This window comes from Ricinus communis, chromosome 5 (assembly GCF_019578655.1).
Source record: "Ricinus communis isolate WT05 ecotype wild-type chromosome 5, ASM1957865v1, whole genome shotgun sequence".
Taxonomy (NCBI): domain Eukaryota; kingdom Viridiplantae; phylum Streptophyta; class Magnoliopsida; order Malpighiales; family Euphorbiaceae; genus Ricinus; species Ricinus communis.
In genome coordinates, this window is record NC_063260.1 from 15260975 (window position 1) to 15333063 (window position 72089).

At 31.6% G+C, this 72089-nt stretch overlaps 5 protein-coding genes across 9 annotated transcripts; 1 reads left to right on the forward strand and 4 right to left on the reverse strand.

Moving 5' to 3' along the window:
* The first annotated feature begins 12419 nt into the window (after window positions 1-12419).
* On the forward strand, window positions 12420-17454 carry LOC8277798 (ATP-dependent zinc metalloprotease FTSH 2, chloroplastic). Of its 2 annotated transcripts, XM_002520327.4 has the most exons (5): window positions 12420-12570; window positions 13194-14402; window positions 14490-14803; window positions 15863-16103; window positions 16976-17454. In XM_002520327.4, exons 2-5 carry the CDS (start codon window positions 13194-13196, stop codon window positions 17315-17317), a joined length of 2106 nt encoding a protein of 701 aa, XP_002520373.1. In that variant the 5' UTR covers window positions 12420-12570; the 3' UTR covers window positions 17318-17454. The 2 variants fall into 2 exon arrangements, with proteins under 2 accessions (XP_002520373.1, XP_048230099.1); XM_048374142.1 differs by lacking the exon at window positions 12420-12570 and having other exon boundaries at window positions 12663-14402.
* A 2426-nt stretch (window positions 17455-19880) lies between these two features.
* Window positions 19881-27231, reverse strand: LOC8277797 (protein ABA AND ROS SENSITIVE 1). The gene is made up of 7 exons (XM_002520326.4): window positions 26875-27231; window positions 26668-26767; window positions 25774-26116; window positions 23980-24259; window positions 20609-20684; window positions 20461-20507; window positions 19881-20357 (listed from the first exon to the last, which is right to left on the reverse strand). The coding sequence occupies exons 1-7, from the start codon at window positions 26961-26963 to the stop codon at window positions 20165-20167; spliced, it is 1128 nt and encodes a 375-aa protein (XP_002520372.2). The 5' UTR covers window positions 26964-27231; the 3' UTR covers window positions 19881-20164.
* Window positions 27232-33630: 6399 nt separating this feature from the next.
* Window positions 33631-35979, reverse strand: LOC8277796 (aspartyl protease family protein 2). Its single transcript, XM_002520325.4, has one exon. It carries the CDS (start codon window positions 35544-35546, stop codon window positions 33873-33875), a length of 1674 nt encoding a protein of 557 aa, XP_002520371.2. The 5' UTR covers window positions 35547-35979; the 3' UTR covers window positions 33631-33872.
* An 11898-nt stretch (window positions 35980-47877) lies between these two features.
* Window positions 47878-54911, reverse strand: LOC8277795 (persulfide dioxygenase ETHE1 homolog, mitochondrial). Of its 4 annotated transcripts, none has more exons than XM_015719954.2 (10): window positions 54436-54909; window positions 54214-54342; window positions 53968-54093; window positions 51703-51837; window positions 51533-51574; window positions 51365-51424; window positions 51229-51282; window positions 50791-50815; window positions 50577-50693; window positions 47878-48269 (listed from the first exon to the last, which is right to left on the reverse strand). In XM_015719954.2, exons 1-9 carry the CDS (start codon window positions 54673-54675, stop codon window positions 50581-50583), a joined length of 924 nt encoding a protein of 307 aa, XP_015575440.2. In that variant the 5' UTR covers window positions 54676-54909; the 3' UTR covers window positions 47878-48269; window positions 50577-50580. The 4 variants fall into 4 exon arrangements, with proteins under 4 accessions (XP_015575440.2, XP_002520370.2, XP_048230545.1 ...); XM_002520324.4 differs by having other exon boundaries at window positions 53986-54093; window positions 54436-54904; XM_048374588.1 differs by having other exon boundaries at window positions 48233-48423; window positions 54436-54911.
* Window positions 54912-63651: 8740 nt separating this feature from the next.
* LOC8277794 (4-hydroxyphenylpyruvate dioxygenase) lies at window positions 63652-65994 on the reverse strand. The gene is made up of 2 exons (XM_002520323.4): window positions 64668-65994; window positions 63652-64090 (listed from the first exon to the last, which is right to left on the reverse strand). Exons 1-2 carry the CDS (start codon window positions 65804-65806, stop codon window positions 63904-63906), a joined length of 1326 nt encoding a protein of 441 aa, XP_002520369.1. The 5' UTR covers window positions 65807-65994; the 3' UTR covers window positions 63652-63903.
* Between the last annotated feature and the right edge of the window lie 6095 nt (window positions 65995-72089).

Consider the following 72089-nt stretch of genomic DNA (forward strand, 5'->3'; position numbering starts at 1 on the left):
TTGTGAAGCGGGATTTTCCCTTACCTCGTTCAACCTCCCCCAGAAGATGGATACCATTCTATAGGAGAAGAAGACCATGGTATCCAAGGCTAGAGGAGTTTACTACCATATTAGCTTATCAAAGAGCATACCCAAGATCAATGAACAACTTTGTACTTTGGAGGTAAGTCAAAGAGCTTACCAAAAGAGATATCTTTATGAAGATTATACTATGGATGAAGATCCAAAATCTGATGAAAGTATGAGTGATCAGCGAACCCTAGGATCGAAGGTCGAGAAGCCACCCCTTCGCTAAACCCCGGGGCGCATCATAAGCGTAATTGTGTCATCTCGACACCTAAAAGAGGACGAGGACGTTCAAGGAAAGTTATGTGACGTCCTAAGATAAAAAAAAGGGAGAGGACGCCTAAGGAAGACATTGGAATAGTGTTTGGTCTAGTGGTTTTAATTAATAAGGGTTTTGAGTTAATTTGCTTTAGTTTTGGTTAGTTCTTTATGCTTATTAATAAAGTTTAGTTTCTTTCAATTATAATTTTTATTTGATATTTAGTTAGGTTTGTGTGAATTTTTCAATTTTAACTTTTATTTTTGGCTTGAATATGGCATAAGGGAATTAATTAGACGTTTCAATTCTGAAGAAAGATGAAAATTTGCATAATGCTCTGCGCCACATGGGGAGCCACACGGCGAGCTAAACACTACTAAGTGCTCTGCTATTCTTCGCTATTCCTATTATCTAACTGATCAAAAGGGTGGTGAAGATCATTAACTAGAAAAGATTGAGAATGCAAATGAAAATTAAATCTTAACAAAGAGAATGAAAGTTTGAAAAAGACAATGAGATGAGTTAACCCAATTAGGGATCCCTTTAGCTAGCGGCTTAAAAACAATAATTTATGAATTGATTAATTAAGAATTGTGATATGTGGATAATTTCTTAAATGAATTGGCCTCTCTTTCGAGTTAACCAATTCCTAATCCTAAAAATCTAAAGTTGGAATCTCTTCCTAACAATTGATTTTAGAATATCATTAATCTCTAAATTACCGCTAATAAGAATGTCTAGTTCTTATTCCAGTAAGTTATTAAACTTATCTCTAAGATGCAAATCACTTAATCATGCAAGTAGTTGTCCAAAATCAATTGAATTTCTCAATTACAAAAGAGTTCTTAAATTAATTCGACAATGAAGAAGAAATAATAGATTTTATTATACTTGAATGTAAACTACAATCTTGATAAGCATCATACTACACATGTTTTCATGCCCGATTGTTTACATTTTTATGCATGATTATCCCGTTTTATGCTAGAATCACCGCTTTTGTTTCTTTCTTTCGTTTGAGTCATTTTCAAGGACACCATCAATAATCGGAGGGAAATCATGTGATTACGACCAAAATCCATCAAATTGGGTGAGTAGAACCAGAGTCGAAACCGACTCCACTGCGTGCGTCAAGAGTTCAATCGTATTTCAAAGACGATTGTGCCTCCAGCGCCACTACCACAACCAGCGTCGGCGCGTGAACCGGCTTCGGCAACCGGCACCGGCAGGGCTATTGGAGTCGGCCATGGAATGACTGACAACCTGATCGGACCGTCGGCGTCTCTCTAAGATCCAAAAACCTGCCTGCATGCCGAATCAACTATATAGGCAATTTTCGAGTTCTTTTGGAAGACGATTTTTGGACTCAATTCCAAGACACACACTTAATAAATTGTTTTCCCATACCTCAATTGTAGACCTCGGAGATAAAAATTCATCAAGTTTTCTTCGTGTCTCAAGTATTTTCAGAGGTACATCATCAAAGTTGTAGAAATCGCACCGAAATAGAGAACGATGAATCGGACTAGACTGCTGTTCAACACGCCCGCCAACACCACGCCGCAACAACCGCACGCTAGTTAGGGTGTGCGTTGAAATTCCTTACTCATGGCGAGAAGAAATAATTTGCAACACACGGTTTCTAAGAGTAACACACTTGGGAGGATGATGCCCCATAGACCCCAATCCAAGCCATGTCGAAAGGCGGATGTATAATTTTAGTCCAACACCAAGATGGATCCGGACACGCTTGGTCGACTGCTGAACGGTCGAAACAAACCAAGTCGTGTTAGATCCCGAAGCCTGATTTAAAAGAAAAGATAAAGAAAGAGAAAAGGATTCTAGAGAGAGAGAGAGAACTTTGGGGTATTCAAGACAGACTTTGAGAGCAACCTTCTAAACGATCAAGAAGAGGAAAACGAAGATGAATTCTACTTCAACATCATCCAGATAGCTATTCTTGAGGATTAGATTGAAGATTCAAGGAAAGAAGAAGAAGATCTTGAGCTGCATAGATTGGATTTAGAGTTATTCAAGACGGGATAGCATTTCCAACATTTGAAAAAAGGGTGTACATGTTCTTTTCGATTATTCTATATTTGATTCTTATATTAGTTTAATCATGAACATGCATAACTAATCTTATTAAACCTATTTGGGGGTGATCTTTAGCTATGTTAGACATATCGAGGGACAAGGTTCAATAAGCTGCGGACTTTTATTGCTTTTTACTTATTTTATGATCGACCATTGAGCTTATCAATTGAATTACTTACATGTTATGATTTTTCTCTCTCGAATTCATAGGTTCAAAATAATGAATTTGGTTAGTTGTTTATTGAATTGGGACTTAGTTGATTTGGCTATGAATGTGCGAGGAAAACCACAGAGCTCTTCCAAGCTGCTCAAACTAAACTACTCTAGAGAGCTTTGATTTCAATTACGGCAAAGACTTTTTCCTATTACTTTGAGAAGAGAATCATTGGTTTGACCGATGGACTATGTGGAAAATACGAGATCTAGGCAAGCCTATTCTTTTACAAGGAATTAGCCAGCTTTCAAAGGGAAGGAAGTCGGTTGCCCAAGTTATGCTTTCAAAAATAATGGAATTAAGTTCTCCCTTTACAGCTCCCTTAGTATTCATGCTAGGGTTTTTGATTGATATTTGTCACATATCTTTTCTTTTATTTTGAAGCATTAGTTATGTTTATGAGCATTGAAATTTTTCTAATATCTATTGATTTTGTTGAGTAGATACCTCTAATACCCATTTGCATTTTCTTATTCTTTTTAGATGTCTGAAAGAAAATAATATGAAAGTAAAGTAAAGAATAACATAATGGTAAGAGTTTTTAGTCTATTTTATTATTCTCAAAAAGGGTCCAAAATAAAAAGGAAACAAACTAAAGAAAACTTGAGAATATGAGTAGACGTTTGAATTTTCGATTCTAGTCGAGTAACCAGGGATAAGCATCACAAATGTCCACGTTCGAGTCAAAAGACTAGAACCATTTCGAATATGTGTGAATTTTTTAAAAAATAAAAAAAGTAATTGCACTTCATAAGAATATCTGTTGTGCTTAGGGAAAAAATCTTTATCTCTATTATCTTTGAAATTTTGAGTTGTTTGGATGGAATGCTCATTTTCCTAACTTTGGATGTCAAGTATTTGAATTTGTTTGCTTCTTATTATGAAATTACCTTAGAAGTTGGTATTTTGTTTAAGTAACGAGTCTTGGCTAATGATTCTAGATTGTGGTGACATGAATGATTAACCTCTAAATTATTTGATATCTATTTGATGGAGAGAGAGATTTAGTCATCTTTTATTTTTGATTATATTCAATTTGCTTGAGGACAAGCAATTGCTCAAGTGTGGAAGAATTTGAAAAGTGCTAGAAGCATTTATTTTTTAGCCTATTTTGTTTTGATTTTCCCTTCAATTGAGTTTAATTTATTTGTTAGAACTTATTTTCAATCGTTTTTAGGTACTTTGGAGAGCTTACACGATAAGAAGAACTTTGGCATTAAAATATATCGAAATTAGTGCAAGAATCACTTACTTAGTAAGAGATGAATTCCTAAACGGGCATGAAACGGGAAGAACTTGCCCTTGTGGACTTCCCGTGTGAAGTCCAAAAAGTGGCAGAATGAAGAAAGGTATGACACGGGGAGCATATGCACGTGTGGACTTCCTATGTGAGTTATGAAAATCGGCAAATTATCTAAGGCATGACACATGAAGAGGACATGCTCAGTGATCTTCTGTAACTTAGGATGATTCTTTCCGTGGACGTGACACTAGCAGGTGGTGGTCCCCAAAGTACATAAAAATACATTATTTAAAGGAACTTACGGGGTTGTTTTGGGAGAGATCTGTCAATTTCTTCATTTCTAGAAAGAGAAACACTTAGAAATTTCATTTTTCTTTTATTTTTAGGGTTTTGATATCATTTCTCAAGGAAGAATATCAATTCCTTCATTGTTTTCCAAGATTGAAGATTTTCATCTCTATTCTCCTATGAATAGTTTGAGATCTTCTTTCCCTAAGCTTTATGTCTTTATTGTATGTTTAGTAACTAATTTTCTTGATATTTGGATTTTGATGAACCCTAATTTGTTTTGTATGGATTAATTTAAAGTTAATGCAATTAATCTTTTCTATGTGTTGTTTTGTCCTTTTAATTGGTTAATTATCTATTTCAATTAATAAGTTGATGTATTAATTAGGTTTTACTTTCATAAACTGATTAGGGATAACTCTTTATGAATTGATCACATCTTAGGGATTGAGGATTGATTGGGATACTAGAGATAGATCTACAAGATCCTTTGGTTTATAATTAGAGTGTCCAAAGCTTCCTTTCCCTTATGAAACTTTAAGATGAATCTTCTCAATTTTTTAACCTCCATCTTTAAGGAATTATTCTCCTTTGGAAGAGATTTTAGGGAGATAGTTTGAGATAAGAGGTCATTCAAAGATTTCTTAAGGTCATCATTTGAAAAAGTTAATATAGAAATTTTCTTTTAAACATCATTTAAATCTTGCTCAAATTTGGAGAAATTTTTTATAAACCTTCATCTTGAAACAATAATTTTTTATATTTTAAATTCATGACTTCTAGTAAGTCATCATCATCCATGCAATGCAAATCATTTTCACACTTTTGGTCATAAAAAAAATGGGATGTAGAACATACCTCATTAGGTTCATCTTCTTGTGCCATGAAGTATAGGATGACCACTTCCTTATCTACATCTTCAATTGATGAAGTGTAGTCCTAAGTGGCTTTAAAGGCTTTTCTCTTTTCCTTTTCCTTCTCAAACTTCTTGTTTTGCCTTGTTTTGCCGCGCCATCGACATGCCCTCGCTTCCCACAAGTAAAGCGAGATCCTCTCTCTTCGCTTTTAAAGTTTGAATTATTGTCAGAGCTTGAGAATTTCTTGAAGGACCTATTTTCTTTTCCTATATTCCTTATAATCTCCTTGACCCTTTTGGAAAATATTGCAAGCTCTTCATCTCATCTTCACTTGATTCGAATCTGCTAGAGCTCTCACTCTATTGAGGTTTGGTGGAGCTTTTGAAAGCTAAGGGTTTTCTTCTTGTCTCATCTCCTTTTCTTACTCTTCCTCCTTCTAAGAGTCATCTCATAAGTGAGAAGCTTCCTAATAAGTTTATCCGTAGACACCTTCTCCAAGTCCTCATTAGCTTTTTCTATATTAGTCCTTAAGTGGAAGAGCTTTAAAGATCTTGTTGTTGACGTTAACAAGCTCAAAGTGCTTGCCCAACTTTTGAAGATTGTACATGATGGTGAGGAGCTGGTTGGTCATGTTGGTGATGCTCTCATTTGACTTCACTTTGAAGAGTTCATACTCTATCATAAGTAGTTGGATTTTCTTGTATTTTGACTTGTCTTGTACTTTTATGGTAGTTCTCCAAGGTCTTCCATATCTTGTGGGCAGGTGGAAGGTGTTGAACCCTTTCGCATTCTTCTTTCAAAAGTGAGCTAAAGAGGATGATCATAGCTCTTTTATTCTTTCCATTTGTCTTTCTATGACCATTCACCCACTCATCTCTATCAAGAGGAGTGTATATGCCATCTTCTTATTTGGTTATAGGTTTCCACTCCTTCCTTACACAATCTCATACATCCACTGTATCGTTATCCAAATAGATTTTCATCTTGTACTTCCAATGGGCATAATTGGATCGATCAAAGTATGGTCTAAGATGGTGAATACCTTTATTAGCTATCTTGATCTTTGACTTTTGCATTTAAGCTTTATGAAAAGTACCTTACTCTGATACCACTTGTTTCCCTTAATGAACCAAGAAAAGGAAGTTGAATTGATGAATAGAAAATTAAAATTTAGTCTGAGAAAAGATTGAAAGAGTATAGAGAACAAGACACAAGAAATTATAGTGGTTCGAGTGTTAACAAACCCTATATCCACTCCCCCAATTCACAATTAGAAATTCACCATGTTGTCAATCCTTACAAAATGGAGTTTTTAAGCTCACTCCTAACTTGGTGTTTTATGGTTCACCCTAAATCTTACACCTTATGTTTTAGTGGCTAACACACAACTCTTACAAGAGTTTTTCCTAAGCTAACCCTTAAACCTTACCTCAAGTGTTTAAGTTAACACTCAAAACTCACAAGAGCATTCAAGTTCTTACAGCAACCAAGAATTAAGAAATTAATTGCAAGAATGAAAAATATTGAATGCACAATAATTTGGAATTTTGGAGATTATTGATCAACCATAAATGACCATTTGATGTGTTTTTTTATAGCCTAAAAATTTCAAAGAGGCATTACACATATATCTAAAAAAATCATCATATTTTGCTTTAAGTCAATGCATTAAATGCACTTGTCAGAATGCAAAATCGCAGTTGTGATTCTTGCTATACGGTCGCGAATCTTGAATTACCATTAACAGCTATCTGACATTGCGATATAGCATTAGCGGCTTTTAAATGGTACCGTTGACGGTTCCTAACAGTTACTTTAATCTTCAAGTTTAGTAGTCATACCTAATTAAGGTATGGTCACGAACCTAACCTTTCCAAGTGTAACACCCTTAGTTGTAATAATAATAATTATATATATATATATATATATAAAATCTCTCCTTTTTCCTCCCCTCCCTCCTTTCTTCCTTTCCCTTCCTCTCCCTCTCCCCTCTCTCTTCCTCTCTCCGCCTTCTCAGCCGCCGCCTCACTCAGGCCTTTCCTCCTTCCTTTCCGCCCACCGCGGGACGAAGAGGTCCGACATCGTGCCACGGCGCGTCCTTTCTGCAAAGACTGACCGGACTCCCATCCCCAAAAACCCGGAGCAACCCTCCTCGGAAAATCCTGACGCGGCCTTGAAAAGTGTCGCGTGAGCAGCGACTTTCCGGCCCGATCGCCGCCCGACCACTTTCGGCCAAAACTCTTGTGTACTTGGACCTCCCGCCGGCTTGTAAGCGCCGGATTTGTTGAAAACTGCTATTGAGGACCCCAGTGTTTTACGACGCGGAAATTTTTTTTCGGTATAATTTTATTAGACTCTGAAAAATTTTGTTATAATATTAGAAAGTTATTGTGGCTATTAATTGCTTGTGTTGGGTAGTTTAAAAATAAATCAAATTAAATTGTTTGGGTTGTGGTGTTTTGGAGTCGGGAAAATATTAGTGCGATTCTTGTGGCCGGGTCTGTTATTAAATTCGGCATGTCGATATGTTTTTGGTGGGAGTCCACCGGTTCTGGGGTAAATATCAATAATTTAGGAGGTCTACAAATTTTTCGAATCCTCGAAGTCCAGTTCTAATTCTAGTAATCGACCTTAGGGTCTAAGTTTAGGAAAAATTTTCGAATGTCTATTAATTGTATGTCGTTAGCCCACTACCCGAGGCTAGAATCAGTTATGATTTAATCATTACTTTATTATTGTAACGATTTAATATGCTATTTTGAAAGTTCATGCATAATATGATTATTAGTATCGCAAAATAAATGATTTCACTTGATTATTAATATTTGAAATAATATAAATATTATTATTAGTATGTTATAATAAGATAAACGTTATTATTTTTCCTATGAAATTTCACGTTGTTTTACCTTAAATCTTTAATCTTTATTTCGATATGGTGTTCATCGAGTTCATCGATGATCATGCAATTATGTAAGTTTATGTGTTGCGAATGGGAAAATCATGCCTGATGGGGTTAGAAGACGGGAGCCATTTCATGGATATATAGGTTATTATGAACTGCATATTTATTTGAGCTTGCGATTGAGCTTGCTCAGTGTCAGTTCGTCGATCGCTGGGATTCTAAGGTGCGGCTCGAGCAATGGGAGCTCTCTAAGGTCCACGATGGGCGCGGAGAGCTGTGGTAAAAGGGAATTCACTTAGTAAGTTCAGTAAGGACCCACGATCGAGCCCCGAAAGAGATTAAGGTAGCCCGAAGGCTTAATTTGGGTTTAAGGTTCTTAGAGCCACTCGTCAGAAAAGAAAAGCAAAGATATTTTTTATTTATTTATTTATTTATTTATTTCATTATGGTATGATGACATCATGATTTCTGTTTATGTTCAGGGTTTGATATATGGACTCGAATAATTAATATTTCTTGTGAAGACTGCAATAGTCTCTAGATTATTTGATTTTATCTCACTCTCGAGACCGACAGTCTCAGTTGTAATTTTTTTCAGGTGATAGTTAAAGACCTTCGCCATCGCACATTCGACAATCCGACTTCTTCTTCTTCGGACTTTTGTAATTATCTTGTACTTATATACTTGTCATTTTCTACTGTAGAGTATCCATTAGGTTAGGAAATTTTAAAATTTATATAACTATTCTGACTCCTGTTGGTAGTATGATGATATATTATGCAAGACAATTATGACTACTTTATATTTGGTTAATTGTATATATGGATTTGCGGGTTGGTAAGGCTTACTACGAATTTCGGTGGCCTTAAGCCTACCCATTCCACCGTGCTTAGGGCCCAAATGGTCGTGACACCAGCCATTTACTCGTCTTGAACTGTCGGTCTAGCTAGCCTATCCTAAGGCGATCGCGATTTTGAGCTTTTGTAAAATTGAAATTTCTACTATAAAAGTGTTGCTTTTTGCGGTCACACCCTCTTGGTGCGGTTGTGATTTTAAAGCAACCTTTGAACTAAGCTACAATTTCAACACTTGAAGAATCATTAAATCAATACTTTAATTTGTTTGTTAAGATCAAAATAAGGGATTAAACTATATGATTAGGCACTTAGGCTAACAGGAGGGTAGAAAATTTTTTGAGACCTAAATCACACGGCAGGGGACGAGTGTATCACACGTGCCACCCATTGTGTGTGTGGCACCATTTAGCGTGACGCATTCTCACTCCACTAAACTTTTAGTGCTCGTCACGTCGTGAAATCTCTAAGTTTTTTTAACTACACGCCACCTCCATTGGACTCCACATAATTGGTGGTATTTTGGTTAATTACAATTAATTTTTTCAGATATTAAAATATTTATTTTTGATTTTCTTTTATATAGATAATGAAAAATTAACATAAAATTATTTTGATGAAAATGAAATCTGAAAAGTATGAAATATATCTTAATTAATATATTTAAGGGTGTTGAAGTCCAATGGGAGAAAATAATTATTCCACCTATATTTTTCGTTTTTTGATAAATAAATGATTAAAATGCATTTAGTTAATATTACTTATAAAATTAATTAAAATTAATATGAATATATGTTGGAAAATTAAAATTTATTTATTTTTTCCAAACATTCCACATGAAATTTTTATTTGTCTAATGAGTTTTGGTCATTCCTAAAATTGTGTGTATTCTATACGTTGTATTGCTTTGAGAGTTTTTAACGACCTTTGTCACTCAATCTTTCATAAAGCCATTTAGATTTACGACTTTAAGATGATTGACGAGGACCATTTTGTTTATGTTAAGAGATCAAATGACATATTTGCAATCCTATCTCTCTATGTTAATAACATTTTAATAGCTGAAAATGACAAGGAGTATGTGATGGATATCAAAAGATGGTTATTCACATATTTTGACATAAAAGATATGGGTGAGGTTGACTACATATTGGGAGTTAAAATTAAAAGAAATCATACTAAGAAACTTTTGGCTCTGTTACAAGAGAATTATATCCAAAAGATTTTAGAATATTTCCATATGAATAGTTGCAAACCTGTGGATATTCCTGTGTCAAAAGGTGAGGGCTTGAGTCTTAATATATGTCCTAAAAATTCACAAAAACAAAAGAAATGTCTATTGTACTATATGCTAGTGTTGTAGGAAGTCTTATATATGCCATGATGTGCACTTGCCTAAATATATGTTTCGGTGTTAGGCTAGTTAGTCAGTATCAATCAAATCCGATCAAGAGCATTGAAAAGTTGTAAAGAGGATATTAAGATATCCCAAATGTACTATGGATTATTGTTTATATTATCAAAGGTCAGAATTGCGTCTAATTGGGTATTTTGACGCAAATTGGGGAGGAAACCTCGATCAACGCAAATCAACCTCTGGTTATGTTTTCTTACTAAATGAAGGCGTTATTTCTCTGAGGTAAGAAACAGACCAACATAGCTTTGTCGACTATGAAAGTTGAATTTATTGCATGTTTAGCCATTGTGCAAGAAACTATTTGGTTGAGAAGATTCTTAGAAATTTTGGAATTTTAAAATGACTCTGGTAGAGCCAATACAGTTTATTGTGATAATCAAGTAGCAATTGCTTTCACAAAAAACCCAAATACCATAATAGAACCAAACATATTGATACTAAGTAAAACTATGTTAGAAATGTTATTACTAAATGAGAAGTTATAGTACAACATATTTCTACGCACCAATGGTGGGTGATCCCTTTACTAAACTAATACCAAGAGATGTTTTTCTTGCACATGTGAATTCTCTTGGATTGTGTAGAATTTAGATAAATTGATTCTTAAACATTGCTGAGGTTATATTGTACCATTTTAAATAAATAAAAATTATTATCATGTTCATGAATATTCTATATTCATTTTTATAGCATATACACATCACATATTACTTTGTTGAAAAGCTCAACAAAAGGATATAACACAGGTTTTAGATTGATTCATTCACACGAGTAATCTCCTCTGGCATTAAATTGCAAGAAGAAATGAGATATTATGTTAGGATTGTGGTCTCAAAAGAAAATGAGATGAAATGGTATCTATAAATATATTTGATTTGGATTGTTCACATCCAAAATAACTTATGAAAGACAAATTTAAATTCTCAGTATTAACTTGCTAAAAGTGAGAACTTAGAGAATTCAAGTTAGGCATTAAGTAGCGACTGAACTTAGATCTGTATAGTATTTTATTAAACAACATAAAAATAAAAATACTATAACACGTGATTCATACTATTTGTGCTTATTTGACCAAGAATGCAGTGGAAGGATAATCTCTTGTATCTCTACTGTGTGAGACTTTGAGGATAAAAAATATCATGATATGTGTACCCTTATATTTTCTACTGACGTTTATGTTTTATACTTAGTGTTTTGTTGTCTTAGCATATTATCTATAGTTATAGATGTTTGGACCTATAGAACATGTCTAGAAAAGTAGCTAAGTATAAATTACAAACCTCAAGTAAAAAAGGACAACCTTGTCCAGTATATTCATTGGCTAGCCAATTTTGTCGCTTAATAAAAGAATAACTCTAATATGAATATACAAAATATTGATATATACAAAACATGATATTTAAAGGATTAAGAAATGATATGATATCTCAATGAGACAAAGTCTAGAGCACCACGAGAATAGCTAATTGATTATTTAATTATTTTTATATAGCGTTGAAGCTACTATATTATACTAATATATGCATAGCGATATGCTTCCAAGTGCAGGTCTACTCGCTAGATTGCATAATCCATTTATTGGTACGAAAGTTCGTACATTGTTTACAATTCAAAGAAATTTACAATGAGATCTATCTATCATGTGTGAGTAGAAGATGTTGGAATTTGGCTCGAATCGCCCATGACAGGTTGACCTTAACCCATATTAATTGTAACTTATTTTATTAATATATTATAATAAAATAAATAACTTCCACAATCAAGAAAATACATCAAAACTATATTCTCTTTGATTTTTCCTAACAATTAAAAACTTTAGTTTTTGGATTGTGAACATTATATACGACTCCTTAATAAATTATGTTTGTGATACGGCACAAATCAATACATTATGAATCATCAACAGGTAGGTATTTTTCTTTTTAATTCTACATAGACTATAATATTTTATATTAATATTATTATAAATTAAATTATACATAACATAAAATAAAATTATTAAATATAAAATAAATAAAATAATCATTATATTCCATGAACAAATTACTAATTTCATATATAAATAAGATCCACTGTTGATATTGTAAGCATTAAATTCAACGGTTAACATGTATTATAAAATTCTAAGTCCAAAATATCTTACGGAAGAAGTTAAAAAATACACAACAACTAAGTAAAAAGATTAAACAAAAACAATCTGTCAAAAAATGAAATTAAACAAAAACCAGTGACCCACCATTTAACCGCTAAAAAAGCGCCACGTAAAAGATTTCGAAACCACATCCGTTCTCTTCAAAAGCCCACAGCAATTCTGCTATTCTCACTGCTTCACCACCACAATAAGTTCTCCGTGTTCTTCTTCTCTTGAGGTAAGTGCCTGCTCCATCTGCTTCTTTCTCTTCTTCTGCTTCTTAATTCAATTAACAAGTTTGAAAGATGCTTGAGCTAACTAGATACTTTTCTTCTCTCTGATGGAACTGGAATTGGCTTTGGAATTTAACCTAATTGTTGCTTTTCATTACGTCAATTATATATATGCATGTTGTATATAGTTTTATACTTGATTGAATATGCTAGTTTTTGTACTTGTATCATAGATAATCTTAAGATTGCTACTGTATGATTGAAATTCATTAGATATGCAAGTGTTTTCAAGTATGCAACAGAATAACAAGTGGGTCAACAATTTTAAATAAGAAGTTTGTGTATATTATTTTATTTTTATTTTTTTTTTTGGAATTCGTTTCTTTCTGCTTTCTAAATGTTTCTACTTGCAAATTGTATAAGCGGTAAGAGAAAAATGGCTGTTGCTGTAAACAACTCAGTGTTAGTTATTAGAGCTTAAGTATATTCTTTATACTCAATTCCGCTAGCCAATACTTAAAAACTTTTCGTATTTTAAAATTTTTGTGCACTCAAGTCAATCAGTGTTGTTTTATTCATGCTTCTCTCTTATTAAAGTGCTTATATATTTTTCTTCTATATCTACCAGATGGCTGCGTCATCAGCTTGCATTGTAATGAATAATGGTTTGTCAACCCATAATAATACCAAACAAAATTTTAGCAAAGTGGTCTATGGCAGGAATCATTTCCTTTCTTCTAGATTTCAATCGCTAGGTAAGACATCAAAAACACTTCTTGTAAGAGCAGCTTTGGACCGGAGCTCACATCATGGATTAAAGCAAGAAGGAAGAAGAGGTTTCCTAAAGAAGTTGCTTGGCAATGTGGGCATCGTTGCACCCTCTTTACTGGGAAGTGGGAAGGCATATGCTGATGATCAAGGGGTTTCTTCCTCCAGGATGTCTTATTCAAGGTTCTTGGAGTACTTGGACAAGGATCGAGTTAAAAAGGTTGATTTGTTTGAGAATGGAACTATTGCTATTGTAGAGGCCGTTTCTCCTGAATTAGGAAACCGGGTGCAAAGAGTTCGTGTACAACTGCCGGGACTCAGCCAAGAGCTTCTACAGAAGTTTAGAGAGAAAAACATTGATTTCGCAGCACATAATGCTCAAGAGGACTCAGGTTCCCTGCTATTCAACTTGATTGGAAATTTAGCTTTCCCTTTGATCTTAATTGGGGGTCTGTTCCTTCTCTCCCGACGTTCATCTGGAGGAATGGGTGGTCCTGGTGGGCCTGGTTTCCCCTTGGCCTTTGGTCAATCCAAGGCAAAGTTCCAAATGGAACCAAATACTGGTGTGACATTTGATGATGTTGCTGGAGTTGATGAAGCAAAGCAGGATTTCATGGAGGTGGTTGAGTTTCTAAAGAAGCCAGAGAGATTCACTGCAGTTGGGGCTCGCATTCCCAAAGGTGTTCTTCTGGTTGGTCCACCAGGAACTGGGAAGACTCTTCTAGCTAAGGCAATTGCTGGTGAAGCTGGCGTTCCATTTTTCTCCATATCAGGTTCTGAGTTTGTTGAGATGTTTGTTGGTGTTGGTGCCTCTAGAGTCCGTGATCTCTTCAAAAAGGCCAAAGAAAATGCACCTTGTATTGTATTTGTGGATGAAATTGATGCTGTTGGAAGGCAAAGAGGCACCGGCATTGGTGGGGGAAATGATGAAAGAGAACAGACACTTAACCAGCTATTGACAGAAATGGATGGTTTTGAGGGTAACACTGGTATCATTGTTATTGCAGCAACTAATAGAGCAGATATTCTGGACTCTGCCTTGTTGAGGCCAGGGCGGTTTGACAGACAGGTGAAAATATTACATCATAGTATTTTTTTTTTTTTTTTCTGATTTCTCTTTTATGGAAGAAATAGTCATCATAAAGCTTTGATGCAGGTGACTGTTGACGTTCCAGATATACGGGGAAGAACAGAAATATTGAAAGTTCATGCTGGCAATAAGAAATTTGATGCAGATGTTTCTCTTGATATAATAGCCATGAGAACACCTGGTTTTAGTGGAGCTGACCTTGCAAACCTCTTAAATGAGGCAGCTATATTGGCTGGTCGACGTGGAAAAACTGCAATTTCAAGTAAAGAAATTGATGATTCAATTGATAGAATTGTTGCTGGAATGGAAGGAACAGTAATGACAGATGGAAAGAGTAAAAGTCTTGTTGCCTATCATGAAGTTGGCCATGCTATTTGTGGGTAAGCAACATATTTCAACCACTGTAGATGTCTTTTAAAAGCTCCCCTCATAAGAGCTTTCTCCTCATTAGCTTCCTGTTTTAGAGTAGGTTTGGGCTTGTATGCTACTAAATATGCACAGGTGCAGTCTCTGCTTAGAAATTGTTATATTGTGTGAGTATTGATCCAGCTAGGAAATCAATGAGTTTTAGAAGTTGAACATGGAGGACTAAAATCAGGAAGATGATAAAATATTAATAAGAAAAAATAAAGAACTCGGAAATGATCTTAATTCTTAAGCAAATTTTACTGGCCAGAGCAATCAATTCTGGGAGAAAGTAAATGACTCCACTCAAAATCAATGAAGGATATGCAGCATCAAACAGTTAGAAACATAAATATGTTGCTGACCATTTTGAATCAGGATTAAGTTTTCTAAAATGTAATTATAGGTTTACTTTTTCTCCCTAGGGCCAAAATTTATGTCAGATTTGTGGTTTGGGGTAGATTGGTAAATCACTATTAATTGATACATGTCTAAGTTGTATAAATAAGAAAGAAAAAGTAAAGAATAGAGGAATCTGGATAGCCTAAATCTTTGTGGTAAAAGAAATTGAAAAAGAAAAGCCTAACAGTAGAGAATTTAAGCCGAGAACTTTGAAGCAATCGAAAGCAGAGAATCTAAGTGACATTTCTTTCCTGTGATTTTAATTTGTTTTTCAGAGGCTGAAAGTAAAATGGACTTAGTAAACTCTTTAAAATATTAAAGAAATTAGAACACAATTGAAAAAAATAAAATAAAATAACACTGATTACTTTGTTGTTGAAGTTTGCTTATGTTTTTCATTTTATCTGATTTCTTATGGGACTGCAAAATTGGTCGCCGAAATTTCTGAATATTTGTTTATTTGAATGTGTTAAATCTCTATTTTTTCCTCCAAAATTTGGGTAAGGGTGAAGAAAATCTCTGGATTTACTGTTTCATTTAATTGTTTGTTTGTTGTATCCAGATATGCTATTGAGATATCAGTATCTTTAAGAAATGAAATTACTAATTCTTTTTTATTTTCTTTTATCCAGAACTTTGACTCCAGGGCATGATGCAGTTCAAAAAGTCACCCTAATTCCACGTGGTCAGGCACGAGGTCTTACCTGGTTTATTCCTGCAGATGACCCAACATTGATCTCCAAGCAGCAACTTTTTGCAAGAATAGTTGGTGGACTTGGTGGCAGAGCTGCTGAAGAAGTTATCTTTGGTGAGCCTGAGGTGACCACAGGAGCAGCTGGTGATTTGCAGCAGATTACTGGTTTGGCAAAGCAGGTATAGAACATTGTTGATGTCTGCTTTTATTGAGGTTTCTGTTGAGTGAATCTTTTTTTTTCCTCTATTAATATTTGGAAACAAAAAATTATTTCTAAAAATCTCCAAAACCAGTGAACCAAACTGTTATAAGGCAAAGTTCAGCAAAAGCCACAAAATAAAAGGAAAGCAGCAAAGTGAGAAGCTTCTTGAAATCAGAAGAGATTTTAAAGAACTAGGTAAAGAAGGATATAATTCTTAGAGAAGCTAATGGTGATTGCAAGCTGAATATCACTTAGGATTAAACTAACAGCCTGAACAAGGATTCTAGGTGAGAAAGTGCAAAATATCAATTTAAATACTGGAGGCCGTAGCTTTTAAAATATTCTGATTTTAGAGGAGAGCTTGGTATCTCCACTATCTAGCTTTTTGTCCCAACTTTTCCTAGAGCTTCATTTTACACTTGCATAAACTATGGTTAAATTCTTGATCAAAAAAGAAGAAGAAAAAAAAAAAACTCTGGTTAAATTAATTATGGATGGGAAAACTATTGCTCTCGTCTTTCTGCATTTTTAGGTATTTATCAGATTGTTGTTTTGGCACTCGTTCGATTTGGAGTATGAAAATTATATCTCAAAGTGGCTGCTTTAATTTTTCCTGGCACGTACGAATTTCTTTTATCTGGCATCTTTTTTCTGAAAATGGACTTGGTTTGAATTAAGGATAATATTTATTAGTAGTGCTGGATATTCAGCCTGGTTTGAAATGATAGTTGCTGGGGTGTTTCGGATCCTGTCTATTTACCCCTGTGTGTAGCTCCAATTTTCTCTTTGTTGCATGTTTGGCTAAATGAATTTAATTGAAATAGAACATTATGACCTTATCTGTCACAGATGGTAACCACATTTGGAATGTCTGAAATCGGCCCTTGGTCGCTTATGGACTCATCGGCGCAAAGTGCTGATGTCATAATGAGAATGATGGCAAGGAATTCGATGTCAGAAAGGCTTGCGGAAGACATTGATTCTGCTATCAAGAGGTTATCAGATAGCGCATATGAGATTGCATTGAGCCACATTAGGAACAACCGCGAGGCGATTGACAAGATTGTGGAAGTTCTTCTTGAAAAAGAGACGATGACTGGGGATGAGTTCCGAGCAATTCTCTCAGAATTTGTCGAAATTCCTGCTGAAAATCGGGTGCCTCCTTCTGTATCCACTCCAGTGACAGTGTAATTATTATACATTGCATGTTTCACTTACACATCATACATCTTGAGTTAGTTGAATGTATAATTGTTAACTTTTGCCACGTGTAATTATTGATGTACTAATTTTTGTAATAAAATTGAAATTTATACTTCATAAAAATACGAAACAATTGTATTTATTGCTAAATTAGTTAAATCACCCGCCTGCTGCGGGTTTAATATTAAAATATAAATAAAGTCTTAATTTTATTACTATATTTTGTTAGTTTAATTGATGCATAAGTATGTTCTTAATGCATTTATAAATAAATTAGAGCTAAAAATATTATATGTGAATATGGTAATATTTTTAAAATACATTCTTTAAATTATTTTCAAAATCAATTATTTATTAAAATATACTTTTAATAATATTGTCCACAAAAAGATGAGGTTAATATTAATATCTTCATGGAACGTACAGCCTCCTCATATAATTAGGAAGCCTATAAGGAAAAAGAAAAAGAAAAATTAGTTTGCTGTTTATAAAAAAGAAAAAGAAAGCTAATTAAATTATTAATAATAAAGAGCATGAGCAAACTAGTTAATAATTTTGCTAAGTGATATTGCAAAGTGTTAATTATGTAGCTTGTGGTAACAGTTCTTGTTAGGTGAAAATGGGTTTGAGGAATAAAGAGGCAGTGAGGTGAGAATTACAGACAGCAAAGTATGGTTTTAAAATAGTTATACAAGTTTAAAAGGTTTTACAATAATTTAATCAGTGATAGACGGCCAGTGACGACTCAAGGCATACGCTATTAAAGCCTATGCCTAGGGCTCTAAGAAAATTGGAGACTCGAAAATTAGAAGTCTCAATTTTTAATATATATTATGTAGTTATTAATTTTATAGATTTCTGATTCTTTTAAAATTTAATTCTAATTTATAGAAACAATCTATTTGATAACTGTTAAAGTATTTTAAACTGAGAAAAGTAGACATCAACTGTATTATATAATTAAATTAAAACTGTTTAATGATGATAATTTAAAAAAAAAATAGATTTCTAAGATCGGATATACTTTCTAATGTAGTTTGCATTTATTTTCAAAATTAAAAATTATAAAAAATTATAGATAGAAAATAAAAAATATCAGTTAAAATATTAAATTTAATAAAAAAAATTATTTTTCCAAATGCATGAATAATTTGTAAAATAGAATTAACTAATTTCATTATAGTAGCTTTAACAAAAAAAATATTAAAATTAAAACTAATAAATTTTATTTACCTTCAATTATGTCAGAAAAAATAAATAATTTAGTTGTATTACTAATTGAAAAGGATTTATTTTCTAAATTCGAATATAAAAATTTAATCAATAATTTTACATTTGAAAAAAAGAAAAATAAGATATATTTATATTAGAAGAGCGACAAGTTAAATATTGTATAAAGTTACTATGAATGTTGAGCTGGCACTCTAGATGGCTAGATGGCGAGCATGCTTAGAGTCAAGAGAAGGCCGGAACAAAATTACAAATAGTCTTTTTAAACGGAACCATTTCACATGTTGCCAATATATTAATAAGATTTGTAGTGTAATTTACTGTTTGGCCAGCTTGTATACACCTACATGCGTCATTGGTTGGTTGTTGTACAAGGCATGTCATGAGTCATGAGAGAGGCAGATGAAATTACAAATTTAATTACATCAAACAGGCTCATTTTGTATGTACATGGTAAACATGTCACCGTTTCAGCCTTCTTTTTTTTTCTTAATTTCCTTTGCATCGCTAAAATGACATCGTTGTGGGTAAGAATGGAACAGCGTCGTTTTGCTTACAAAGAGTCTGGCGACGAGCTCCAAAATGCTAGGCACACGTGAAATGCACTGCTCAGTGCGCTGTTCACCGTTTTCCTCCTTTATTATACACTATTATTGATTTGAGGATTTATACTTGCTAAGAATCGAATTTATGCATTTCTTTTAACTAATTCTTACAAGTGTTTACGTGGAAGAATCTTTAGCAAAATGAAATTGAATATGCAAAAATCAAAATATTGCAAAAGAAACGGTCAAACATTTTGGTTTCTCCGGAACTCTTTTATATGGCCAAAAATAAGTTGAATATGCCGGCCATGCTTTAACGGCATATGCCCGTATGTTCAAACTCAAGAACTCCAAATTTATGTAGAAGCCAAGAATTTGACAAGAGTCTAGAGCATAGCCATGTTTAGAGAACGCATGCGGTCGGCTAATCGGTTTTAAATTTAGACTAGGGTCCCTTCCTCTTCCTTCTATGTGTGGACATGATTGTACTTGTTGAAGAGATGTGTGTTGCATAATTCATTTTAAGATTAGTGATTGCTAATTGCTAAACGATAAAACAAAAAAAAAATAAAAGTTAAGAATGATCTTAATGATTACTGAGCAATAATGTGACAGTAACTCGTAAGATGTTAAATAATTCATGCTCTATGTGGTAGTTCTAAGTTCTAACTGGATTTTGTTTTTCTTTTCTTATTGACGGTATATAATAAGAAGATGAAATGCCAAGTGAGACAAAATAAGAAAAAAAATAAAGCCAAAGAAAATAATAGGAAAGATAAGGGGGTCAAAAAGCAGCAATCTCCTGTTTAAATTAGGGCAAAATTGGAGGCAGATTTTGATACTACTATTAGTTCAAAGGGAATGTTTTAACATTTCTGTTGATTCATTAAATAACAGGTCAATCGTGAAGGTAATTTTGCAAATTTTGTTAAGTTACTGATTAAACTATACCTGCATTTTCTTTTCCATATAGGCACCGATGTCACATATCAACAATGTAAAGAAGATGGTGCCAGGTCTCATCTCCAGAGAAGAATATCTTTATTTCCGGCCATTTGATTCAAAGGTGTTGAGCTCTCCAATCCACTGCAAAATTCTCATTATCATCATCATCTTCATCATCAGTGGATGACTCTGCATTACTACTAGACATTTTCCCAGAAACCCCGGAATCTCTTCTGCGTTTTGCTGACCTAGCAGCTATCAACTCCATTTTCTTCTTTCTCAAAAATTCAACTTTTTCCCTATAGGTCCTAGTCAAACATAGAAACAGAACGGAAGGGGAAAATTTTTTAACAAACTGTTGAGATGAAAAAGTTGAGGAAATGTCATTGCTGTTTGACAAACTGAACTTACTTCTGCTCAACTGTTTCAGCCTCCTCTATCATTTCAGCTGCATCAATCTGCAGTTACAATGAAACGTATTACAAGAAAAGGTTTTAGCATAGGTAAATATGCTATGGCAAATTTTTACAGAAATTCTGAACTGACTGGTAACACTGACCTCCTCTTCTTCCAAACGATCATCCACTTCCTGCAAGTCCTCTTGGATCAACTTTTCAAATTCCTTGTACTCATCCCTAACCATTATTTAATATGCAGTCAAGGTTACTATTTGTCTTCCATGCAAATTTCAAAGAACTAGTTGGTGAAACATAAAACCCTGACAAGCAATAAATCAGAAGGAATAGAACATGAAGGTACATTGCATCAGCATTGCCTTATGACAAGTGTACTTTAATTTAAAAGGCATTCACATTAATGGTCTCATTCTAAACTTTCCAGGCGTAGCTTAAATGTACCTTCACTGAGCCTTCTAAAGCATTTTAAAAGGGAAAGTCAATCAAAACTTACAAAGTTATCCAGACTGAAACTTCCAATATAGCAGTGACCTCTAATAAGATTACTTATGATTTTTGCTATGAAGAGGAAGGACACACCCGGTGCACAAAGTGCTCCCCAGCTAGTCCAGGGACTGGGAGAGGGTGGGCTGATGCAGGACAAGAACACTATTATAAACTTGATTCTTAAATTGGAATTCTATTGTTATTAAGAATATTTAAAAATTATATTAGTTATGTCCTAATTAATAATTACTATTTGTTTAGGATTTTCCAGATGGTACTATTAGTTTATAACCCTATTAATTTAAAATTCTTAATCATAGTAATATAGAATTATATTCTGCTCAACTAATACCTAGGTTTTTAATGGTTTATTCAGTTTTTCATAGGAGTTTAATTAAATTATAGCAGTGTTGCTACTTTGAGTTGTGTGATGCAATCCTCCTATCCTAGGTGTGATGCCCAAGAAACCTTGGCGTGATGTCCAAGTACTTCTAAGTGTGACTCTTAGAAATTTTCTATCTTTTCTTTGTTTCTACATATTCAGATCTAAAATCCTGCAATTAAATTCATAACAGCTCCTGAATTCCTATACTTTCTGCAAATCAACGTAGAAACATTTATTCTAAAGCTGTCCCAGATCAGTTTGATATCCGAGCCCAATATCTTAGTGGTGTGATGTTTTGATTTTCATTAAATATGGGGATATACGATTTAGAATTTCCCGGTAATATTTTGTGAATGGATTGATTCTATTGAATTTTACTTTGACCGCTACAACTTCAAAGAAGAGCATAGGGAGAGGTTTGCATAGTGGTAATTGATAAGAGTTGCAAAACCATTTTATGATTGTATAGCATTGAGTATGACATGCAACTACAGAGATAACTGCAAATTAATTTGGCAAGAGATGATAATAAAGGTTCAAGACAAATTTTGTCAAAAACCACGTGAAAGTCAAATGATAGTAGCATGCCAACAACTAGCTATTTGAACTGATTTGAAGAGCTGAATTCCTTTAATCAAGAGCATGAAACAAATTTGTTTCAATTGAATGATGGATGAATTCAATTGTTTGATCAGTTGATTGCTAAAATGAAATAAATAAAAGCTAAGTTGAATATGGCACTTAAGATATTATACAGAAAGCTAACTCAAGAAGCCATTCCTAACAAATTCTTCCTCAAGAGTTGGCTGTAATGGCTGATCAAGAGTTTGAAAACAGCCGGAAGGTCAATAGTGCAGAACCATGTATAAGTTCAGAAATTGAGGAGGCAAAACACTAGGGATTAAAATGGGTAGGATATGGATGGGGTAGTGCTATACAGTACCTATACCCAAAAGGACGTATGTTTACCCATAAGTGTACTCATACCATTTGGATAACAAAATTGATAAACCCATCCCTATCATCATAAAGTTTCAGGTAACCTATTACCCAAATAGTTATCAAAATACAATAAGACTTTTATAAAATAATACTCTTGAGACTAAATAATATTATTTAAGAATTATTTTGTTTATCAATAAATGAATAATTTATTAATTTATTAATTTATTAATATTTACCAATTTAACAAGAGTTTTATGTTTTAATTATTTATATATGCATTTTTTTACCAAAATTCATGTATAAGTTATTAATAAGAAAACAAAAACAAAATATGGTCAAAAGTTAGTGTTCACATACATAGAATTCAAAAGCTTATCATATACATACAATTTAAAAATCTTATAATTTCCGAATCTTTTTCCTTAAAGGATTCTCATCTGAAAGGTGAAAGGATTGAGGGAGTATAAAAATAAGCATCCCTCTTCAAATCAAAAAGATATACAACAATGGGTTCAAACAAACTTATATACAATTCATTCTCTTATCAAACCAACAAACAAATTATTGAATATTAGAATGAATGAATTGAAAAAATAAAAGTTGTCTAGAAAAAATGTACCTTAATATTATGAAATTTATATATTACTTTTTATGTATTTGATTAATTATTAATTTATATTTTTGTTACTCTCTAAAGAATTTGAAAAATATTATTATATTATGCATTGTCGAGACTATTAATTTAGTACATTTGCCCAAGTCAGGATCAAAAGATTTGAGGTTATTAATTCATTGAACATTTGTACATAAAAAAACTTGAGTAAATTAAAATATCAAGTACATAATTAACGTATAATCTCATTTAACTAGGAAAATAAATATCATATTTAAAAAAGCCATATTAATGAAAATGAAAAAACTAGTAAAGCATCATAAGAGTAGTTGAATAATTAAATAGTTTTTTCTAATTCTCTAAATACAACATATTAGATAATCAAAATTAATAAATTTAGTTATAAAATCCCTAATATTGTGCATCTAACTCAAAGGAAAAATATTTCAAGTAGGGTACACGTATACTATTTTTACCTTACACCCAACACAATTTTTTCTTGTATCGGTTTACCCATTTCACTACCAGTCAATTCGGATATTACCCGCATGGAAACTTACGGATAGGGTACAAATTGTCATCCCTAAAAACAACAAGCTTTTGATGACAAAAGTATTAGTTTATAATTCTCTAGTTTAGGATTCCTAGCCCTAGAGATTTTGAATTAGATTTTGTTCTACAAATACCTAGGTTTGTAATGGTTGTTTATTTTCAGTTTTCCAGAGTTGAATTTAACAAAATTACAGTAGTGTTGCTATTTTGAGGCATGTGATGCAATTCTTCTACCCTAGATGTGATGCCAAAGAAATCCTTATGTTTGATGTCCAAGTACTTCTAATTGTAACTCCTAGAAATTTCTTATCTTCTCTTTGTTTTCTACATATTCAGATCTGGACATGTGCAATTAAATTCAGATTTTAGCTTCTAAATTGACATATTTCTGCAAATCAACTTAGAGAAGTTTACCCTCAAGCTATACTACATCATGGGCGCATAGCTGCATATGGATACAACCTTCCATTTTCATTTCTGCGAAGAGGCGGTTCCCATGTTATACTAAAAGAAGTATATGAGATAAAACTTACTTGACATCTGGCTTAACAAGCTTAATGCCACGAGCACGCAAGTCAGCTTCCTTGTCATCAAAGAAGCCTTCAGGAAGAGCTCCTTTTACTTGCTTCATGTATCTACTACCACCAGTAATATCCACTGTATGCACAAACTCCCTGGCGCGCCCAGTGTTTTTTGTCTCCATATCATTACCACTAGATCCATCCATCTCATCTTCCAAGAGACTCTCCACCTTTGTATAAGCAGAGTTTCCTGACTTTTTATGTGAATTCGAATTAACCGGCTTTGCTGTATCTGTAAGAACAAGATTTACTTTCGAATAAAAAGTCTGAGGACAAGCCTCGTCAAATACTTTATGTGAAGTAAGACATTTCATGTGATACATTATCACATTAGAAAGTATTGCAATTAGAGGTGTTTCCTTGTGCCCAAGTGCTATTAACTAAGACTTCAAGAAAATTTTGGCAATCATAAAAAGGAATAGGGATCAAAAAAATTGGTCATCATATCATAATATTAGCATCTCTGATGGTTCCTACACCTGTCATGTTCCTTGGATCAATTAAAGTGGTATTCAAGCTCTTAATTTTTGCAACTTTAGCTGTGGCAGACTCATGAAGGATCACCATTGACTAAATTTGAAATAGTCTTTTCTAGTGTAGTAGAAGGCAATCTATGCCTTATTCTCAATTTTGAACCTGTCTATTCTAACCAGTAAACAATTTCCTTTATGCATAACCATTGGATGAACTATATATTGTCAACCAAAAATTAGCATTCATAACAGCAGGAAACTCAAAATAGAAAAAAAAAAAAAAAAGAGGATTTCAAGTCACTTTCCCAATCAGAAAATGGTAAGCCACAGGTTATCTTCTCCGACAAAAGTGTGTAGATTAAAGTCTTGAGATGAACTATATAAATGCTCAAATAGTTGAAGGTTGAAAACATTTGAATAGAGGTCGATGTCAAGTCTAGTTAGGATGGACTATATTTTTAGTGGTTTTTTATTTGGTACAAATGCAAACTTAACTTAAATGATAAACTTTTTCATGTATTGATCCCAAGACTGTGGCTGGAAAAAGAGTAAGTGCTGGATATCAAACCTGGCTTAAAAGAACACTATAAAATGAGGGACAAAAGAGTTACAAGTACCTAGGCAATCCAAAAGCAACAGTATATAGGATAAAAGGCAATAATATCCAAGTAACAGAGTACAATGGCTGCTAAAATGAACCTATCTATAGGTGTCTGATAAATCTGACATCAATATGATAAAATAAGCAGATTAGTGAGGCAATAAGAGAACATGGATTTACCCTAACAAGTGTATGAATTCTTAATAAGAAATGATGAACTTCGTGACTGTGCAATGAAAAGACTAAAAGAAAAACTTGACCAAGAATTACCAATGCACAAACCAAGGAAAAATTAAACAACCCAGCATAAGGGCGAGTATGGTACTTCAACCAATAAAAGTTATTTTTAGACTTCCAATCCTTCAAAGGCCCTGTAAGCAAATCTTGAACATTTTCATTCTATAATTTAATCTACAGATGATATAATTCAAAATATATATATCTATATATTTAAAACGTTCTACTCACTGAACAAGTAACATTGACATCCCGCACAGCATGTGCTGGCTGATTGTTATGTCACTACTTGAGTATAATAATTCAAAGATCTTTCTGCTTTCCAATACTTGACCAGATTTAAAGTATCTAAAACCTCTTTAAGAACAAGCATATAATCTCCCCTAACTTATATTTACTCCAGGAACTTCAGAAGGATAACAAAGAGGTACATACCAATCTTTTGTCTCTTGGCCTCAGGGTCATCAAAAAAGTTTGGAGGAAGCACAGATGAGGATTGGTGCTTGGATGATTTGGATGAGGGTTCCGGCATTTTATCACCCAACTCCACATAATGTGCATGCTTAGGTAAAGTTGTCTCTGTCTTATGGGTGTCAAAAAAATCTGCAGGAAGCACAGAGGATGACTGAGGTTTGGTCAATCTTGTTGAGGGTTCAGATTTTGTATCATGCAACTCTGCATCATTTTCATACTTAGGTCTAGTATTCTCCTTATGGGCTTCAGGTTTTGTGCTGTTAACGCGCAAATGTCCAGCTGCATTTTTAATATTATTTATTGCCTGCCCCAGAATAATCCTCATGTCAGTAAACAAAAACCAAGAGAAAAGAAATTAAGACATAAACCTTTTAAGACAAAATAATATTGCGGCTAGGTTTTGTTTACTCAGAGGAACAATAAACATTTCAATACATATAACTGGAAAATTAAAAAATGAAACGGTTCAGTTTTGTTTTACTCCTTTCATATTATGTCCTACATATCTTCAACCTCTAAATCACATCTCTCTCTTATTTCTTCTGTAATAAAATCCAGTTTTTTTTTATGTATTAAATAAAATGATAAAATTCTACAGAGAAGAAATTGCATTTTCCCAACATAAAGACATGGCGAACAAGAAAGAGATACTCAAAAACCACAGTTCAAAATATTCAATGATACATAAATAGAAGCACCTTTGAAGTCGCACGAATCTAAAGAACATTGACCAATGTGTTATTATATTGTGTGTTGGCAAACAAACATGTGGATTTTGATGGGTAGTTTTGCATAGATATTTCAGCTCTTAAAAAAAAAAGTTATACACATACGAAACAAATAAGAGTGAATGACCTCATGATGTTTACGAGAAGCTTGGTGTGCGGCCCACAAGGATTCAGATTTCAAAACAACATTACAAATCCTACATACAGGTTGATCTGATTCATTGTACCTGATGAAATTAAACTCAAGTTTGAGTCATTTAATACAAGAAGAATAAGCAACTAAGAAAAAACTTTTTCATATAGAACTCATAGTCTAAAAGTAATTGGGGATTACCTAACAAGAGGGGAATCGATTCGTTTGTCTTTCTTCTGGGCGTTTAGCTTAGCACGAAATAATGCCTTTTTCTTGGCTGCAGCATCCATTTATTGATACCCCAAACGGCGATTGCTTGCTTTCTGAGTCGGTGTCTGTTGTTGGCTTGTCGATTGAGCGAGAGCTATAATAATAAATTTAGTTCCTTTGTTTTCCTATTCACAAATCAGAACTACTGGCGAAATTGCTGGTGGTCATGAAAACGAAGGGAAAAAATTGATTGATAGTGAGAAAGAGAGGATAAGTTTTGAGGAAACAGGTCTTTCTTTTTTTTTCCTTTTTGTTTCAAACTATTCTAGCAAACTGATCTTTTGAAATTTTTAAATTAAAATTCTATCAAATGAATAAAGATTTATTATGTTTATGAGCTGATGTAGAAAAAGTGTTTTTATCTCATTTTTGTTCAACAAAAAGACTATATAATGAATTGGGTTTTATGTACTTTAATTAAATATTAAATTTATTTCAATTTAAACTGGATTTTATATTTTTCATAAAGCATATTAAATCCTAAAACATATTATAATTTATATAAAAATAACTTACTATCAACCTTTGAAGTATATTAAAATATACTTAAACCCCTTCTTTTTAGAAAAGTACATAAAGTTTGTCAACCTTATCAAGTTGAAAATATTTCTACTACTGTATTAAAGATTTTAAATTATTTATTTTTAATTTATGTTCATGAGATCTAATAAATGTATTTTTAATTAATTATAAACTGTGAAAATTTTAGTTTAGTTAAAAATCATATCCATAAAATTTATTAATTATAAAATAAAAAGTATATGTCATATAATATAAAATAAATTAAACAAAGTACCAATTTTTTGTTTTTAGTTTATTTAATATTTTATTTTATTCAAAAATTACATTAATATATGTTGAAACTTAAGGGTATCAACATATCTTATTATTGATGATTTGCAACAATAGGGTATCAAAAAACTCTTATTTGATGATTTACAAATAATTTATTGTTTAATTAATTATTGTTAAGAGTTTTTGTATTTCAAAAAATCAAAAGATCATTGTGCGCAAAGAAAAAAGCACAAACAAGGCATCTTCCAGCCATGACACTACTAATGCTCTCGCAACAGCAGCCCTTCTCAAATTATTAAGAAAACAAAAGTTCTCACATCTTGAACATGCCACTCCGACCAAAAGGTACTCGCAACTGCGACCAGTAAGTTATCTCGCGACAGATTATGACCTTGAAGTTAGGACTCTTGAGTGTTCATTGTCGTTTGCTTAGTACCCCCGTGATATGAGAATGTCACTCTCGCACCAAACTTTATGGCTCCCATAACAATTCAAGATGAGGAATTCGTTAAGATGCAAAAGCCCTCTTGCAGTTTGGGCGTGCCACTGTGACAGATGACAAACGCGTCCATGATAGCAAGTCTCGAACTCCGCGAGTCATTCGGCAAATATAAATCAATTTTGAATGTATCGACCCCGCTACACTGCATTTGTTACGGTATTTGAAGAAGCATTAAATGAAGCACCTAGGACCATTTTTCACAGGGATATTGGAGAGTATTGGACAACATTATTTCACCGCTCACTTCAATAGCTAAATAGCAAAAAGATAAGTAGAAAAAAATTGTGTTATGTATGAATTGTGTACTTGTTTGTCTTTTGGTTATACCCTAATTTAGGGCTTTGAGCTTTTTCTAGTCCTACTCGAAATGAGACGATTTATACGAGGAACTCCTAATCCTATATAAATTTATCTTGTTCAATATGTCATATTTCTAGAATATTCATGTATCTTATTAAGATATTCTGCTTGAATTTAAGTAACATAAGTTTTTAATAAAACTTACTGTGCTCGGTTTATTTATGATTATTATTATTATTCTCCCCTTCTTGTGTAAAAGTCTTTATGCTTAGTTATGTTGTAACTATTTTACTCTAGTCTAAATTATTTTCATGAGACACAAGCCCTTGAAGGCAACTAGAGACTAATAACTTGTGTGATTGATGATATGTGTTCTGATTTATTCGAACATTTTTTTCTCATCTCAACTTATTTTCTTTCCTTGCTATTTTACCTATTCTTCCACAAATTAAGGGTAATTTATATATATATTAATTTTTGAGACTTAAAATTTTTTTGATGTGTGCTTAATTTTTAATACATAGAATTATTGTCTTGACATGTGTACTTATTTTTGACACATAGGATTCAAGTTTATGTGTAATTTTATAATTTTTTTTATTAATTTACTGATCAATAAATTATATTTCTAATTAAATATTCATTCTAATCCTAAAAGATAACATATTAATAATAAATTAATTTCCTGATTAGATAATGATTATTTTTAAAAAATAGTATATTAATTATACTTTTATATTACATTAACTAATAAATTAGTTTTTTTAATACTCAATAATGAGTCTAATTATAGAAAATAAAGTTTTAAAATATTATATTCATTAATAAATTAATTTTTGATTATATAATATTTTCTAATTCTAAAAAATAATAATATCAATTATATTGATAGTATTAATTTATTTAGTATTAGAATTAATAAATAAATATCTTAAAAATAATTTTTATATTATTGCACCAATAAAAAATTCTAAAAAATTTTAGGACATTTAAAATTAGTTAGTTTGCTATTACTTTTTTAAATACTATAAATCAATATTAAATATTAAAAATTTATTAAATTATATCTATAAACTTAATTTTATAATCAAAATAATAATAACGATCGTGTAAGGCACGAGTAAACGACTAGTTAATATAAGATATAGGTTAAATAAATAATTAAATATATTACTAGGAGATCCTATAGTTCTGCCTCTCACCATTGGCAAGTTTCTTTTTATAGTCATAATATATATAAAAGCACAAAAGGAGAGGGAGACAAGCAAATCTACCGACGGTACCTTATGATTAGTATTGTTAAGATTGGTTGATTTGGTCTTTAACTAATTATTAGCCTAAGTCTTTTCATGACTATAGACACCCTTGATTTTAACCTTGACAATTAGATTGAGTGGTTCTAATGTTAGTTTTTCAGGTGTCTTTTTTGAAGGAATCAATTTCATCTTAGTTAGATCAAGATCCAACTCCTAAATTGTGACCGTAACATTCATATTCATATGATCGTTGAAGGTGAAGGAAAGATAACAACTGCGAGCCAAGGAATCACGCTCTCAAGAAAGTGAAAAATAAAGGTAATAGAGATAGCAGTTAGCTTCATAACCGTGACCAAGTTCACTATTTCGAATCATCTATTTTAGGTAGACTACAATGGCGCTAAAGCTCTCGAGATCGCGAACTCATACACGTTAGGAAGACCGCTAACAGTTATCTCTGATATCACAAATTGCAGTGTGCTACGTGGATTATAGTTGTTGCTACTTTAAGTATCGAAACCGCGACTGTACTCTAAAAGTGCATTTAATTCACTATCTATAGCCTTAAGCAGTTTTTTGGCCTATAATCATAATGTAATATCTCTGTTGCTTTAAGGGCAATAAATTTTTCTTTTTAAGGAATATTTATGGTTGATCAACAACTTTCATTATGCTATATTAATTGCATATTTCTTTTACACTTTCTTTAATATTTTTATATATGTCTAACCTTGAAAAAGGTTGTTAAAGAGCTTTGAATGCTCTTATTAAGGTTTAAGTGTTAGCCTAAACACTTAGGTTGGCCTTGAGAAGAGTTATTTTCGAGAAAAGGTCCATTCCCTCAATATCATAATCAAGTTAACCAGGTTGGATCATGAGTGAATAAAAATTTGAAAATATCAATAGCAGTTACTTATCGTAAGTAAAACTCTTGCGAGAATTGTGTGTTAGCTATAAAACACAAGTTGTAAAGTTTGGTGTGAGTCAAAATACTAAGTTGAGGGTGAGCTTGGAAAAACTCCATTTTAAGTGTATATTGAGGTAGTGGAATGCCCAATTGAAAATTGAAGAGTGGATATAAAATTGATTAATACCTGAAGCAATATAAACCTTGTGTTTATCTTCTCTAACCCTTTTACTTATCAAATTTTAATATGTCACTATTCTTCCATTCACCAATTCAACATCTCATTTTTTGTTCATATGGTAAAATAATAATTAAATATAATTTAATATGAAAGATAATAAATAGTAATAGTATAAGGATCTAATTTATATAAAGATAAGTCTTTAAAATATTATAGATAAAAAATTACAATAAGTAAAATTCTAATAGAGTTAGAATTTTAAATCAACAATGATTCTAATCTTAAGAAATAATAATTATATTAACTAATAAATTAATTTTTTAACTAATTATACAATAGTTTTTAATTCTAAGAAATATTATATAGAGAATAACGAATCCATCTATTAATAAGAAAAGTTACTAATATCTCCCTAAGATTTGCCATAATTTACAACTCCAATCCTACATTTCTAAAAGTGAAATTTGATTTCGTTAACTATTGGCCTCCTCCGTTTATAACCGTTAATTGAAATGTTAGTGCTCGAGAAAATAACTTATTTAGTCCTATATAACATGAATTAACTGTCCAACTCCAAATATTTTTATGTCTCTTTTCCTCTCTCTTTCTCTCTCTCCCTATCAATTAAGGGTTTTAAATCCATAAAAATTTATGATTTTTTTATTTAATCTCTTTTTTCTTTCTTTTTTAGTTACAACCATTCATCGTGATAGCAAGATCATTCTCATTGTTTTTTTCCTTCACTTGTTTCTCCTCTCGATGGCGCGCTCCATTGTTGTTGTTGTTACCACCATCAACCACATTGCATTTGTTAGTTTGAGGTAATCTATTTATGGTGGAGGCATTGTTGTTCTCTACAATAAGGATCTATCCCATTTTATGGCGGAGATGGGTAGCAGTGGTGGATGGAAGTGGTAGTGGTGAAATAGACAGTAATGGAGACACTGTTTAAATCTCTTTGATTTTAGTGGTAATGACAATAGTATGTAGCAGCGGCAAATAGGCGGATTTAGTGATGATGACTAATGGATTTGATGGTAATGGCGGTGGTGGGTGGGTTTGGTGCCTAGTATAGATGGTTCTGATTTAGCAGCGATGAGTGAATTTGGGTTTGACAGAGACCAATGGTGGATTTAGATTTGGGTTTGATTTGAAGAAGTATTATAAAGACAATAATAAATTCAACTATTAATATTAGGTTTAATTCTAGAAGTTAGAACATTTTTGAGATTTTAGTCATTAACTATAATTAAGTTTAATTGTAGAGGTCTAGAAAATATATAATAAAACATAGATATGTATGTATTACATATGTATATTTATCCTATGTATGATACATATTTGGATTAATTATAGTTTAATTTAATATTCTTATAAAAAACTATTATCATTTTATCTTTATATTAATATTAACTATTTAAGATTTTAATAGAAATTAAAAAAGAAAAACATTAGCAAATATTAATTGTTATTTTAATATAATATAAGTATTAATTTTATGTTTTTACTTAAATTTAAAAATTTGATTAAAATATTAAATATAATTAACTATATTAAAATTAAAATTAAATATAAATTATAATCAGATTCAAACTGTAAGTACGTCAATTTATAGTATAAAAAATTATATTAAAACTTAATAAATATTTTATTTTTAGATATTTTATTTTAATATTAATTTATTTTTAAAAAAATACTTATGATGATAAATTTTAAATAGATAAATTTTATTTTTAAATAATAATTTATCAAATAGTTAATATTTATGTGTGTATAATATATGAGTGAAAAAAAACTAACTTATTAAAAGTGAGCCAAGTTGCTGCGATAATGCATAACTAATTCAAGCAAAAAGGAAGTCTATCTAATGACTGCAGAATATAATAAAAAATAGTGCCGCAATTGGATACAAAAGCCTAGGAAAAAGAATCATGCTAACAAAAAAATAAATTATCAAATAAAAGAAAGAAGTAATTTAACTAATATCTTTATTAATAAAAATTGAAAAATATTTGTTTAACATAAATCAATTCATTATCCACCGCGTCCACCGTCCACCAAAGAAAGGGAGAAATGGGCTTTGGGGCGAATGAAAGTTGAAGATTTAGAAAAAGAAAAGATCCTTTCATAAAAAAATAAAAAAAATAGAAAAAGAAAAGAAAAGGAAAAAGAAAAGAAGGTGACACGACACACCCTAATAGTTGATCATTTCTCTGTCTGCATTTTACATACGCCATTCAAATTTTAGGTGGCGCACCTAAGTGTTGACCAACTCTTCACTTACAGGTTACAGCAATATCACAATTAACAATTAATATTAGGAAAACAACCCGATGTGCTATTGTATTGTATGCTCTAATAATGCCACATCTGAAACACATTACTCTATAATAATAATAATAGTTATGGAACCACCTGAATCTAATGGGTAATATTTAGGTTAAGGCTTCATGAAACATCATAGCCACAAGAATATATAGAGGAACAACTATTAAGAACAACTATTAAGATGGATAAAATTCTTATTTAGATTTAATATATGTTTTATTTATATATTAAAAATTGATAGATAATTAATATATATTTATTAATTTTAAATAATAAAATATAAATTAATCATTCAATGCTAAAAATAAAAATATTTATAATATATAATACATAATACATGAAAAATCACATACTAATGAGGTCATTGACAGAACGATGGATATAGATTATATAACAATAAGAGCATTATCAATTGAACTGTACTTCAAAAGATAACAGTTAAAATTGCATAAAACTGTATTGATTACACTTTGCAAGGCAGATTACAGTCATATTTATGATAATAGCTGAGTGTATTTTAGAAAGAGAGGGGGAAAAAAATTAATAATGAATCTAAGATTTTGTATGGTACCTGTACTTTGAAAGGAAAACCAAAAATTGCCCTCTAGAAAGACCAAGTGTACAGGTTCTGCACTAGAATTTGGATCCTACTGAGTACTGTTATACATCTGCACACTTCATTGGTGCATATCCCAGCCTAGACTTCTTTGTGTCATACAAGATATGGAAATTCTGCTGCTGATAGTTGCCAATTATTGAAAGAGCAGATCGGGGAGTCCCTAGAATGGCCAAGCAAACAATTTCCTCAGGTTCAAGCTTTATGAAGTAGTTCTCTACAGGGAAATTCCACACTGCTCCATCTTCGAAAAGGATTCCGAACTCGGGCAGCTCCATTTTCTCAACCCCAGAGACATTATAACAAGGATCCAGAATTGGGAAATCTTTTATTACTGGATAGCCTTTCACCTTCTTAACAAATGCATCCTTTATAATCTCATAAGATGGTTCTGCAAAATAACTGAGGGTTGTACCAGAATCCACAATGGTACCACCAGCACCTTCAGGGGATAAATGCCAAGTCTCCTCAGGTATTTTTAGCACCTCTCCTCCAACCATGATTGATTTTATTTGAACATAATAAAATGTATCAACTGGGTTTTCCTTTCCAGCAACCAATGAAGTAAAATTCACCTCAGGATGATTCAAAAGGTCCTTATCCTCCCCAAAAATCAATTTGCTGCTAACATTAGTATCACTATTTCTATCAACAAGACAATAGGAAAAGGAGTGACCATACAGAGACTGAAGCTGTGAGGAAAAGGAAAGAGGCCCTCTTCCAAGTCCTAACAACCCTGCTGCCCCATGGAAAAGGCCTCTGTTCCAATGACCACAACCGAACATTACATTCTCCACTCGCTTAAATTCTGATTTCCCAGCAGGTGAGGTGAGATTAACTGTAAAGGTTTCTAATGCAAAATCACCGGTGGTATTAGAACTATCACCATACCAATAAAAATAAGGACATGTCTGATTCTCAGCCTTGCAGGGCTGGGGAGGATCAGGGGATGAGACCAAATGACACCTAGGATCATGGCAACCAATATTCTTAAAAGAACTTGATTCCTTAGGATCATAATAAGGTCCATTTTGCACAAAGCAATCATAACAAGGAACACATTGAATCCAATTCAAATCACTACCAGTATCAAGAATCAAAGAGAAGTGTCTAGGAGGTGTACCAATAAAAACATCCATGAAATACTCTCCTGAGCCAAGGCTTACGCCCGACTCCAGAGTAGCCATGAGCTGCCCAGAAAGCCCATTAGCTGGATAAGACTCTGGTGATGCTGCAGGAGCAACTACAGGTTGCTTTGGCTCCTCCTTATTTAATCTTGAAAGGGCATTTTGATTCTTCTTCTCTAAAATCCTCTTGTGTAGAGTCTGAATTCTGGTCAAATCACGCGTTGTGGAAGCAACGAAAGATTCTTTATGCGTAGAATCTCGATTTATCCATCTGTGCTTTAAGTGAAGTTTCAGTGTTTGCTTAGACTCTTGATCATCATCATCAAGATCCCAATCTTCTTCCTCTTCTTGTGAAGCTATTGATTGTGAGTGTTGATCTTTCTTTGCTTTTGAGAGGCTGCAATCTGTTGTTTTTACAGTTGATGAAGAAGAAACTGCATTGAAGCTCATGTGCCCAGGTAACTCAATACCAGCAAGAGTCGAGAAATTGGAATTTACATTCTTCTTGTGGTGATTTATTCCAGCAGTTGCCTCAAAAGCACCAGAAAAGATTAAAACAAGAACCAAAATGGGAGAAAACTCGGACAACATAGCAACCAACTACTTCTTGTTCTTGCTGTTGTTTGGTCAAAGAGAAACTCCTACATGAAGAAAAGAAACCAAACTTCACAGGAAAAAGAAAACGAACCAAGAGGGGAAAAATAAAAAAAAAAACCCAGAAATGGAAAATAATTGAAATGAAATGGGTTTCTGGCAAAAGATGAAAAGACAGGAAAATTAATTAATGGGTTTGTGTTAAAGAGATGTAAAGCTAGATGTATTTAAGACGCGAAGAAATGAAGGAAAAGGAATGAAGAAGAGAGAAGACTGGTCTGGGAAAGTCCTTACGGGTGGTGTGGTTTTGTGTGTCGTTAGAAAACTTAGAAATTAGAATCAAAATCAAATATTTAGACTTTGAATTGAATACAAGAGTTTCAAAAAAAGCACTGTGGATACGCGGTTTCACATGACATGAACCAAGAAACAAATTTAACCCAAAATATAAATCTACATTACAGAAAGTAAAATGCAATTAATGGGTGGGATTTTTCTAATATAAAGAAATTAAAGGAAAGATAATGATTTTTTTTTTTTGTTTGGTTGGTGACTTTTACCTGGTCTTGATTTGCCTTATTCATCACTGCACACATCTTCTTGTTCCACCAATTCTAAACCAAAATAAATAAATGAATGGTAAAACAGTATGGTCCTAAGTTGTGAGTATTGACCTTGTATATTATATATTCTTAGTTTTGAAATCAAAACCAATATCTTTGACCATCAGAAATGCATCAAAAGAGGAAGAGAAAGAAAAAAGCAAACTGCTTACTGTTATCTAACATAATTATTATTATTCTTATTGGGATTTACTACTAAACAAATTGAGATACTTGTGGCTGCTTACGATTTCAGTAATTTGTCTAAGTTCTTATCATTTAATCAAGGCAAAAGGTACAAAAAAAAGACAGAAATTTAATTGGATTTTTTTAATAAATTTAACGATATTTTTATAGCTTTTACCTTTAATCAAAAATTAAATCTTTTTTTTAATTATAATAGCGAATTAAAATTATTCATAATACATCCATAAATATTATCAGGTTGTAGATATATATTTCAAATTAAATAAATTTTAAATTGCACACATTAATTTTTTTTTCATGTTAAAATATAATTGTATTTATATACAAATGCCTATATTTCTTAACTTTTGAGTCAAATATGAGAAACTGCTATATTATAATAATAATTATTATTATTATTATATCGCTTTAGAAGGATTTCGGACTTCTTTTGAGAATATAATAGATAATTGGATGTTGAAAACTCTTTTCATACGATTCTTTGAAAGTAAGTATAAAAAATAATAATTCTCATGCACCACCCATAAAAAGTAGCAATATTTGTGACAAGGTTCAGTTTAAAGTTTTCTTTATAAAATCTTTGAACTACTTTAATTTAAAATTTTGTTTTTTTCACTGAAATTACCCAATTTAAAAAAAGAGTGAAACTCATTTTCTATAAAAAATGAATTATTAAGAAAACTAATAATTTTGGCTAATATTATAATAAATAAGATATTATTATATATCTTTAATTATTAAGTTAAACAAAAAAAATTAAAATTGTCCTTTTATGGCTTAAATATAAAAAAGATTTGCAATCTTGACTTTTTTCTAAATTTAACAAATTCTATTTGCTTTATCTATTTTAATTATATAATAATATTTATATCAAATCTAATTTTTGATTATAATATTATAATTTAATATCATAAGATACTGAGTTGACATTTTTGACAAATAACAAATTAAAAATTGATAACAATTTGACTAAACTATTTAAAAATAGACGATTCTATATCATTCTCAACCTACCATACTTCTATATCCTATATAGCCTTATCTTCTTCATTCAATTTAGACTAAACGTAATCTTTTAGTTTGTTATTTTTCTCCAATATTAACTCAATATTTAGGCTACATTTGAAAAAATATAGGATTTTTTAAATAATTAATCATTTCTTTGATTATGTATTTAATTTCTTAGAACTATAAAGTAGTTTTTTTAAAATTAATAAATTGATTTTACATTTTAAAAATATGTTATTTTTCTATTTTTAAAGAAAGATTGGTTCTCATTTCCTCATGAAAGAGCTAACTTGAAGAAAAACATTCAAAATTTTGACTCAAACAAGTAAAAAGAAAAAATCAGATTTACCATAAAGTGAGCCAAATCAAACGTTATTCCCAAATTTTGTTCAAATTCACAAACTAATGACAACTTTTAATGTACAAATTGCACGGTGGTTGGTTGGTAAATTTAAAAATTAAATGCTTAAAAAATAATCACTGAATTTTGAGTGATTAATACCAAGATATTAAATATTAAAACTAATTAATCTCTTTGATAACCTGTATTTTTTAAAATTTTTAATTGGGCATATTTGACTCAGTGCTATTGATTTTTTTAAGATTCTAGTCATTAAATACAATCTTAAAATAATAAAAAATTATAAACAACAATATATAGAAAAGGTAATCATAATATGAAGATAATATTTTTAATAAAATTAGAAAATATTATTAAATTCTAAATGAGTGTTAGGAAAACTAATAAAATGAACTTTTATTTATATAAGAGAATTAAATTGAAGAGGTCAATTTTAACTTAGTGATTTATCACTATAAACTCTAACAATTCAGAATATCTATTATAAAATTTAAGAGTTCAAACAATCATGAGTAACTATAAAATCTTAAGAGTTTAGGATTTTTAATTTATCTATATAAAACAGAAAATTTAAAAATTTAATGAGAGTGTTCAGTAAAAATTTTATATTAAATGTTTTTAATTATCAAACCAACTTAAAATAAATAAATGTAAAAAACTTTAATTTTAAATAATAAATTGGGTTGTGAAACACCCTACATATAAGATACACAAGTTTAAGTAATTTATTGCTATGAATTGCCTTAATTTATATTTGGGAAGAAAAGAGCATATTTATATTTCTTAATTGAAATCCTAACATGAAACTAGGTTCAATAAAAAAGGGGTGAGAAACAGTGGCCTAGTTAGTATTTAGGTGAAATGTATATTTATGCTCTCTAATTTTTTATTATTTAGTCAGTTTAATACTTTAATTTTAATTTAATTTAATAAGAATTTAAATTTATTTTTTATAATATTTTAATATTTTTTGACATTTATTTTTATTCAATACATTCACATGTATTATACAAAAGTATTTAAATATTTTAAAAAAATAAAATTCAAGTGCATATTATATTAAATTGAAAATTAAAGATGTTTGAATATTAAAAAAGTAAATTTCAAGTATTTGTTATTGCACCCTCAACATTCGCGATCGAGATGCTTATCAAACTAGCCGTTCTAACATAATTTTGAACTTCATAGTTGCACCTTATAAATCGCAGTCACGAAGAGGTCGATTTCTACAAAAATATTACTGTTAATTGACTAATTTACGAGGAGTTACACCTCTTAAAGGCAATTTTCTAATTTCTTAACATATTTTTGGTTTTAAATACCCCCTTTTCATCACCATATATGCATTTTACCCATATTCATCTTTCTTCCTTTCATTTTTGAGTTTTTTTCTCTTTAAAAGTACATCAAAACAACTTTCTTCGTCTCTACATCTTTTCACATCATTATATTTGTCACGACCCGATCTGTGGACCCGTGACCGGCACTAGGGAATGGGTAGGCATAAGGCCACCGAATCCTGTAGTAAGCCTCACACTCACTAACTTAAGTAAATTTTATCTAATATTACTGATGTCACAATTTATCTTAACTATTATATCTCATATTTAATTCAGTCTGTCAGAAGCATTAGACAAGACCTGGAACTATAATAATTTACAACTAATAAGTCTATTATTTCTACTGCGGAGAATCTAAGATTTTACAAGTCAACATACCAAATAAATTACATCACCCGATGATGAAGGAGTCGGGTTGCTAGATAAGAGCTGCGGGAAGACTAACAATCACAGATCTGAAAAACAGTAAAATTGATACTATCAGTCTCGAGAGTGAGTTAAAATCATATATCTAAAAATAATTACAAACACTTCAATAACATATTTATTTAATTTAAAATAAATGTTAAGTCATGTAAAAATAAACGTGTCATGCCATGCTTAAATAAATTAATAAAATAATTTTCATCTACTACGGGACGGAGTACCTCAGCAGAACCCTAATCCCAACACTAAACATCTCGATTCTCTCTCATTCTAACATAACTGGCGCCTAGAGAGCGAGGCTTGACTAGGGTCCTTAAATCTAGTTTAGACACTTAATTATCACTAACACTCTTAGCTTTTCAGCTCTCTTACTCTAATAAGACTGGCGCCCAGAGAGCGAAGCTCGACCAGGGTCCTTAACTCAATTTGGCCAGTTAGGTTTCCAAATAAGTCGGCGCCCAGAGAGCAATGCTCGACCAGGGACCTTTACTCAGGCACACTCACTCTACTCAGCCTAAAGAGCAATGCTCGACCAGCGCAATTTCTAATTTACCTTTTTAAAATTTATAAACTTTTACCCCTTTATTTTTTGTCTCTGATTCATGTTCTACAACCGTCTCATCCCGAGTCAACACGAAACAATAAAATCGTAATGCAGAAAATGAAATTTATATAAATAGCGATCAAAATAACTGATTAAAGTATTAAATCATGTAATCAAAATTATTAGTAAAATCTCAACATGACACATGTAAATAGACATATGACTTTAACTCACAGCTTTGACGACCTCCTAGCTTTGCTCTGATGCCTCGGGTGGAGCGAGCCGAATTGACAGATTATCTAATCACAGAAAACAATTTATCAATAACGTTGAAACATTTGATAATTAACCTTAAGTCTAGATTTCTAAGACTGACTGTCTAAAAAATCTCGACTCGGGTAAATTCTATTGAAAATTCGGCAGAACCTCCCCTAAAATACGAACATTTACTCCCATAAAATGGGTCCACGACCTGCCAGAAAACACTTCAAATATTTAACAATTTATTTTAACGGGATTCGGGTCCCCAAGACTTCACTATTTTTCCCGACTTCGACACACATCACAAAACACGACCTAAGGCAGGCAGTCCGACAAACAATTATTTTAACACACAATATCTTTAATGCTCAACACAATTCAATAAACATATAAATTTACCAAAGAATTCTAAAATCAACAGGCCAAAGAAATTACTGAGATGCTTGATCGCTCGGTCGACTCGCCTCCGTGCAGTCCAATCGACGATCCGGCCTAACGGACTCAAAAGCGGCCAGCGTGCGATCTCCGCTTTCGATCTTCCGATCCGACCCCCGATCATTAAGATGGATTTACGGACGATCTCGGCCATCGATTTTCAAACGGAGTCCGATCGCCACGAAACCGGTGCCATTGGAAGCTTGAGCTGAGGAGAGTCCGGATATGCCTTTTGATCGGCCAAAGCTCGCCAGATCTTACAATTCCGGCAGCTTCGAGGGGTGGCGATGGTCGGAAAAAAAAGCCTCGGAGCTGCTAATCATTTTGAGCCTAAGAACGATGCTAATGGTGGCCAAAAACCCCGTGATCGACGGTAAGAAAAATTAGGTCGTAACAAGCCATTTCCACCCCTTCCACCGCGCAATACCAGAAGTGCCATCGAGCTCGCCGACCAGACCACGATCACCCATTCGCTTTCCTAACATGACACTTGCCTCACTTTCCACTCACACCCACACGCTATCCCTCTCTCTCTCTCTTCTTCCTTTTCTTCTTCTTCTTTCTTTTCTTTCTTTTCTTTTCTTCTTTATATCGATAGTTGGTCCCCGAATTTTCTTCCTTACCATTTAGCCCCTCAACTTTTTTTAATTATAACAAATTTGTCCTGCAAAATTTTCAATTAACCGTTAAACTTTTCTTTAGCTTTTCAATTAAGCCCCAAACAATTTAATTTAAGCCAAATCAGAATTATTAAAAATATACAATTACATATTCATCCTTACTTTTAAATATAAAATTACCAAAAAGCCCTTGCCGACATATTTAATTACAAAAATACCAAACATACAAATTTTCATTAAAACCCCATATTAATAAAATTATACTTTTAATCCTGATTCTAAATTATATTTTCAATTTTAATCCTAACACATAATTAATTTAATTAATTAATTTGCTAAATATTTTCCAACTAAAATTTAATATCATTAGCTAATTAAAATGTCATTTTTCCCAATAATTCTTTTATAAAATATCTTTTACAAATTCTTCCATAACTCTCAAATATATAATTTAATTTATATATATTCATTTGGGGAGAAAATTTGAATAACCAAAATATAATTTATTTTTTAAAGAATTTACTTAATTAATTTCTTAAAAATCAAACTAATTGGATATAGAAAATAACTCCTTTATTTGTCTAGCATTAAAATTTCCATTTAAATCATTCCAATTTAAACCAAATAAAAATAAAGTAAAATTATTTTAAATAAAAGCTTATTTATTAATTATTATTAACATTATCATTATTAAAGGAAAATTACGGGTATTACAATATTAATGGCTCCTAAGAAGACCACAACTCAAGCAAATAAGGGCAAGGGTAAGACCTTAGATCAAGACACCTTGGCTTCTTCTCTAGACATTCCTACAAAATAAAGGGTACTGCACAAGAGGCAAGAAACAAGTACAAAACATTGTCAAAGAAGAAGTTTGAAGCCTCAAAAGGCCCCCTAAATGTGGACTTTAGAAAGCTAGGGGTCTATGAAAATGTCCTCAAATATTTTAGCAACATCCAAATGGATAGACTTGTCTATCCTAATATAAATAGTTACAAGGAACTAACCTTGGAGTTCTTATATTCCTTGGAGGCTTACAAAAGGCATGGAGGAGATTTGGATATTTCAGAATCACCTTCAACATATTTGGTAAAAAACTATCTCTAATAAGGGTCGATTTTAAGAACATCTTTATCTTCTAAAATCATGGCATTACATCTCTTCATGACTTGGAGGTAAGTCTAGTAAACTTTTGGAAATCCATTTTAATAGAGACCAAACTAGACAAGAATTCTAATTCCAAACACATCAAATCCCTCCTCTAGTAGACCCTTTATAGAGTCATCACACTCATCATTCATGGTAGGTATTATGGCAAATGAGAAAAAAATCACCTAAAAATAGTTCTGCTTCCTTTATTGCATGATTAATAATAAACCCATCCAACTATCTTACTTCCTCATTGACTATCTTGTTCACCTCGCCAAATCCTCTCGTGGATGCATTTTAGTATCCTCCTATGTGTCTATGATAGCCAATTACTTCAAGCTTCTCACCCCTTCTAATCTAGCCTTCTTAAAGCACACCCTCTACCCATGAGGACAAACTACATCACCTTCCAATATTTTTTTAGGTCCAAAGTTATCACAAAAGTAGGAGATGATTCCTATGAAGTGATTTTGAGTGTAAGTGTTATCTCCATAATGGAGCAAGCAATATTAAGGGACAAGAGGTAGAAGAAGAAAAAGTAAAGGAAACTCCTAGTGAGGAGGCAAGGGCGGCGCAAGAGACGGGTGTTCCTTAAGGAAGAGTCACCCTAAGGGATAAGATGATGGTTTTCATGACCAAGCAAGCCAAAAGAATTAAAAAAATCATAAAGGCTTCTTAAGCATGTCCATAAGGATCTCATTGAGATTCAAAGGCATCATGGCATCCCCCCTTGTCATTCAGATTCTTGGAGGTTTTCCGAGGATGAGAATACTAATAAAGAAGAAAAAGAGAAAGAAGAGTCTAGTAGTGGTTCTTAAGACATTTAGGGTCATTCTTGCATCCATCTCATGTTTCTTTTCATCTTTTCTTTGTTTTAAGTTTTTGTTCTCCTCTTTTGGGCTTTTATGGTTTTTTTATCCTATAGTTTGTATTCATTTTTAATTAATGAAGTTTTTGTTTATTATCTCATGTTTTTGCTTTTCTATCTATCTTGTATCAATTATTTTCTTTATTTTTTTCATATTGACAAAGAGGGAGAGAAAATATGGTAATTAAAGGTAGTGCAAGAATTAAAGGAGAGTAAAAAATACCATCTCTAATAACTCTAAAAAATTAGAAGATAAAAGGGAAGAAATATAAGTCTAATGATTGTTATAATTATCTTCTCCATTTCCTTTTATCTCTTAAATTTAACTTGTTTATCAAAATTAAAAAGAGAGAGATTATTAGTCTAGATGATTTATCATAAGACTAAAGTCTCTAATTTTGATCTTGATACTCAAATTGAGTCTAGAAATAATAAAATTTTAGGTGTTATTAAAGATTTTAAGATAAAAATTACAACTGTACCCATGTAAGTGCAACTGCAAAAAGCAAGAGTTTTAAGGAAAAAGTCATTGGCATTTTGAAGTAGGAAACCACAATCGCTATCCTTACAAGTGCGACCGTAAAATTCATGAAGGGTTTTGACCATTTCAAACCGCCAATGGTTACATTTAAAGCAACCAATATCTCTATACTATGTCAGATAGCCGTTGGGGATAATTTCAATAATTGCGATCTCAATGCATGAAGCACCACCGCCTATTTGCAAAACTAAGTGTTTTAGAGGATTAATGTTTAACGGCTTTTTGAGATTTATAAGTTATAAAAATAACCTCAAAATTGATTGAATAGTTGATCAACAACCTTCCAAAGCCTACTATTTATTATGTAATAAACTTTTCTTCCTTTTGTAATCAATTTCTATAATTTTTAGTTGTTATAAGAGGTTGAATGCTCTTGTGAGGTTTGATTGTTAGCCAAAACACTCGAGATTGAGTTTGAGAGTTAGCCTAAGTAAAACTCTTGTAAGAGTTGTGTTTGAGCCATAAAAATATAAGTGTAAAAGGTTTGGTGTGAGTCCCAAATACTAAGTTTGGAGTGAGCTTGGAAAAACTCCTTTTGTAATTAATTGATTGTATTGGTTAATATCTAATTCACTATAATTTGTGTGTTGTACTTTCTTCTCTACTCTTTTATTTTCTATATCAACCACCCTATTATTCACTAATTCAATCCCTCCTTCTTGGTTCATAAGGGCAAACATATACAAATGTCAAAATTATTATAACTTGGAGTAGGAAGAAAGTAATGGTAAGCAGTTATACTGTTTTAGAGAAGTTTATGGAATAAAGAGAAATTAGTAGGAAAGTTACTACATGTTTCAATAGTTTAAAAGTTTGGAGAGCTTGAGATTCCAAGGAAGTCGCCATAGGTAATGCTACATGGAGGTTAAGTAGCATGATGCTCCAAAGAACTCAATAACTCAATTATGGTGTTCTTAGCATAACTTTTTTATTCAATTGTCTTTAGTTTATAAAGATACTTAATCACTAACTTTTTTAGCTTAGCTTAGCTTGCTTTATAATCATTTCATCTTATTAATCAAGTCCTTAGCTTTCACTTTAATTAAATACACATCCTTAATTTTTACTTTTATAATACTGAAATCTTGAGCTTACTTTTTCTTATTCAATCATTATACAATTTTAGTTTCTAAATTCAAACATTTCATTAAATTTAATGAAAAATATATAAACTATGCTAAAAATCTAGGATAGGTCCCCTAATTATTTGCCTAATAATTTAATAAAAGTCTAAGATTCATAACAATCAATTGAAGTAATTTACTTTTGACATGCTTGATAGTATACATCTTACTGAAATACTGTCCAAATCAATGAATGATTTAAAAGATCTATTATTGGGTCTCAAGAAACCTAAGATGCTGCTACAATAGCGAGGCATGAAACTTATATTCCTTACATAGAACAAAATGAAAATTGGGTTTTACTCCCTATGGTGCATGTGATGAATAGGATTTTTAAAATTGAAAAGCATATAAAGTCCAGTATAACTATTGTTAGGAAATCAAGTGAAGTTCAATTATCTATTAATATTGATTCTTTTAATTGAAAACGTTTTATGAATTATCATAATGTAGGGAGAACTAATTATCAAAAGAATAGAAGAAAGCCATATGATGATAATAAAGGAATAGAAAGAACATTTTCACATACTTTTGGATAAGGGATCAACACTTTTATGAGCTAAAGCCCAAAGGCGTAGACTTTTTTGACTGCATGGAGAAGTATAATCATCCTATCAACCCATTAGCACTCAACTTTTAGAATAAAAAGTCCTCACCCATATTTTGGGAGGACGACTTGATCCTTTAATTTGGACTAAACTGTTTTGGGACAAGACTACATAAGATATGGTATCGAGAGTTTTCATTTAAGAAAACCTACAAGACATAATCTTTTTAGTGTGTAAAAAGAAAGAGGGTGAGTGTTCTTATGATATTTGACTTTGAAGGTGGGTATAAAGATGATAGAAATGGAAAATTTAAGTTTTTAGTGGAAAAAGGTAGTGGGTTGTTGATTCTTGACCTCTTTTTATTGCTGGAGGGAGGTTTTGAAATAAGGGTTTTAAAAAGGCATTTTGATGATTTTAGAGTGTTATGGGATAACTAAGGGAGGTTTTGGTGTTATTTGGCTAAAGATAAGATATGTGATAGTAGCTTTTATAGGGTTTTTGGTTGTTGATGATGAGTAGTTGTGTTTAAGGTTTTTTGGTTTTAGAAAAGAATGATTATATATATAGAAAGTAGGGTTTTTTTAGAATTTTAGTGTTTATCTTTTATTGATTGATGAATTTAAGGGTAAATAAATTAAGAGGGTTTGTAGGATGAAGGTACGTGTCCATAAGTGTAAATAACCGCTAAAAGGCACAATTTATGAAGTCGATAGCTTTCTAGAGGTTAAGCCCATGTGGGGTTATTAGTTGACCCATATGGGCTTAGTTGAGACTTAAGCCCATATAGGCAAAGGCAGTCCACTTAGGGTTATAGGTCTCTGATGGAATTTTAGGGCTACGATATTAAAGGTTTATTTAAAGTTTTTCTATTCCGTCGGTCCATTTCAAGGCTTCTCAATGTTTGTTAGTGCCTTATGAAGTCTTTTTCCTTCATTACCCAAAGTTCGCTCTACTGAACTTACATTGATCTAGTTATCGGGCTTACATAACAGAATGACAAAATTTAAGTAATAACAATGGTCGTGCTATTTGGATTAGGAAATGCATCATCCACATTCTAAAGCCTTATGTATAAATGATGTATTTAGTCCATTTGTTAATAGGTTTATACTTGTAATTTTTTATGATTTCTTAACATACAACATGAGCTTAGAGGAATATATATGGCACCTCCAACTAATATTTGATAAGCTGAAGGAACATCAATTGTTTGCTAAGAGAAGCAAATTTTCATTTGGAAGAAATTATATGGAGTATCTTGGTTATTACATATCTGTTGCAGAGACGTCCACTATCCAAGAAAGATTGCGGCAATTATGAAATAGCCAACATCAATCAATATTAACCAACTAAGGGGCTTTCTTGGTTAGTCAAGTTACTATAGAAGATTTATGATAAACTATGAGTTTATTAATAAACCTTTGATTGAGTTACTGAAAAAGGATGCTTGTACTTGGTCAATTAAGGTTCAATTAGTATTTGACAAGCTCAAAGAAGTATTAACTATGGAAGAAGGATGCTTGTATTTAGTCAACTATAACTCAGTTGGCTTTTGACAAGCTCAAAGAAGTATTGACTACTACTCATGTGTTGGCTTTACCCACCTTTGAGAAATAATTTATGGTAAAGATTGATGCGATGTGGGAATTATGGGAGTTCTCATGCAAGATTGACACTCTATAACTTTCATAATTAAAGCTTCAACCTCTAGACTTGAGACTAAACTAATAAAAAATTATAGTGATCCAACACCAAAATAACTTGGATTCGAAGCAACCAAAAAAAAAATAATTCGAAAAACTCAAGACCGACACGATCCAAAACTCGATAATACTCGAACTTATAATTGAAATAATCTAATTCAAAATTCAAGATATTCCTAAATGTAATTTTTTATTGCAATAAAAATAATATATTTATAATATTTAAGTATTATACATAATTACTTTAATACTAAAATTCTTAATATATTTCATTTTAAATTAAAATTTTAAAAACATCTTTTGTATTATCTCTAAATTTCTAATTTTTTTAAATTATTGCTTTATAAATTCTTAATTGTTAAATAAAATAATTAACTATATATATATATATATATATATATATATATATATATATATATATACATCAAGAAATTAAAATATTAACAAATAACCAAATGAAATAATTTAACTTAAGAAATAGATCTTTGCAGTTGTTATCTTGTAAGTTTATTTTTTCATTTTAATTGTTCTTCAGAAAAAGAAAAAAAAATTAATGTTATATTTATGAGAAGAAATGTTTGAGACCAAAAATAAAACTATGAGTAAAATTATACTGAAATTAAAATTATATTTGGAGAGGGTGGACGCCTCCATGCTTTTGCCATCACCGGTGAATGGTGCAGAGATAGGGGCATTCCAGACTCTGCAATGAGCATGGCTATTTACAACAAATAACATTACAATGCCCAATTTTGCCATCTGTATTCAAGATTATTCCCGTCACAAATTAACTTTAAATATAAAACACGTGATTAGCTTTTTATTATACAAAGATGCTATGGAATTACAAGGTATACGCAAGTATTGGCAATATGAGAGCCCCGCCGTAAAGCAATCCTCCGAGTAATGTGCAAAGTCAACTGGCATTGTGGCAACCAATTTCTTCTTTTAGTACTCTATGTCCAGAAACATTAATATCAAACCTGTTGTTTCAGTGTGTATCGTCAGTGTGATAGCCTTCATATCATGTTAAATACTTTGCTTCATTATGGTGATGACAATTGCGAAAGAGATGCATCTATAAATTGACTCATTATTTAACAAATACAAATAGGCTTCCGCAGAGCCCCCTTACATCTGCAAGTAAAAACCATGCCCATTGGATGGATGGTGTAGATTGCTTAAATTGGGACATCAACAACTAAAAATGAATTAACATACTCTTCTCAAAACGACTGCCATGGGTTCAGATGGACGCTAATGAACAGAAAGCCATACTAACAGTTGAAGTCAGATTAACTATCAATCATGCATGGAGGAAAACTTGAAGTGTTCAAAAACCTTATTCCCCTCAGACAGGAAATATACAAACCTTAAAATGCTATGCGCATACACACTGAAAAAAATACAGTAGGATACCTTTAGTCCCTAACCTAGCAGAAAATGTTCAATTGAATCTCTAAACTAAAGAAAATGTGCAGTCAAGTCCTTAAATTTGAGACCTATCTGTGCCATGTACTATGTCTATCACTGAAAGGATCAAATCTTTTTTTCTTTTGAAAACACTAAAAGAATCAAATTGAAACCATCCCCCTACATACAGATGGCTATAAAAATGACCTTGAAGTTTCAAATTTTATATCTTTTATTTTTCATTAATCAAAACAATAGAACACAAACCAGAATGTTTCCTACAGGCTACTACAGGCTTGAAAGGAAATTCAAATAAAGAAACAAGTTTGACATCTTAATCTCAGAAGATGTAAAATTGTCAATTTATATCAGTTACTAGGAAAAGAAGAAGAAAATGAAACTTGCTCAAAAATATTACCTTGAAATTGGAAATCCAAAAATTCCCAGCTTTGTTCCCTCTTTTTTATCACTTTTTCTTTCAAATATTGTTTTATGTAATTCACTAATTTTCACCATTAAAAAAACTATTCAAGGGAGATGTACCTCACTATATCTTTTTAAAGTTTTTCTCTAAGAATGGGAGAACCTAGTTTTTTGTTCACTTTCTCTCATTTTCTCTCTCTTCCCTGCCTCACTTAGCAGCCAAACACCCCCTTCCACATGAAAGAAAAGAAAATAGAGTCATTCAATCCTAAACCCAATCCATCCAATCCTGGTCACTACAAGTACTATTCTTGGCACATTCCCTGATTTCCGCTAGCATTCTCTTCTTTCCATGCACTAAAAATTCTATCAGATTGCCACTGGTACTAGCTTATCTACCTTACCAATCAAAATCAACCGACTCAACCAAAAGAACCATTAAACAAGCCCCAGCAACTAACTTTAGACACTAAACTACTATTAGACCTTTTTTGAGATACTGAAAATTACCAATTGAGCTTTTATGTTGTTTCAAGTTTGAAAATGGATTTTCCGCATCACTATATGCATGATTTACAGAACTGTTATAAAGTCAATTAGCCAATGATTATAACTAATATTTTTACCAAAAGATTCTATTACCAGCTCAAGGAAATTTGTTTGCATGGTCATCTTTAGCCCAGAAGAACCCCAAACCGTTCTCAGTGTTAAAACTTTTTGTATTTCTCCTTAATCAAGTACACAAAGCCCAAAATGAATCCTTGATCACGTGCTAGGTATACAAGGCAGAACAATTGCAGCCACTACAGGCAACAGAGATGGAGTTATAGGCAGCAAGGAGGGTAAAATTCGCAGTAATGTCCCTACACGATGGGTTACAAATGCTTTGTGCATCCGCATGAAACATACAACAATAGGGTGTCGGATGTGTTTCCATATGCTTGGCTGAACTCTATGCTTTCTCTTGCTTGTGGATTTCTCATAATTGGTTATTTGAATGACAGATTAAAAGACTTCTTTTGAGTGATATTGTACCACTAAATGTCAGTAATGCAGCAAGTATTTACTGAACTTTGGCATCAAGTATATTGTTATTGAAATTAATGTTCAATGCTAAATATTCTAATTTACTAAGATTTTGCTGCCCATATATGGCACTTAGTAATGCCAAAATCTTATTGCTAGTCAACATTCATAACAGCAGTCAAATCAAAGAGTTTATAGGAGCTCTAGGGCGCAAGCTAATACCTAAACTGCATGATGCAACAGATTTTTGGAAAGCCAGAATGTGAAGTTCAACTTGAGCAAGTTATTAAGGTGTTACTTTTTCCCTACTTCTAGATATTCATATAAGTAATTTGCATCAGTCAGAAAAAATTAGTGTGAAGAAAGTTGTTCCTAATCTATATAAAGTTAACTTCATTTCTCTTAATGATACTGTAAAAGAAGTGCACCTGATTATTTCTGGTTTGACAAGGCCTCAACAGGCTTCACAGATAAATCTTGTAATCCACAGACCATGTTAGCAGGAACAGCTATGTCAATCATCTTTGGATATGGAAGGTTCAAATCTGTAAAACAATAGAAGCACTTAAAAATCACCAGTGAATAGCTGGTGTAAAATGAATATTCGCCTGATATAAATGTGATGTATTTACTGTCACTTACTTTCCATTATACTCTTAAAAGTTTCCTGCAAAGGAAATAGCAATAATGCCATTGATTAGAGTGATGCTGTGAAGTATTCAGGTAAGAGAAAAATAAATTGAAGTGTGGAAAATTTCAAACATCTGTAAATATTATACTATTTTATCAACACAAGAATTAAAATTGTTATAAATCAGCAAAATAATAGCTGTGCAATCCTGCAAAATATTTAATACTGAAGGGGTAAGTGAATTATTATCCAATGTAACCAATGTACTGTAGGAAAAAAAAAATGAGACAGAACTAATGAATGGCACAAAGTTGTAGTTTGCATGCAGTTTTGCCATTTTATACACCTTAATCATTTCACTAATAACTAGGTAAGAAATGGTAATTCATTTAAAGAAAAAAATATAACAAATAAGATAGCAGCACTATAAATGAGGTCATAAGAATTACCTGATCTTTGGTGAGCCTAGGATTATATAGCATTTCCTCTCCAACAGTGCTAACCTGCATCTCGCACAAACGTTTAGCCTGATCAGCTGCATGAATGAGTTAGATAATCTAATAGAGCTGGGAAATGGTAACATACAGTGAATCCCTTGTAATCATGGGCAGGATAGACCAAAGTATCCTTGGGCAAGCTGAATATCTATTCCGTTTTTGTTAAAACAAAAGAAAAATAGAAGGAAAAGAAACAGTGTTAAGTAAATACTCTATCTTTATGAAAACTGACATGTTATCTATTCATTGTCCTTGCCTGCGAATGCACCGACTGATAGAGCTGATGTGAGCTTCCACCCTGTACAAATGAATGAGGTTGAAAATGCTATTGATGTATTCTCAGAAAAGACAAACAATGGGAATCTCTTTGGACAAAATTTATCAAGTTCTTAGTAACATAAATTAATGATATGTAAGATTTCCAACCTGAAAATCAGTTCTTCCACATCCCCGTATTAGTAGAGCATCACCAGTAAAAGCCATCCTTGGTTGGGGCTGATCAGCCCCATCACCAGTAACATAAGTAACACAACCTAGAGTATGACCTGGAGTAGCTCGAACCTGCCAAAATGAAAATGTAAATGAGTGGGTGACTGGTGGACAGATAAATAGATGGAACAAATAAATGACGATCCGCATAATCAGAAAAAAATAAAAGTTGCTTTCATTGCTCTTGCTACTGTTATTTGGTGGATATTTTGATTGGTTCTTTGCATTGACACTCTACCATTTATAATCATGAAGAATGACTTGAATTGTTATAATTGAATCTAGGGGAAAAAAGTAAATCAAATTGGTACGATATGATTTGTTAATTTTTCATCATAGGCAATGTTGCATGTTTTGCTTCTTTTTAGCAGTATTCTTCTCTACAATTATTATTAAGCTCACTAAAATATGCTTATGCAATATCCAGTCGTTATAAATTAATCCATTAAATAGAACTAAATGTTTTATCAACAACATATGCAAGTCCCTGCAAAAGTTCATGTGCTTTCTTGTCATAGTGAACTTTTTACAAAGAAAAAAAAAGGTAAAAGAACTGTCAACATGCACTGATGTAATTTCAAGTAGCAATCTGCATAGGAGACGAGGATAATAATTTAGATTAGTTCATACATCACAAGCTCAATATAAATATGGGTTTAGTAGCGCAGCTAAAATCTTTGACTATATGGAAGAAACATGATAGTAAACAAACACGAACATGTGGAAATCATTGGTTCCATAGGTTATAGCTTAATCAGTTACCTTGAGCTATAATAAAAATAACCAAACACCCACCAAGCATCGTCCCAGACTAGGATAGAGTCTAAGCAGAAAAATAAGTTTAGAACCTTGTTGATAGAAGTACGAATTTAGTACTGCCAACTCATTAAATACAATTCATATTATGCAGAATAATTACAACTATTTACAAAGACTAACATAAATATTTATCAGAGAAAAGAATCCTATTGATATTATAATATGATTTTTGTAAAATCAGGCCATTGCTGCAATAGGAAACAAGCTATTTGCAGGGGACATGTCGAACATTGTACTTAGCATGTGAAAAAAAAAAAAAGCAAGCTGATCTTAGCATTCTGTAGTGGACTTATGATAGATGAAGCATCTATATTAGGCTGCTGTGGCACTATTTTCGCATACTTGAAAAGAGGCATGTCCTGTACTTTTGTTCTTCTAAACTCTAAGACCCTATAAATAGAAAAAGGAATGTGTTCCTTCTGCTTTTTGTTGATTGCCCTTTGACATTATTTCTCTCTTTTGCCGAATTGCCAATTTGGGCTGAAATTGTTAATTGATTCTACCATCTCCACACGAACAACACCACATTCAAATTGCCTGTGTTATCTTTTGCCCTTTTCCAACCTCATTTTAACTTTTCCTTAAATCTGTTGTGTGCTCGTTTTATTATTTACTAATATTCATGCTTATCCTATAATTGGACATCAAATCTTATGTATGACAGCAGATGAAATCTTTCACTATTTAGGATAAAGGTTTCTTTCCAAATACTGTTTAACCCAAATGTGAAATAGTATATTTACTTCCACATGCATTTCTTGCATAAAAGAATCACAAGGAGTCATGAAACTCTCATTAGTTGTTAAAGAGGATGAGACCTTGTATATTTTCAGATTTGTAACCTTCTAATTTTGCTGTAACAAATCTGCATTGAATTGAAATTTTATGCATGATAGATTGGTAATAATACTATAAAGTTCATCTGCAGTACAAGCTTTGGGATTTTGCAACTCATATCTTACATTTCTATTAGTATTTGCACTGTTTCCATGTACTTGAAAAATAACTTAATATTTAAGAATATAGTTTTTGTAAGTTTAATGGCCTATAAACCAATTTTCTAATTTATAACTTTGCTCAAGATTGTTTAGACAGTCACAAAAGAAAAAGGAGGCAAAGGAACCTTAATCCAACTAGAATTTGCCATCAACATAATAAGATATTGCGTTTGGATTCAAGTATTAAAATTTGAAATTTTTTTTTAATACGAGAATTCCAAATAACACAGTCAACTTCTCATTAATTAACCTTTCAGACTCACCATGTTTTTATATCCATTTCTATAAATCCATGAGGTTTCCAAACAAACAAATTGAAACAAATACATATCCATACTATAAATCTTGATATCCAAAACACAGCATAAAATAAAATAAATCTTACAAGCAAGATCAGTGCTACCTCAAGAAAAAGATCACCAAAACGAATTTTATCACCAGCTTCAATTAGAAGATCAGCTTTGGAATTGCTTGCTTTTGAAATAATAGATTTGACTCCTGGAGCCTTGGTCTGCAAAATGGCAGTTATGTAAATAACTATAATAATAATAATGAATTTCGCATTTAATGCCATTGAAACATTATATTAAAGGAAAATGGAAAAAGAAAAAAGAAAAAGAAGTTTCAAAACCTTAATTAAGCCGGTTCCGGTTACATGATCAGCATGTACATGAGTGTTCAAAGCATAAATTAGCTTTAACCCTAGCTCTTTCACAAGAGAGAGGTCTCTGTTCACTGTTCTGTCAACTGGATCAATCAACTGCATTTTGAATGAAAAAGTAATCTCTAATTAAATGTGTGCATGGTCTTAATTAATTAATTTAATTAAAAATAAAGAGAAAAAGAAACAAACCAGAGCAGGCTTATCAGGGTGAGAGACGTCGGCAAGCAAATAGGTATAAGTAGAGGACTCCTTCTCGAAAAGCTGGCGAAACAAGAGCTTGCTTGAGAGCCCAGAAGACGACGCCGTATAACTACACATGGTCGCGTATTGAGAATTTGGGAAGGAAAGAAGTGGCTTAATAAGGGATCGAGGAGAAGGAGAGAATGAGACAGTTGAAAGAGAGGGGCGAAGCAAATGTGATCGAAGCATTTTGACCAATTGTTGTTGTTCGAATTCTTATAGATAATATTATTTCGATTAGGTTAGTGGATAATGTGTAAAATTGAGTTGTTGAATCAATCGCCCGTGAACTTTTCTATGCTGCCTCTTCGGGGTTAAGAGACAGTGATGTAAAGTTTGTTGCGAGTGACATCAGATGAGCAAATCGAGAGTGAGTCTGTCGTTCGTTGGCCGGCGTTTTTTTTTTTCCAACGACGTGCGTATTTTTAATATAGAAAATTTAGGGAACGTTACTCTTAGCCACTCGGGTGCAAGCCTTATAATTTTACTATTAGCCCATGTGGTGATATTTGTAATTCTCTCCATTTTGTAGGTAAGTCTTCGTGTACTTTTTATATATGTTAAAAAAAGTGTGATTAGTTTTATTATAAAATAATATTTTGATGTGCTTTTTATGTTTTAAGTATAGAATAAAGAGTTGGTTTGGCTTTCTACATATAAAAAGTTAAATTTTATTTTTTATTTTATATTTAGTGTCTATTTAGTTATATTGATCAATGTGACTGAAAGTTAATAGTTGATGGCTGATAAATTAAACTATTTGGTAAAATTTTTTATTAGCGATTGCTATTGGTATATTAAATGACCGTCAAAGATATAATTTATTATTAAATATATTTTATTATTATATTCAATCATACAAATTAATAAAAATAATTTATATTAATAAAAATATTACAGTTAATTTTCTTTAGTTCAATTGTATTTATTATTAAAAATATTTATAAAATTTATTTTAAAAGTAAAAATTTAAATTTAAACTTTACTAATAAATTTTTTAATTTCAAATACTATAATTATAAATATTATAATTAGTTAACTATTAAAAATAATTTTAAACTAATAATTATTTATAAAATATAAAAATTTAATTATGTGAAATCACAGCTATCAGCTAATAAGAAATTTTTTAAAATAGAGCTGATATAATTAACAGTTAATTAAGACTAAATCAGCTATCAATTATTATTTCTTAGGTCTTTACGAAACACTTTAATATAATTGTTAAGTAAGAAACAACTATCAGCTGTATCAAACCTTTAAACCAAATATCCTCTTAATAATTACATAAGTTTATGTGCACTTTATTAATTGATATTTGTAAATTTTTTATTAACAAAATTTTTTTAAAAGAAATAAAAGAAAAATTAAAGTCATATAATGATTATGGAAAGAAAAGCAAAACAAAGAATAAAATATAAAGAGTCTGCTGAACTTAAATAAAATATTTTATTTTTTATATTTAAATATTTTTTAATATTATTTTTTATTATAGAAATTATACTTTTTAAAATAAAGAGCACCGTTGAGATGCTCTAACAACATCTCCAAATTAGGCTTTTTATTTTCAAGAAAGAAATATTTAAATATAAAAAATAAAAATTTTAATATATGTCTAATAAACTAATTATAATTTACTTTTTATATTATTTTTATTTCTATAAATATTTATAATTTGAATTTCTCTTTTCTTTCATTTTTAATTTTAACCGATAAAAAAATAAAATTGAAAATATTAATTAATAAAATATAGAAACTTGTAGTGTAACGGTCCTGCCCGATCTGGATATAACTATCTAATTTTCAATCTTTTATTTTTCGGACCGTAGGTCTAGCAATTCAAAGCTCTAACTGCTACTGCTTCAATCTTGAATTAACTCTTAACATCATGCATAACACGTGAGGAAAAATAAGAGCGAGTAAAATTCAGTGAGAAAATAAACAAATAATAAAACGGAACAGAAAATGATTAAAATAAACACGTATATTACTATACCATTTTTTAATATTTTCTTGCTAAAGAGAATACCATTATCATTCCGAATATAAATATTTGATAAAATAAACATTCTAGCTAGACAAATAAAATTATATAAAAATAATTAAATAAAAAAACACTTCCATATGCATCTAAAACTGCAAATTCTTTTCTAATCTGAAATCAATTAACTGTATAATATTGAATTCATCCGGAAAAATTTCCACTATTAATTTAAATTATGTTATCATACCAAGAAAAATCAATAACAAATAAAATAAATAATTCAATCGAAAATAATATACACTCGTAGATATACCCTACTGATCCTTGACAACTTTGGACAGAAACGTCTCACATGGCAGCCCAAAATGCAAATAACTAGTCATACGCCCACAGACAATAAGATTCCAAAAGGCACCACTTAATATATGCCCCAAAGGTTATTATATACTAAGTGTTATCCGAAAGACAGTATAATCTGATAACGCCAAACGTCCAAGGTGTGATCCCATAAGTCATATAGATGAATATGTACTTATTTATCCAGCTATATAAAATCATAATCACAAATATAGAAAAATAAAAAATACTATTCTTTATTCCTAAGTTCTATAGAAAAATATCAAGTTCTAAATTACATTTAAAATAATTGATTTTCAATCAGCAAATCATGAATATATATATATAAATAATATATAATTAAGAAATACGATGTTATAGGTTTATCTGCTCATCTTTTATGTAGGACTTAACCAATTATATCTTCACTTAAATTTTATTAATTTTCTTTGAACTGCTATCCGAACGCATAACTTTAAAATTCACGCATAAACATACTTTAAAATTAATATTAAATCTTGTTTCTAATAATCTTCAACCAACGTCTATTATTATATATCTAACATTTAATTCTAATTATAATTTTATTTTACTATATCCTATTAATTATCTATCTATTTTAATTAATTAATTCTATTAAAAATTCGGCAACACCTTTCCTATAAAACAGACTAATTTTTCATACAAAAACGGGTCCACAACCTGCAAAAAAATTCACACAACACAATCCAGAAAAAGTTTTCATTTGAAATCTCCAAGGATTAATTTATTTCCCCATATTAATATTTATGAAATTAAATCTCCCTCTATACCAATCAATAACTATATTAATAATTATTATTACTCCTATTTATTTATTTTTTAATATTAATACTTATTTAATGACTATTATAATTGACTTTAGTGCTTATATCTAATAATAAATCCACCTCAAAATCTAGAAATCAAACCAGCTAATTATCTCACACTTACAATACTATTTATAATATAGCTAATATTAATTCTACTTATTTTTTCTAATCTCTTAGATATAAATTTTGAATTTACTTATTTTAATAAAATATAATATTTTTCTGTTATCTATCATTATTTATTAATAACAAACTCAAATTTAATTATAGACTAATCACTTAGTTAAAATATCAATCGAACTTATTAAATTAAATTTCTAGAATTTCTGGTTGTCAAATTAAAGTCCACTAATTTACTTATTCTAATAAATTAGCTTCATCTTATTAATATTTATAAAGTAATTTATAATAATCTTTAATAAATTATCACATTGCTAAATTTGCTCAACTTAATAACAAATATTTCAATTTCTAAAGATACTTACTTATATATATTAAATCATTTACCTTCAACTAATGCCAATATTATTTTTAATTAATAGCTTCTAAAATTAACAGGCTAAGGAATTTACCTAGACACATGCTAAGCTAGTCTACTCGCCTGACAATACAAGCACATCTACTAACTTGAAATGATGCATAAATAATGATTCTAACATAAGATTTTTCAAATTAGCCCTCGATCATCCAGAAATATCCCGAGCAGTCTCGACCTTCGATTTTCCGACGGAGTCCAATCTTCACGAAATTATTGTCATCAGAGAGCTAGTGATGCGTAGGTCCAAAATATGGTCTTTGATCAACCGAGGCATGACAACATTGGCCGGAAAAAGTGAAAAGCTTGAAATATCCCTACACTCTTTACCTCTTCGGATTTTACAATTCCGGCAGCCTCAAGGAATGACGATGGGCGGAAAAAGGAAGCCCAGAAGCTGCTGATCATTTTGTGTCCAAAATTGCCGCAAATGGTTGCCGAAAAATCCATGAATGGCGTCATGTAGTTCTGCCTTTTTCTTGCCGAATTCCGCCATCTGCCACTGTTGATCACCGCCGCCAGTGCTACTGCCGCGTTCGCCGGTGTCTTCTCCTCCACCAACCGTCGCCGCCACACCTCAAATAGCCTTCTTCCAATTTCTGTCGTTAATGACAGCTTCCCTCTCCTTCTTCTTCTTCTTCTTTGTCCTTTTTTTTTTATTTTTTATTTTTTTCGCATAATAGCCTTTAGTTCCTCTATTTTTCTTTGAATAACCATAACCCCCTGAAAGTATCCGCTAAACCCTTAAGCTTAAAATTATTTCTTCAATTAAGCCCTCAACTACTACTTTTGGGCTAAATCAAAATTATGAAAAATATATAGTTACTTATTTACATTAGCTTTTGATTTTTGATATTACCATTATGCCCCTACTGACATATTTAATTACAAAAATACCAATCTTGTCTATTTTCTCACTTAAACCTCATATTAACTCGATTATACTTTTAGCCACTTTCTTGTAAATAATTATTAAGTTAATCCTAACACTTAATTAATTTAAATAATTAATTTGTTAACTATTTCTCAATTAAATCCAATACCATTTGCTAATTAAAATTTAGCATTCTCTAATAAATTCTTTAAAAATAAAATATTTGTATAGCTTCCAAATATAATATTTAATTCATATATTCATATTGAGGAATTACAGAGTGTGACATTTATAAAAAGTAATTTACCCTTTATAGAACTCACTTAATTATAAAAATCAAACTAATTAGATATAGTTTAATAAACTCTTTTATTTTTATCTAAGCATTAAAATTCTATTTTAACTCTACGCAATTTAAAAATAAAATAAAATAAAATAATATTTATTACTCTAATCATATCTATTAAATTAAAAAAAAAAACTTATAGTTTATTATCATCATCGTCACAATCTTTATTTTCACTATTATTATACGAGTGTTGCATGTAGTACATTTATTATACTAAAAAATGGAGAGTAAAATTTAATTCTGTAAATATAAAAATTCAAATTAATTATTTATTTTATATTTAAAAAATAAAAAATATGTTTCAGCGTTTGAAAATAAAAAATAAAGATATAACATTCCAAGGACCTACCAAACTGCCACAGAGATGTTATTAAATGTGTGCTTTTTTTTTAACTATTAAAACTATTAAAAGAGATTGCTGGTATGAAATGGCTAGAAAGCCCAAGGTACAGATGATAGGCCACAACCAACCTAAGAAGAAAGGGCCAAAGCCCCACCTAACAACACAAATAACTGGGTTTAAATGACAGGATATGGAACCCATTAAACCCACAGAATTGGGCTTATAGCCCAAGAAGGACACGGTTCTAAGGCCTACAACAATTGAAAATTTTCTAAAAGCCCCCTGCGCACAGATCTTGCTGCTAACGAAGTCTTTCTTCTTCAACCAGGACAACATTACAGAGGGGAAGAGAGTGTCGAGTTGCCCACCCATCAAAAGCACCCAAGGACAAATGTATTGCCAGATTGTCAGCCATTTACTCAAAATAGCAGGTTGTACCACTTGAAAGCATAGCCACCAGAAGCCAGAGGAATCAAATAGGAACAGACAGAAACTCATTAGAAGCATATCTACCTCACAGCTTCCAACTTTCATGGAAGAAATCAACAAGACATCAAGATTAATGTTGGATCCCCCTGATCTTATAATTCACAAATCCCAGCAACTCTTCCTCTTCCTCTCCCTCCTTTACATTCATCAATCGGTAGACACCCATAGGACAAAGGCAAGCAAGGGACGCGGACGGCGTCGCATTAAACGGCCACCCATGGGCCATCAAATTGAGAACCTGCAACAAAAGAACAAAACTAGACCAGCAACATCTACAAAGAAATACATAAACATAAGAAACTTGAATGATTAAGTTTTTATTGATGATTAGATAGAGATTAGGACATAGAAAAGAGAATGAAAGTTTTGGGGTTAGTTGTCTATTAATGTGAGTTTATATTTACTACTGGTGACCTATGTGTTACTTTATTTATATAAGTAAGGCAAAGATATGGAGTTAGAAATTTTTAAGGTACTGAGAACATTTCATGAAGGTATTATTTAAAATTCATATGTTTTGGTATTTAAAGTTGATTTATTGGCGATCATTATTGTGGGGTTGCTTGCTTTGGTCATGCAGATGCCTGACTCAAAAAGGCTCAAATTTGTGACTGAATCACAAATTGCTTCTCCAGGAAAAAGCAAAGGCATTGATGGATTATCGACATAGGTGGCAAATCTATGGCTATGAGTTGGTGTGGATTCAATATGAGGAATGTGAATTTTAAATAATTTATTTATTTATATACGACCTATCTAAAGTTTATATAAATATTTAAATATATATAATTTATATAAATTTTTACAATCCATTTATCTAATTAATAGTAATTTAATTATTTTTAATAAAAAATATTTTAAATATATTATTATTATTATAGACCTTAATCTTTTCATTATTAGTACTTAGATTTGGTAAATTATTTTAATTTATCATTATTATTATTATAAATAAGTTTAACTAATATTTTTTTAATTTTTTTAATTTTATTTCAATAATTTTATTAGCATCACTTTCTCTCTCATAAAGCTATTTTTATAGTTTCTTGATGTAGTATTAGTTCAATGCTTTATTTTTATGTTATTGTATTAAATTTCTCAAAAACAAGCATACATTACCCAAAGAAGTTTTTAATGAAATTTTTTTTAATTATTTTTATTGTAATATAATTATGTGTCAAGATATACCCGTTTATTTCTATGAATGATAAATATGATAAATTTTATTTTAAAAAAATTTCGAATAATAAATCTTTTTTTATTTAGCTATTATTAAATCAAATTTTGATGAATTTAATTAAACTACTTAGCTATTCATCTCCTCTATAAATTATAGTATATTACTTTCTTCATTTTGAAATAAGTGTCATTTAAAATAACTTTTTTCTTATTTTAAATTAAGTATTATTTTAAGCAACTAATGGAGTATTAATTACTTCTTTTTAAATTTTATTTTTATTCTTTGTGAGAGAAAGTATTAATGAAGTAGGAAAAAAAAATTAACTGAAATGAAAAAAAAATTTATAAACTTTTTATGTATTTTAATAAATAGATATTTTACTCATGAAATTATTTTTTATTATAATTGAAATAATTTAATATTGTATATTTCTTAATTTATGTGTGAGCTTTAAGGGAACTTATTAAGGAACATAAATATTGTCAAATTGAAACTTTTTAAATTCCACATTAAAATTAAAATTTTATATATTTTATTTATTAAATATTTTTATAATTTACTTTCTATTAATCAAAACCACTGATATTAGATTTCGATCAGATTGATTTTTTTTAATTTTTTACTCATCCTTAGTTTGATAGGATAGGCTTTTCAAAAGCTACTATAATCACAAATTTTTCTTCAAAAGTTATATAACAAATAAAAGAATTGCTAATTTAAAAGATGATCAACATGATGAAGCTCACTTGTTAATCAATCAAATCCTTCATAAATTCATTCATTAATAAAAAAAATGATTCTATTAAAAATAAAAAATAAAAAATAAATATTCAAACAATGAATTTTGAAAGTGATAAAAAGGAGTAAGCATTATAGTCCAAATATTCGTTGATTCATTAATTTTTTTCTTTTTTAAATATGTATCTCAATTGTTTCACAATTTGATGTTTTAATTTGAAAAGATATTTATTTATAATTTTAACTCAATAAATAAGTGAGATATGGAAAACATCCAAGAAAAATAGTAGTTAAAGCATGGCACCGTGACAATCTTACAACTTCAAGATCATAAGTGTATTTTTTAATTAACTAAAAATATAAATTATTTGAAAAAAGGATAATTACATTGATAATATAGATTATAGTTTTTAAAATTGAAAAAACGAATAAAGAAAAAAGAGAGTATAAAAATGCAAAAAAAAAAAAATCACATTTTTTAATTTTTCGTTGTCATGTCAACGTTCATTTTTTGGAAAAAGATATTGGTGTTTTAAAGAAAAAGATACTTTTGTAAATAAAAATTGTATTTTACAAATTCATTTAATTTGAAAGTAAAAATGTTATTAAATTCTTAAAAAGAATGATTTTGTAAATAATCTAAAAAAATTGATGAGAGGGTTCATTAGTGGGTATTTATATTCAATCTAATCCGACTCATATAAATAAGTGTCATTTTATTATTACTCTTTTACAATCCATTTAATTTATATATATTACCCACTTATTATCCATACGCATAGAAGAATAGTGGATTAGGATGGGCAAAAGAATAAAGGTGAAATTTGCCGTCTCTTAAGTATCAACATCTAAATCAACTATTGAAGTCCCTAGTTACTAGAGAAAACACTTTCAAGTTAAAGAAGTGGAAGAGGTGAGAGGACTAGCAAGGATGAGAGAGCTAAAAGGACTAGTGGCAGAATGTACTCAAAAGAACATTACAAGCTAATTGTGATAAAATAATAATAAGAATTTAGCTATATTATGTACTAGCTATTTTATTTTGTCGATCGAGCCATGAGCATTAATATTCCTTTTTGTAATTGGCTTTAAATTGTTGGGTTACTTTTTTTAGTATATGTGCTACTACATAACTAGGGATTTATCAAATGCTTTGCATATATATGTTAACTCTACTTGATATGGTAATGTTACGGAAATGTCTATTTTAAGTATTGTCACTTTATATCCATACATGTTCAATATTTCACATTATATTAACCCTAACATCATTAAGTACCAAACCAAGTCATATATTAAGTAACTAATAATAATCATTCAACTTCTAAATGCTAGACTAACCAACTTCATCTTAAGACATAAATATTAGGAAAAATCATGTCTAATATCAATGTGTAGGGATTATTTTTCATAAACTTTTAAACTGGATTACATCTAAGAATTAGAGTATTTATAGGAACAAATCATAAATAATAGCGCCATAAGAAACAAGAATATATGCATATATATACAAATAGTTTCTTATTGGAGCAGGTAAACCTCCTCAAATAGATATGTCGTTCAACGATGTATAAATAACTTAAGATTGCCCCTACATGTGCAAATCATTTTCATCACGTAGCAAATTTTGTCACAGGCAAAAGCCACAAAGTTAACTTATTTTATGCATATGGCATTATTTTATCTTCATAATATTGGAAATGACACAGCAGAAAGCATTGCACTGAAAGGAACATGTTTATGCTGAAGCTGCCTCTGTAACTCGTCTAGCTTCAAGAGTCTTTTCAAATTCTTCAATGGACTTAAACAGCTCTGAAAAGTTGCCTTTCCCAAATCCTCCGCATCCACCTTTCTGATATTCTTTCCCTGCGTCATCCTTGAGCATGCAGCCTACTCTCTGAATTATCTCTATAAAAATAGTCGGTCTGCCAAAAAGGTATATATATGTGTGAGGTACCAAGTCCATCCAAAAAGAGCAAAATCTCTAAAAATAAATTTTTCCTCGTTAAATCACCTCATAAGATCATGAAGATTGCATACAAGTAACATAACATGACAGTCAGCAAAGAACATACACATTAATCAAGACTCCATGAGTTCCCTGAACCAAATAAACATTGTTAACGTTCCACACCACTAACTCTCTCTTTTCCCATTTTCCCCTGGTTTCACAGTCATGTCCCTCGCATATTAAAACTCAAAATCATTGAAACAGAACATTTTGAGTTCAATTCTCCTTGTCCACCATTTCTTAAATAATAACTGATGAATTCCATTGTATACCCCACCATCAATTGAGCTCTAATTCATAAAAATAATAACTGATTAATTCCATTATATATAAATAAGCAGGAAAGGGTGGCAAAAGCACAAAGTTATGAACAATTAGTTGATGCATAAATCAAACCAATCATTTTCATGTACCCAAATAAAATGAGCAATAATAAGCAAAATCCCAATAACAGAACAAAAAGTCACAAGTACTGAAGAATCCATAGTTACCTATCGCCAACAGGCTTGGTGAAAATCTGGAGCAAAGTGCCTTGATCATCTCTATCAACCAAAATCCCCAACTCTTCACACTCTTTAATCTGCTCATCACTCAGAACATCACCAGCCCTATTTTTCAAATTCTTATAATATGTGGGAGGCGGAGACGGCATAAACTCAAAACCCCCAACACCACTCCTCTTTCTCATTTCTCTCAAAGTCCTAAATATATCTTCACTCGCAAGCGCCAAATGCTGCACTCCAGCACCTTCATTATGCTCCAAATACGTCTGTATTTGACTCTTCCTTTTAGTCCCAAACACCGGCTCATTCATCGGTATCAACACCGTTTCTTCATTATTCGCCAAAACGACAGAGTTTAACCCGCTCTCAGAGGTCCCCACATCCTCCGTTGTAAACTCAGCAAATTCATGAAATCCAGTGAACTGTTTCACATACGAAACCACCGGCGCTAATTCCGGTACGTTTCCGACCGCATGATCTAATCTTCTGATCCCGTAATCTACAGGAAACGACGTCGCTTCATCTACTGGCTCAAATCTCGGTAGAAACTCGAAGTTGGAGCCTTCATTTTTGTAACTGATGTAACGCAAAACCACGTCGCCGTATAAATGAACTTCAGCGATGACAGCGCGATTATCGAGGAGTATAGGTTCAGCTGAGGGCTTAGCGCCGTGAGATGCGCTTGTGCGAAAAGCTATTTCAGCGTCTTCTACTTCGATTGCGATTGCTCTAACAGCTAGGCCGTGTTTGGCTGAGAAGTAGCGGCAAGTCTCGTGAGAGAAAGTAGGAATGGATGCGGTGGCAGTGTGGGATAAGTTCTCCATGGCGGCGATTGAAGGAGAGTAAGGAGCCGTGAAGAGGAAATTGAGATCGCCGGAGCGGAGCAGATAAGAAGCGTGTGTGACGTTCCCGGTTGAAAGGTCTGACTTAGCGACGATTGGCATACCGAGTCCCCATGAGAAACGACGTGCCGTGTTTGTAGCATCTGTGCACCAGAACTCCACGTGATGAAATCGTTTCACTTTAAAACGGTCGGATTTTGGGTTTGCCCGAACGAAATTGGAGAAGCCAACTAGCTTGAATCCTTGCTCCGGTGTTGATGAAACGACATCGTTTTCTTTGCCCATTGTGTTTTTCTTTTCTTCAGTTGGTGGTGGTGCAATGAATGGGAGGAAATAGATAGTTTTTCCGAGAAGAAAGATTAATATTCACGCAAGTCAAAGACTAGCGAATGAGATTCGAATTTTAATGGTGGTGATTAGTTGCTAGTGCTTGTTTGTTTGGAAATGTGACGCAAAAGAACACACGGCGCTGACCTGCCTACCTGGGAGATAAGGAAGATGGTTCTGCTGACATGTCAACTTAAGCATTCGCGAGCTCAAATGATGATTTCCCTTTATTTAATGGGCAAAAAAAAAAAAAAAAGAAAAATTAATATAACTAAAATATCATTTTATTAATATACTTAGAATTGCTACTATATTTCTTTTTTGTTACTTCATTAGTACTTTTATTTATAATAAATAAGAGTAAAAATTGAAAAGAATTTATTAATTTTTATTAATTTCTTAAATTTACACTTAATTTAAAATAAATTTTTGTTAAAATGACATTTATTCAAAAACTAAAAAAATAAATGAATATATCTACATCATTTAGATTTAGTGAACTTTATTGTTATTTAATTTGTGAATATTTATTAAATAAAGTGAACTAAGATGTTTAAATGAGTTAGGTCCACTAAACGATGTTTTCCTTTAAGCACTAAAAGCACGTTGGTAATAGATTCCAAAAGAAAAATATACTGATAATATAACCAGTTTAACATTAATTTAAGATAAAATTATATAAATATTGTCTGAATTTTTTAATTTTCACTAATTTGATGTTTTAGTAATTTTTTTATTTAATCAAATGTTCCAACTCTTTAATTATTGTATATTTCAATGCCTTCAGCCGATTGAGTCTAAACAGAAAGTTAACTAAGCATTAGTGGAAGTGGTTTTTACTAACTAAGCAAGACAGGTCAATTTACATGTGTACCTTTAAATTTGTATGACAAAAAATGTCCTTGCCTTCAATTGATATAACTTACTTTTTAAACTTTAAAATAAAATTGTCTCTTTCAAATTCTACAGTTGAAAATTCACTAAATAAAAGACAAAAAGAGAAAGTAGGAAACGATGGAAGAAGGTTTTGCAAAATGGAAGGAAATGAGAATTACATATAGGAAGCATCTTAAGGATATCTTGGATGAATGCTAATCCTGGAAAGTTGTTTTGGTCTTGTGAGGATCTTTCTTGTAATAGAACATTTGAATGGGCTGAGGTGCAATTCAACGAAAGAGCTAGTAGGAGAATCTCTGGATTGATGAAGAATAAATCGAGATTAGAAATAGAAGCAGAGAAGAGCAAGGGCAGAGAGAAGAAATTGTGGCTTTTAGTGCTTGTGTTAGTGCTTGTTATAATCTTCAAAATACGATGATTATGGGTTAGTGTTACTGTTAAAATCAGTGGTATGGATAGGTTTAATATATATGTGTTTAGGGTTTGAAAGAGACCAAATTGATATTGAAAAATAGTTGTTGGACCTATAAATAGGACTCAAAGGAGTTAAATAAAAGCCCATGTCCTAAGCTTAAAATAATTAATCTAATTTATTTTAATTTAATTAATTGGTTAGTTAATTAATAACTAAGGGTAACGACTAAACACACGTGAAAAAAAGTATTAGGAGGAGTTGTATAGCAGTTATCCCCACTTCATAAATAGAAGGAAATAATGGATCTCTATGGCAACATAAGTACAACTCAAAAAAAGTAGAACTTGGGGCTCTATAAAAATCAGAAGCAGGAATGAAAAAGAAATCTCAACATCAACTGAACAATGACAACTCTACAATTTTCAAATATTCAAGCACAAACTCTCTATAAATAATTTAAGTGTCCAACATATTTTTTTATTTAATTATTTTCTCGTATTTATGTTTACTACAAAATATTATTTATTTATCAAATTTCCAGCAAAATAAGTACAAGTCCTTTAGCTTATTCATTTAAAAAAATTTACTGTTATTCATTAATTCTTGTGGTGTCATTTGAGGATCTAAGCAAACTGTCAAGATAGTTTAGAAATTTACAAAAAAATCTTATTAATAAGTCAATTCAAGGCGTATTAATTACACAATTTGTGTACCTACACGTGGCACGCTCAACATTCTATTTTTCACTAAACATATGTTTGACACGCTCGACATTCTAATTTTCACCAAATATATTTTTGGCACGCTCCGTAGGACCAATTCTCATGGCATCAAAATAAGAAGTATCACTGGAAAAGACATTGTGGAGTTTCAAGACGCTAGGGTCACTACTGATGAAGCAAGATAAGAAGATTTCATTCCTCAGATTGGAACATGACACCTCAAGATGTTCAACCAAATGAGACGCTAATGCCTCCAACATGAAATGTTATTGTTGGGGGGGACCTTTGGTCCAGATTTTTGATACTAACCTTGATTGATGCTTTCAGGATGCAAGTGGAGGTTGCTCATAAGTATATGGAAGAAGTTCATAATAATCTCATGGAGAGACAGAAGAAAGCAGCTGATTTGATGCAGTAATTTAGCACCACCATGGCTAACATTATTGAAAAAGTTACATCAAATTTACCTAAACTAAGTCTTAGGCTAAGAAGCCAGGATGTTTTGTCACAAACCCTGAGATAGAATGTAATTGGAGAACAAGAGGGGGGGGGGGGGGGGGTGGTCTTCCATATGTTCTCAAGAGGAGAATGATGCTCTAAGGCCCCAAGCCCCACCTGTTTCAGTTGAAAGATATGTTCCTCTTACAAGAGGGATGAAAACTTATTAAGAGGAGTTGTGCCTACTGCTCGCCCTCATATGGGTAGACCCATGTTACCATACTAAATTTATGCTACTTCTAATTTTACTAATCAACCAATGATGTATGATCAGGAAGGGAATGCAAAATCTAATACTAAGGGCATGCCTCCAAGAATAATAAATAAAAAAAGGTATTAAGGATACCAACCAAGATCCCTTGTTCAACCTCCACTCAACTGATGGATATGGAAGTTGTAAGGGATATTATTCAAGAGCTTTAAGGACTAGGTCTGAGGCAAGTGGGGAGGCTAGAATTTCACAAGCCCTATCCCAATTCAATTGATAGAGACAACCTATATATCCTAGAGCTATAAGATTACATATTTTGCATTATTTTCAAGAGAAAGTAGTCAGTCAACTCTTGAACATATAGCTAGGTATATTATACAGTGTCTTTTTAAAATAGCAATGAAGAGATCAGTGGTCTCTTCCACCCTCTGAGTTGTCCTCGATATTTCAGCAATGCATACTTGAAGTTCAGCTCTAAAGAATTGAGTATGGAATTTTCTCTTTGTTTCCTGCCAAGTTAGGATAGAATACCTAGGGAGAGTAGCAGACCATGTAAATGTAGTACCAGTCAAAGAATTAGGAAACATCCTCAATTTAAAATTTGCAGAATTTTCATAATTAGCTAGTTTTTCTTTCTTGAGACAAAATTTGTGAAAATGTCACAAAGAGGGTTAAACATTGAGCTCAGATAGAAATTTCAAGGGATAGAGTTCCAAGACTTTTGTAATATTGCAGCAAAAGAGACAGAGTATGAGGAATTACTTAGAGAAGAGAATCAAAAGAAAAAGTCTACCATGAAGATATACTATAAGGAGATCAATTCCCTAAAAGTAGCAGTAGCTGATTTTTCTAACAAATGGAGTTGTGTTTGCTCATCCTTGGTGAAAAAGGTCCCTGAAAACTATAAGAAGTCTTATGTCACTAATGCACAATCTAAATACACATTTGATGTCTGTAAAACTGAGCAGGTATTTGATTTCTTAATAAATGAAAAATTCATCAAATTTCCTTACGACCACAAGTTTCCTTTCAAAGAAGAAATTAAGAGAATGGATTACTATAAGTATCATAATACTTTCAGTCATTCAACTAACTTTTGCTGGGCTTTCAAGAATATGGTTCAAGATAGAATTAACAAAAGAGTCCTAAAGTTTCTAGAGAAAAAGGAGGTAATGCTCATTGATGAGGATTCATTTCCATGAGTATCACCATTCAACACTGCAACTTTTTGATATAAGGACCTTGTTGATTAGAAAGGCAAAGCAAAGAATGGAAATGATATGGAGATTCAGTCGATGAAGGTGTTCCACAAAGTTTGGGTCCCTAAGAAGTCTTTACTCATCAAAGAGCCTTAAGAAGTGAAAAGATTTGCTACTCCATGTTTTTTCAGAGAGCTTTAAAGAAGAATGCCATACTCCTCTTAAGGCCCAAAATTTTAAAGAGGATAACCCAAGTTCATTATACCTCATAGAATGCAACTAAGCTATTAAGGACAAGGTTGCAACATTGTAAGTTCCCTAAGCTATCATTGATAAGGACTCAGAAAAGGAGGATGCAAAGACAAAGGGCAGATGAGAAAAGAAAGTAGGAAATGGAGACTTCAAGCAAAAAGAAAACATAAAGGCTACTGAAGATATAGGTAATTCTGATGAGGGTGATGATCTGTTATTTTTAATTGGAAGTTCTGATGACAATATGCAAAAAGATCAACTGGTGGAAGGCACTTTTGTAGTGGGAAGAGTTCCTATTTCTTAGGAATGTGCTACTGCTACTATGACCTTGCCTCTCTCTTTCATGTCTAAAGATGCATATGAAAGCCAATAAACCAAAAGGGTAATATTTGAGAAGCCTTCCGTTGAAATGACAAAGCACATAAGACCCTTGTATGTAAAGGCTCACCTCAATGAAAAACCTATTCCAAAGGTGCTTGTAGACAATAGATTGGCTGTAAACATACTACCACCCAAGATGGTGAGTGCTTTGGGGAAAACAGAGGAAGATCTGATAGTAACAGAAGTGTCAGCCTTAGCATTTATAGGTGAAGTCACTATAATACTTGGTGTTTTACTTGTAAAGATCACTATTGGAAGTAAGACTTTACTTTCTGCTTTCTTTGTCGTAAATTCTTCTACTAGTTATAATATTCTATTAAGGAGAGATTGGATTCGCCCTTATTAGTGTGTGCCATCTCTCCTTCACCAATTTTTGCTTTTCTAGAAAGGTGATGAGCTAGAAGTGGTATATGGGCAGAAAAACAAACTTTCTTCACTTATTCAGATGTAATAGAGGCAAGATATTATGATGTGGACTTTGGGCCAATCAAGTTCACAGGGAGAAAAAGAATAGAGATCCTAAATATGTTTACATGTTAGGGAGGAACAGAGAACCAGATCAAAGCACTCCTTAAACCTACAGCCACCGTGCCATACAAGTTGATGTCTTAGCCTATCATAGAAGAGGTTGATGATTAAGTACTCCAATGAGGAGTTGTCGACAGTTGCAACCATTACATTTAAGATGTTTGTACAATAAACTTTCGACAGACTTGAGATTGAGAATCTCTAAGATACAAATGGAGCTGAAGTAATTTTTGAGGAAGAACTAGATGAGGATGTGGAAGAGAAACAAATTAAAGATTTAGCAATAACATCCTAGAAGTTTAAAGATGTGAAACCAGAAGTCCACGATCCTTTGGGAGAGATTAACCTTAGCAGTCCAGAAGAGCCAAGGGTGATATACATTAATACCCTATTACTAGAGGGTTTGAAAAAAGAGATTGTAAAGACTCTACATGAATTCAAGGATTGCTTTCCATGGAGTTAAAAAGAAATGCTTGGGCTGAGCATGAGCTTAGTAGAGCATCGTCCCATTAAAGAGGAGTTTAAGCCATATCAACAACCAATAAGATGAATTTCCAAAGAGATTAAACTCAAATAAAAGAAACAAATTGGGAAACTATTAAAGGCAGGGTTCATCAGACCAACAAGGTATTCCCACCGTCTTTCTAATATTATGCCTATTATGAAAAAGAATGGAAAGTTATGGGTATGTATTGATTTTAGAGATTTAAATACAATAACTCCTAAAGATATGTATATAATGCCTATAGCAGACATGCTAGTTGATGCTACTACTACTTAAGAAATATTATCTTTTATGGATAGTTATTTTGATTATAATCAGATTTTAGTTATTGTAGATGATATTTCTAAAACTGCTTTTATATGTCCATGATCAATAGGGACATTTGAATGGCTTGTTATGCCTTTTGGATTGAAAAATGCAAGTGCTACTTACGAAAGAGAAATGAATGCCATTTTTAATGATATTCTAGGTCATCATATAGAGGTTTATATTGATGACATTGTAGTAAAGTCTAAAAAAAGCTACTAGCCATGTGGAGCACCTATGCAGAAGCTTTCAAAGAATGAGTCTAGGCATGAAACTTTTTAGGTTTTCTAGTGCATCAACGAGGAGTAGAGGTGGAAAAAAATAAAG

What these genes read in the sequence shown, in the direction of transcription:
- LOC8277798 (XM_002520327.4), top strand. Translation starts at nt 13,194, where the DNA reads ATGGCTGCGTCATCAGCTTGCATTGTAATGAATAATGGTTTGTCAACC. An exon ending in CAGGGCGGTTTGACAGACAG is followed by an intron (nt 14,403 to 14,489) that starts GTGAAAATATTA and finishes GCTTTGATGCAG; the next exon opens with GTGACTGTTGACGTTCCAGA. An exon ending in TTACTGGTTTGGCAAAGCAG is followed by an intron (nt 16,104 to 16,975) that starts GTATAGAACATT and finishes TATCTGTCACAG; the next exon opens with ATGGTAACCACATTTGGAAT.
- LOC8277797 (XM_002520326.4), bottom strand. Translation starts at nt 26,963, where the DNA reads ATGGATGCTGCAGCCAAGAAAAAGGCATTATTTCGTGCTAAGCTAAAC. An exon ending in CTTCTCGTAAACATCATGAG is followed by an intron (nt 26,117 to 26,667) that starts GTCATTCACTCT and finishes ATTCTGGGGCAG; the next exon opens with GCAATAAATAATATTAAAAA. An exon ending in GGCCAAGAGACAAAAGATTG is followed by an intron (nt 24,260 to 25,773) that starts GTATGTACCTCT and finishes TTGTTCTTACAG; the next exon opens with ATACAGCAAAGCCGGTTAAT.
- LOC8277796 (XM_002520325.4), bottom strand. Translation starts at nt 35,546, where the DNA reads ATGTTGTCCGAGTTTTCTCCCATTTTGGTTCTTGTTTTAATCTTTTCT.
- LOC8277795 (XM_015719954.2), bottom strand. Translation starts at nt 54,675, where the DNA reads ATGCTTCGATCACATTTGCTTCGCCCCTCTCTTTCAACTGTCTCATTC. An exon ending in ACCCTGATAAGCCTGCTCTG is followed by an intron (nt 54,343 to 54,435) that starts GTTTGTTTCTTT and finishes TTCAAAATGCAG; the next exon opens with TTGATTGATCCAGTTGACAG. An exon ending in GTGGAAGAACTGATTTTCAG is followed by an intron (nt 51,575 to 51,702) that starts GTTGGAAATCTT and finishes TCATTTGTACAG; the next exon opens with GGTGGAAGCTCACATCAGCT.
- LOC8277794 (XM_002520323.4), bottom strand. Translation starts at nt 65,806, where the DNA reads ATGGGCAAAGAAAACGATGTCGTTTCATCAACACCGGAGCAAGGATTC. An exon ending in ACCAAGCCTGTTGGCGATAG is followed by an intron (nt 64,091 to 64,667) that starts GTAACTATGGAT and finishes CCTTTTTGGCAG; the next exon opens with ACCGACTATTTTTATAGAGA.